Source organism: Ranitomeya variabilis, chromosome 4 (assembly GCF_051348905.1).
Source record: "Ranitomeya variabilis isolate aRanVar5 chromosome 4, aRanVar5.hap1, whole genome shotgun sequence".
Taxonomy (NCBI): domain Eukaryota; kingdom Metazoa; phylum Chordata; class Amphibia; order Anura; family Dendrobatidae; genus Ranitomeya; species Ranitomeya variabilis.
Window position 1 is genome coordinate 337,199,734 of NC_135235.1, and position 61,024 is coordinate 337,260,757.

A 61,024-nucleotide genomic window follows, 5' to 3' on the forward strand; every position below is an offset into this window, starting at 1 on the left:
GGGGTGTGGTTAGGGTTACCGTTGGGATTAGGGTTAGGGGTGTGTTTGGATTAGGGTTTCAGTTAGAATTGGGGAGTTTCCACTGTTTAGGCACATAAGGGGCTCTCCAAACGCGACATGGCGTCCGATCTCAATTCCAGCCAATTCTGCATTGAAAAAGTAAAACAGTTCTCCTTCCCTTCCGAGCTTTACCGTGCGCCCCAACAGGGGTTTACCCCAACATATGGGGCATCAGCGTACCCGGGACAAATTGGACAACAACTTTTGGGGTCCAATTTCTCCTGTTACCCTTGGGAAAATACAAAACTGGGGGCTAAAAAATCATTTTTGTGGAATAAAAGATTTTTTATTTTCACGGCTCTGTGTTATAAACTGTAGTGAAACACTTGGGGGTTTAAAGTTCTCACAACACATCTAGATAAGTTCCTTGGGAGGTCTAGTTTCCAATATGGGGTCACTTGTGTTTTTTTTTTACTGTTTGGGTACATCAGGGGCTCTGCAAATGCAACATGACGCCTGCAAACCAATCCATCTAAGTCTGCATTCCAAATGGCACTCCTTCCCTCCCGAGCCTTGCCATGCGCCCAAACAGTGGTTCTCCCCCACATATGAGGTATCAGCGTACTCAGGACAAATTGGAAAACACCTTTTGGGGTCCAATTTATCCTGTTACCCTTGTGAAAATACAAAACTGGGGGCTAAAAAATCATTTTTGTGAAAAAAAAAAGAATTTTTATTTTCACGGCTCTGCGTTATAACCTGTAGTGAAACACTTGAGGGATCAAAACTCTCAAAACACATCTAGATAAGTTCCTTAGGGGGTCTACTTTCCAAAATGGTGTCACTTGTGGGGGGGTTTAATGTTTAGGCACATCAGGGGCTCTCCAAACGCGACATGGCGTCCCATCTTAATTCCAGTCAATTTTGCATTGAAAAGTCAAATGGCGCTCCTTCCCTTCTGAGCTCTGCTATGCGCCCAAACAGTCGTTTACCCCCACATATAGGGTATCGGCGTACTCAGGACAAATTGCACAACAACTTTTGTGGTCTAATTTCTTCTCTTACAATTGGGAACATAAAAAATTGGGGTTGAAAAGATAATTTTTGTGAATAAATATGATTTTTTATTTTTACGGCTCTGCATTATAAACTTCTGTGAAGCACTTGTTGGGTCAAAGTGCTCACCACACATCTAGATAAGTTCCTTAAGCGGTCTACTTTCCAAAATGGTGTCACTTGTGGGGGGTTTCAATGTTTAGGCACATCAGGGGCTCTCCAAACGCAACATGGCGTTCCATCTCAATTCCAGTCAATTTTGCATTGAAAAGTCAAATGACGCTCCTTCCCTTCCGAGCTCTGCGGTGTGCCCAAACAGTAGTTTACCCCCACATATGGGGTATCGGCGTACTCAGGACAAATTGTACAACATCTTTTGGGGTCCATTTTCTCCTGTTACCCTTGGTAAAATAAAACAAATTGGAGCTGAAATAAATGTTGTGTAAAAAAAATTTAAATGTTAATTTTTATTTAAACATTCCAAAAATTCCTGTGAAACACCTGAAGGGTTAATAAATTTCTTGAATGTGGTTTTGAGCACCTTGAGGGGTGCAGTTTTTAGAATGGTGTCACACTTGGGTATTTTCTATCATATAGACCCCTCAAAATGACTTCAAATGAGATGTGGTCCCTAAAAAAAAATAGTGTTGTAAAAATGAGAAATTGCTGGTCAACTTTTAACCCTTATAACTCCCTAACAAAAAAAAATTTTGGTTCCTAAATTATGCTGATGTAAAGTAGACATGCGGGAAATGTTACCTATTAAGTATTTTTTGTGACATATCTCTGTGATTTAAGGGCATAAAAATGCAAAGTTGGAAAGTTGCGAAATTTTCAAAATTTTCGCCAAATTTCCGTTTTTTTCACAAATAAACGCAGGTAATATCAAATAAATTTTACCACTATCATGAAGTACAATATGTCACGAGAAAACAGTGTCAGAATCACCAGGATCCGTTGAAGCGTTCCAGAGTTATAACCTCATAAAAGACAGTGGTCAGAATTGTAAAAATTGGCCTGGTCATTAACGTGCAAACCACCCTTGGGGGTGAAGGGGTTAAGAGTGTTGCACGGTTAGCTGACTAATAAAGATGAGAAAGTGTGTAGTGTTTTATTTCATTAAAATACTTTATTCTGGCTGTGTGTTTATTTAACCCCTTAACAACTATAGGATTAGTAATGGATAGGTGTCTTATTAAGTACAAAGAAAGAAAAAAGCCAGTTCACAGATATATGCAAGAAGCACGGAACTTCGTCCTGACTCGACGTGATGCAAATCCAAGTAAAAGAGAAAAATGTTCCAGCTTCTTTGATAAAATGTAAAACTTTAATCCATCGTATAAAATAGTAAAGGACACACTCCTGGGACAATGCCATATCACAAGTGAAGAAAGCTACGCGTTTCGACCATACGGTCTTTGTCACAGCTGATGTCACCTTACAATACAAAGGTGACATTAACCCCACAAATATTACCCATATGACACCTCTACAGGGTAGTGGGAAGAGAGAGGCTAAGTGCCGGAATTGGCGCATCTTAGAGATGCGCCATTTCAGGGGTGGCTTTGAGCTGGTGTTTGTAGCTGGGGAAGGGGGTGGGTGCAATATCCATGGACCTTTCTTAGGCTATTAACATCAGCCTGCAGCTGTCTGCATAGCCTTTTCTGGTTATTAATTATAGGGGGACCCCACGTTGTTTTTTGGGGGGTCCCCCTATTTTAATAGCCAGTAAAGGCTAAATATACAGCTGCGGGCTGATATTCATAGCCTGGGAAGATCCATGGGTATTAACCCCTTCCTAGGCTATAAACATCATATAGTTCTCACATAATACCGCCATATAGATCACACACAACACACAACACAACACCATGTAGATCACACAAAAACCACCATATAATTGTCACATAATGCCACATAAATCACACATAATCCCACAATATAGTTATCATATAATAGTCATATATTTTTTACATTATTCCACCATACTGATCAAACATAATACCACCATAAAGATCACATATAATACCGTCATAAAGATCACACATAATGCCATAATACAGATCACACACAATACTTGTCCGCATCAAGTGTAGTCTATGACAGTACTATGTAAAAAAATATATATGGTGGCATCATGTGTGATCTATATGGCAGTATTATATAATAAATATATATGGAGTTATAATGTGTGGTTTTTATGGGAGTATTATGTGATAAATAGATATGGCAGCATTATGCGTGATCCATATGGCAGTGTGCTGGTCTATGGGGGGGTCACAGAGAGAGATATACGGTGGAGGGAGCAGAGTATTTCAGGAGAGCAGTGTGCTAGTCTATGGGGGGAGTGTGCGCACACTGACACTCGCGCTGAAACACACACACACACACACACACACACACACACACACACACACAACTGTATACTTAGCCTTTACTGGCTATTAAAATGGGGGACCCCAAACAAAAAAAAATTACGTGGGGTCCCCCTATAATAACCAGCAAAGGTTATGCAAACAGCTGCGGGATATTAATAGCCTAGGAAGGGGCCATGGATATTGCCCCCCCAGGCTAAAAACCATCAGCTCTCAGCCGCCCCAGAAATGGCGCATCTATTAGATGCGTCTTTTCTGGCACTTTGCCCGGCTCTTCCCACTTGCCCTGTAGCGGTGGCAAGTTGGTTTCTTATTTGTGGGGTTGATGTCACCTTTCTATTGTCAGGTGACATCAAACCCACAGCTTAGTAATGTAGAGGCGTATATGAGACACCTATCCATTACTAATCCTATAGTTGTATTGTAAATAAAGACACAGCCCGAATAAAGTTCTTAATCTTAATTACACTATACTTACCGAACGCATAGTCCCCGAATCCCTCGTCCTCGTCTCCTGCAACAAAAATAAAATAAACCACAAATATTCCTCACCTGCCTGCCGAGAAGATAATGCATAATGTCCCACGACGATCCTGATCACTTCGAGAGGAGTCATATCACTAATGTGACTGCTCTCAAAGACAGCCGGCGATAGACTGACAGGATGAGATCGCCCCCTGCAGTGGATCACTGCACCACCGTGAGCATATTTTTTTTTATTTTTATGTGAATGTGTATGTAATGTAACTTTTTTTTTTTTTTTTTTTAAACTGTGAGCACAGGTAGTGTCAGATGATACTACTCTCCCATCAGACATAGCCAAATGGGAGCAGTAGTCTCATCGGTCCGCGCCTGCTTTTTTACCGCAGGTCACCGCTGCAGGTCACAGTCAGCTGAGGAATCACACTGACATCTGCCAGCATGATCCCGCAGCGCTGTGACCGACAGTACCGGCGGTAGCGTTACCGCAGGTGACAGTCACAGCTGTGAGGGTCCCGCTGACATGTGACAGCATGACCCGCAGCTCCTGTTATTGCAAGCACTGAGCTGTGTTTGCAATGGGGAAAGACATGCAGGGGGAGAGGAGTGCATAGGAGTGAGAGGGAACAGGCACAGGGGGATGGAGAGCACACATAGGGAGAGAGACAGCACCCATTGGGAGAGACAGTCACCTCCAGAGTCACAGAGGGAGATATATAGGGGAAGGAGCAGGGTGACTGCAGCACAGAGTATTTCAGGAGAGCAGTGTGCTGGCCTATGGGAGATCACAGAAGAGATATATGGGGGAAGGGTATGTGATCCCTGTTGTGTGCATGCTATGTCTCTCCTGTTTTGTGACTAAAGGCCCCGTCTCACATAGCGATTTACCAACGATCACGACCAGCGATACGACCTGGCCGTGATCGTTAGTAAGTCGCTGTGTGGTCGCTGGGGAGCTGTCACACAGACCGCTCTCCCCAGCGACCAACGATCAGGGGAACGACTTCGGCATCGTTGAAACTGTCATCAACGATGCCGAAGTCCCCCTGCAGCACCCGGTAACCAGGGTAAACATCGGGTTACTAAGCGCAGGGCCGCGCTTAGTAACCCGATGTTTACCCTGGTTACCAAAAAAAACAAACAGTACATACTCGCCTTTCGGTGTCCAGGTCCCTTGCCGTCTGCTTCCTGCTCTGACTGAGCCGCCGTACACTGAGAGCAGAGCGCAGCGGTGACGTCACTGCTGTGCTCTCACTTCTCACTGTACGGCCGGCAGTCAGTCAGAGCAGGAAGCAGACGCCAAGGGACCTGACGGACATCAGAAGGCGAGTATGTACTGTTTGTTTTTTTTTACATTTACGCTGGTAACCAGGGTAAACATCGGGTTACTAAGCGCGGCCCTGCGCTTAGTAACCCGATGTTTACCCTGGTTACCAGTGAAGACATCGCTGGATCGGTGTCACACACACCGATTCAGCAATGTCAGCGGGGCCTCAACGACCAAAAAAAGGTCCAGGCCATTCCGACACGACCAGCGATCTCGCAGCAGGGGCCTGATCGCTGGTACGTGTCACACATAGCGAGATCGCTATGGAGGTCGCTGTTGCGTCACAAAACTTGTGACTCAGCAGCGATCTCGCTAGCGATCTCGCTATGTGAGACGGGGCCTTTACATTCTTGCCATCCCCCCTTCCCCCACCAATCCTTGTCCTGTCAGCTGCCCTGCTCTTTCTTCAGGTGTCAGCTCCCTCTCTGCAGGCTGTGAATGCAGCTTATCAGAGATCACAGGGTCTGTGTGTGAGGAGGCAGAGACAAAGCAGGAGAACTGGAGAAGCACCCAGGGAGGGCAACGTGTGAGAGCAGAGGATGTCTGCCCAGGACGTGCAGTGCCTGGAGTACAGAGGAGCATGGAGGTAAATCACCCGCACTCCCCATCCTCCGGCTCCAGTGAGCGCTTCTGTCCTGCGATAGAGAGTAAGTGGAGCTCGGCAGATAGCACTGGGCTATAATAAAATGGCGGACAGTCACACCTACAGCAGTGAATTGTGCAGCCCACAGAGGCGTGCCCAGCTCACTGCTGATGCAGCTAAAATGTTAAAGATAGGGTCAGCGCCGGTCTATTATCTCCTATGTCCATGGGGTGCCGTAATATGACACTGATAGTGTCCTGCTACTGCTGTGAAACCAAGATGTCAGCCCCCAGTGCCTTCTTTAAACTCATATAACACACGAAATCTGTTTCACATGCATTTAAAACTTGGTTATAGCAGCATGTTATGCTACATTACAGTGATTTATTAATGATCTACAAACGCGGTACCTTCCCTTTAAGAGCCAGACCTACATGGCTGCAATAACTCAGCCCGTGTCTTATTCTCATTGCCTATATTTTGGCAGCATGAATCTCAAGTTAGGTTTCCTTTAAATCAAAATTTTATGTTACATATATATTTGTTTTATTTTCCATATTACTATCAAATAAAAAAAATCAGAAATCTTGCAATTTCACACTAGCTACTAAACCCAATATTAGACTCATATTTCCTGGTAGATACCCATGATTTTTCAGTTATCATTGGAGACTGGATTATAATGACTGATAACACATCCATATACAGTAGATAACACAGGATCAACTATTCACATTAGGTGATGTCACAGCTCACCTCCTTCTCCTGTAGAATGACTGATCAACACCTCTACAGTGAAGGAAAACAGTAATTAGACTTACTGGTAATTGTATTTCCAGGAATCCATCCTGACAGCACACTGGAGGACGTCCTTCTTATCCATGATGGGACAGGAAACACGAGAGGTTAAAAGGACCCTCCCCCTACCACCCTTCAGTGTTTTTCCAAAGTAACACATCTGGATGGATGCAAAAAACAAGTTTTATTCCAACAAAATAATCAATCATACAAATGTTACATCACATAAGTATAAAGATCAAACAATAGGGAGGGAACTAACAGTGCTGTCAGGATGGATTCCTGGAAATACAATTACCAGTAAGTCTAATTACTGTTTTCCAGGTCACCACCTGACAGCACACTGGAGAAATACCAAAGGAGAATGGTATTTAGGGTGGGACCACTGCTTGAAGTACCTTTCTACCAAAGGCCAACTGAGGTGAAACTACATCTAACTTATAGTGTTTAGAAAAGGTACTAAGATTAGACCATGATGCAGCTCTACAGATTTGGTCTGCCGTAGCCCCCCCTTTCTCCGCCCATGATGTGGCCATGGCCCTAGATGAGTGGGCTTTAAGATTAACTGGGGAATTCAGACCTTTAGCTTTGTAGGCTAAATTAATTGTAGATTTTATCCACCGTGCGATAGTCGCTTTAGACGCTTTTTTCCCCCTATTTGGACCCCTGAACTGAACGAACAAGTTATTGTCCCGTCTCCAGGGTCTAGATAAATCAAGGTACCTGAGTACTGACTCTCTTACGTCAAGGTTATGGTAAAATCTTTCTTTTTGGTTTTTAGGGAATTGGCAAAATGACGGTAAAACAATCTCCTGATTCATATTAGTATCTGAGACGACCTTAGGGAGAAAGGCCGGATCAAGCCTTAGTACTATTTTATCCTCAAAGATCTGTAAATACGGGTTCTGTACCGAAAGAGCCTGTAGTTCCCCCAATCTTTTTGCCGATGTGATCGCAACTAAAACGCGGTTTTTAGAGAGAGTTTGTTAATATCTATGTCTCCAGATATATCCCAGGACTGATCGCACAGAAAATTCAGGACCAGATTAAGATCCCACGGCGGGACTGATTTCCTAATTAATGGCCTTAGCCTCTGGACCGCTCTAGAGAATCGACTAATCCAGGGGTGGGTAGATAGAGAAAAATCAAAAAATACACTCAGGGCCGCTATCTGGACTCTTAATGTACTTGGTCTAAGGGTACTGTCACACAGAGCAATTTTGATCACTACGACGGCACGATCCGTGACGTCGCAGCGATTGTATGATTATCGCTCCAGCGTCGTAGACTGCAGTCACACGTTGCAATCACGGCGCTGGAGCGATGCCGAAGTCCACTGGTAACCAGGGTAAACATCGGGTTACTAAGCGCAGGGCCGCGCTTAGTAACTCGATGTTTACCCTGGTTACCAGCGTAAACGTAAAAAAAACAAACAGTACATACTTACATTCCGGTGTCTGTCCCCCGGCGTCTCAGCTTCTCTGCACTGTGTAAGCACAGCGGCCGGAAAGCAGAGCGGTGATGTCAGACGTCACCGCTGTGCTCGCTTTCTGGCTGGCCGGCGCTCACAGTGCAGAGAAGCTGAGACGCCGGAGGACAAACACCGGAATGTGAGTATGTACTGTTTGGTTTTTTTACGTTTACGCTGGTAACCACGGTAAACATCGGGTTACTAAGCGCGGCCCTGCGCTTAGTTACCCGATGTTTACCCTGGTTACAAGCGAACACATCGCTGGATCGCTGTCACACACAACGATCCAGCGATGTCAGCGGGTGATCAAGCGACGAAAGAAAGTTCCAAACGATCTGCTACGACGTACGATTCTCAGCAGGGTCCCTGATCGCTGCTGCGTGTCAGACACTGCGATATCGTAACGATATCGCTAGAACGTCACGAATCGTACCGTCGTAGCGATCAAAATTGCACTGTGTGACAGTACCCTAAGACCTTTTTGAAATCCTGACTGCAAGAAGTCAAGAATTTTCGGGATATCTGGATGGTCAGTATCAACTGTCATCTCCCCGCAGAATCCACAAAATGTTTTCCATATTTTTGTGTAGATAGCAGATGTCACTGGCTTTCTGCTGGCTTGAAGGGTAGAAATGACGTCATCTGAAAGACCTTTTGCCCTCAAGACCTTCCGTTCAGGATCCAGGCTGCCAACTGAAGTGCTCCTGGGTTCTGGTGTAGAACTGGACCCTGTAGGAGAAGATCCTCTCTTTCTGGTAACAGGAGGGGTTCTTCCACTGACAATTTTTTTAACAACGGAAACCAACTTCGTTTCGGCCAATGAGGAGCTATGAGAATGACTTTGGCCCCGTCCTCGCAGATTTTCCTGAGTGTTCTTGGAATCATTGCCAGAGGCGGAAACGCATACAGAAGACCGTTGTTCCAGGGTTGCGACAGGGCATCGATCGCAGCTGGGCTTTCCCAGGGGTTTAGGGAGTAAAAGGTTTTGACCTTTGCGTTTTGCTTTGTAGCAAATAGATCCACATTCGGCTTCCCCCAACGATGACAAAGACCCCTGAATACTTCGCTGTTCAGTGTAGGGGATACACTTTTCCTGCTCAGGAAATCCGCCAACTGGTTCTTGGATCCCTCCAGATGTACAGCCGAGATTGACAGTACCGACTTCTCTGCCCATCTGAAGATCTATTTCGCCAGATCTTGTAATGCCAAATGTCTTGGGCCCCCCTGATGTTGAAGGAAGGCTACAGTCGTCGTATTGTCTGAGAAGACTTTTACATGCTTGTTCTTCAGCAAATGTTGTGCCGCCGTTAAGACCTTCCAAACCGCATGCAACTCTCTGTGGTTTGATGACTTCTTGCTGTCCTTTCTTTCCCAACGACCTTGGAAATATCTTCCTAGGACATGACCTCCCCAACCTTGCTGACTTGCGTCTGTCGTTACTTACACACTCGGGGTTTGCAGCCATGGTACCCCCAGCCAGAGATTTTTGGAGAGAGTCCACCACACCAGAGATCTCTTGATCTGAAATGAAAGATTCAGTCTTTGATTTAGAGAGTTCTGTCTTCTGTTCCAGCTCCTCAGAACTCCCTGCTGAAGCTGCCGGGAATGAAACTGGCTCCATCTCACGCAAGGGATGCAGGCCGTCATTAACCCCAATATTATCATCCCGTCTCTGATCGTATTTCGGCCTCGGGAGAAGTGATGGACCTTTTTTACTATACCCTTTAGCCTGTCTTCCGGAAGGTAGGACATTCTTGTTTCTGAATCGAGCATGACTCCTAGGAATTTTATTCTGGATTTCGGAATTAGATCTGATTTCTTCCAATTTATAATCCATCCGAGACTCTCTAGTGTGGAAATGAGGGATTGACAGTTGATCCTGAGCTGGTGTACTGACTCTGCCGCTACTAAAAAGTCGTCTAAATAAGGGATTACCATCAAATCCTGATTTCTCAGATATGCGACCACCTCTACCATAAGTTTTGTAAAAACCCTGGGAGCCGACGCCAGGCCGAAGGGGAGACAGCGAAATTGAAAGTGGTAGATCTTCCCTTCCATGTTTACCGCGAACCGCAGGAACTTTTGGTGGTTTAAGCAAATGGGAACATGGTAATATGCACTCTTTAGATCTAGAGTGCACATCACCATACCCCTTCCCAACAGAGGAATGGTAGACCGAATTGACTCCATTTTGAATCTTTTGTATACCACCCAATTGTTTAGGTGCTTCAGATTTATTATCGTTCTCGATTCTCCCGATGGTATTGTTATTGAGAAGAGATTCGAGTAATGACCTCTGTACTCTTCTTGAGAGGGGACCGGAACAATTGCTGCCATTTTTAGGAGGTCCTGTATATCCGACCACATGGGGGATGATGATTTTAGATGTGAGCTGGACACCAGAAACCTTTCGGGCGGAAGGGAGGTAAATTCGATTTTGTATCCCTGGGACACCACCTGTAACACCCAAGGACTTGTTGTTATTTCCCTCCAACCTTCTAGGAATCCGGCTAGACGACCCCCTACTTTGATGGCGTCATTTTCTATGGTAGCTCGATCTCGGACCTGAGTAACTCGAGTCCTTGGTTTTGGGTCTACTATCCCCCCCTTTCTGGTAGCTCCATCTACCTTGTTTTCCTTTACCCCTGTAATCTGGTTTTTGATTATAGCGGGGTCTCCGAAAGGGCTGGAATTTTTTAGGCTTTTCTTCTGGGAACCCCTTTTTTACATCTGAGGCCTTCTCTAAGATATCGTCGAGGACCGGTCCGAAGACCCTGCCCCCAGAAAAGGGTATGGAACACAATTTATTTTTGGAGTGCATATCACCCGACCAGCTTTTGAGCCAGATCGCTCTTCGGGCTGCATTAGATAGAGATTGACCTCTAGCCGCAAACCTAACAGTCTCTGCGGACGCGTCTGCCAAAAAGGTGGTTGCCAATTTTAACAGAGGCAGGGATTTCAGGATAGTATCCCTAGGAGTTTTGGCTATTAATTGATTCTGAAGATCATTTAGCCACAGGTCCATGGAGCGAGCCACTGATGTCGCTGCAATATTAGCTCCAATTACTGCCGAAGAACTCTCCCAGGCCCTTTTTAAAAGGCCATCCGCTTTCCTCTCCATGGGCTCTTTCAGATTGGAAGAGTCCTCAAAGGGGATTGAGGTTATTCTGGATACTTTAGCCAATGGAATGTCTATTTTAGGAATATCGACCCATTCTTTAACTTCATCCGGGTCAAATGGCAAGCGGAGTCGGAAATCTTTAGGGATAGTCAGTCTCTTCTCCGCCTCCTCCCATTCATCCAGAATCATGGATCTGATATGGGAATTTACCGGAAACACCTTCGCAGTCTGCGAGCGCAAGCCACCAAACATTTCATCCTGAACCGAACAAGATGGTTGTGGTTCCTCAATTTGCATAGTATGCCGAACAGCCTCCAACAGTTCTCCTGTGTCCGCCGCGGAGAATTAGTATCTTCTCCCTTTCTCCGGAGGGTCTCTGCTCTCGTCTTCCTCCTCTATATCCGACACAGAAGATGACGAGTCTCCTGTAGAGTAATCGACCCTCTGCCTTTTGCTCGGTCTCTCCGAAGGTGAGGCTTGAGGTAGTACCAGACCTGATACGGAAGCCTGAACCTCCTCTCTTATCATGGCTCTCATATTTGACATAAGAGAAGCCTGCTCCTCTCCTATGATTCTGCAGGTGCACGCTTCACATAGGGATTTCTGCCAGGTATCTTTCAGCTTGGCTGCACAAATAGGACACTTTTTGCTTTTGCCAGGCTTCTTTAACGGTTTTTCACGTAATGAGGCCGCCTATAGGAAATAACAAAGTCTAGCATAATGCCCCATTTTTTATTTATTTTTTTTTTTAGATATCCATAATACAGGGTCCCTGCTCTACTTACTAGCGCCGTGGACTCCTGCCCCTCTGCTCTAGCTGCGTCCTCCATGATGCACTGGGGATCGCTTACTGCCCCGCACATACCTTTATATTTCTGTTCCCCTGTTCATCTGTACAGCGCTCCTGCGCTCACTACCGCTTCCTGTTGCAGAGACGCCGCCCGCCCCCCGCCCCCCTCAGCCGCAAACTGGAAGTGACGCGCGGCCGGAAAGAGAGGATGGTGCAGCGAGGATTTGCTTCCCCATGCCGGCCGCATGGAGACGCCGACATCAGCAGAGGCCGCCGCTGGGATCGCATGCACCAGGGGGCGCGACGGAAGGATCGAGAGCCCCCGGCAGGGAGAAGCGATCCTCATACCAGGAGCAGCGCTACACTGGTAGGCAGAGGGACCCTCGGTCGGGTGTCGGCCAGCGGGTGCTTCATGGAGGGAAGGGTGAGGCAAAGCCCCCCCGATCCACATCCCCCCGCACAGAACGGTAGCTTCCTCTCGTCCGTTCCTATCCATAATGGGACAGGAAAAACACTGAAGGGTGGTAGGGGGAGGGTCCTTTTAACCTCTCGTGTTTCCTGTCCCATCATGGATAAGAAGGACGTCCTCCAGTGTGCTGTCAGGTGGTGACCTGGAAATAAGTATTTGATCCCTTGCTAATTTTGTAAGTTTGCCCACTGACAAAGACATGAACAGTCTATAATTTTAAGTGTAGGTTAATTTTAACATTGAGAGATAGACAAAGATAAAATCCAGAAAATCACATTGTATAAATTATATACATTTATTTGCATTTTGCAGTGAGAAATAAGTATTTGATCCCTCTGGCAAACAAGACTTAATACTTGGTAGTAATACAAGAGAAGGGGTTACATACAAATTACAGATATCACTTACAGTAAGCAAACTAACAATTACAGACTGATACAGAGGGGCGAGGACCCTTAAACTCTACAGGATGGTGGGAAAGGAGACAATAGGTTGAGGGTTTCAGCAGCTCCGGTGTTGGTGAGGCAGTAGCTCCAGTAGTGGTGAGGAGGCAGCTGGGTCAGTGCAGGCTGAAGGCTTTCTTGAAGAGGTGGGTTTTCAGGTTCCATCTGAAGGATCCGAATGTGGTTGATAGTAGGACAGGTTGGGGCAAAGAATTCCAAAGGATGGGGGATATTCGGGAGAAGTCTTGTAGGCGGTTGGGTGAGGAGAATGGAGGAGAGACTGGAGATTGCATGAGGGAAGATATCGGGAGATTAGTTCAGAGATCCAGCATATGGAGGAGACAGGTTACGGATGGCTTTGTAGGTCAGTATTAGTAATTTGAACTGGATACTCTGAGGGAATGGGAGCCAGTGAAGAGATTTGCAGAGGGGGAAGCAGAGGAGTAGCGAGGAGAGAGATGAATTAGTCGGGCAGCAGAGTTAAGGATGTACTGGAGAGGTGCAAGGGTGTTAGCAGGGAGGCCACAGAAAAGGATGTTGCAGTAGTCAAGTCGGGAGATGATGAGGGCATGCACAAGCATTTTAGTAGATTGAAGGATGAGGAAAGGACGGATTCTGGAGATATTTTTGAGGTGGAGGCGACAGGAGGTGTAAAGAGCTTGGATGTGCGGTTTGAAGGAAAGGGCAGAGTCAAGGGTTACTCCAAGGCAGCGGACTTCCGGTATGGGGGAAAGTGTGATGTCGCTAATTGCGATAGATAGGTCAGGTAAGGAAGATCTATGAGATGGAGGAAAGATAATGAGTTCAGATTTGTCCACATTGAGTTTGTGGAAGCGAGAGAAGGAGGATATGGCTGATAGACACTCCGGGATTCTGGACAGCAGAGAGGTGATGTCTGGGCCAGAGAGGTAGATCTGAGTGTCATCAGCATAAAGGTGCTACTGGAACCCATGGGACTTTATGAGTTGCCGCAGGCCAAGTGTATAGCTTGAGAAGAGTAAGAGTCCTAAAACAGAGCCTTGGGGGACTCCAACAGAGAGAGGTTGGAATGAGCAGGTAGTGTGGGAGTGGGAGATGCTGAATGTGCGGTTGGAAAGGTATGAGGAGATCCAGAATAGAGTGAGGTCTTTGATGCCAAAGGAGGAGAGCATCTGTAGTAGGAGGCAGTGGTCAACTGTGTCGAAAGCAGAGGACAGGTCTAGGAGGAGAAGTATAGAGTATTGTTCGTTAGCTTTGGCCGTAAGTAGGTCATTAGTAATTTTGGTCAGGGCTGTCGCAATTGCGTGATGGTGGTGGAAACCAGATTGTAGATGGTCAAAGAGCAAGTTAGATGAGAGGTGGGAGGAAAATTCAGTGTGGACGTGCTACTCCAGGAGTTTTGAAGCGAATGGGAGCAGCGATATTGGGCGATAGCTGGACATAGCAGTTGGATTGAGGGTTGGCTTTTTAAGGATAGGCATGATTGTGGCATGTTTGAAAGCAGAAAGAAAGGTATGAGAAGTTAGCGATAGGTTGAAAAGGTGGGTTAAGGATGGGATAAGTGTGGTGGTGAGGTTGGGGAGGAGGTGGGATGGGATGGGGTCAAGCGCACAGGCGGTGAGGTGCACAGGTGGTGATGTTGGATAGGGAGGTTATGGGGTTTGGGCATTGGTCTGGTATACAAAGGGGTTGTGGTGGCGAACAATGAAGACTTGCATTGTTTGGTCGATCTTATTTTTAAAGTGTGTGGCAAAGTCCTCAGCAGAGATGAGGGAGGTTGGAGGGGCAGTGGGCGGCGGAGGAGGGAGTTAAAAGTTTTGAATAACTGTTTGGGGTTGTAGGATAGGGAAGATACGAGGGTTGTGAAGTAGGCCTGTTTAATAGAGGTGAGAGCAGATTTGAAAGCGAGTGTTGCCTGTTTGAATGCAGTGAAGTCATCTTGCAAATGTGTTTTCTTCCCACGCCGCTCTGCAACCCTGGACACTTGCTGGAGCTTTTTAGTGGTGTTATCGGTATAATTTATACAATGTGATTTTCTGGATTTTATTTTTGATATTCTATCTCTCAATGTTAAAATTAACCTACCCTTAAAATTATAGACTGTTCATGTCTGTCAGTGGGCAAACTTACAAAATCAGCAAGGGATCAAATACTTATTTCCTTCACTGTATATACGGTAGATAACAGGATCCACCAGTCACGCTAGGTGATGTCACAACTCACCTCCTTCTCCTGTAGAATGAATGAGAACACCTCTATATGCAGTAGATAACACAGGATCCACCATTCACACTAGTTGATGTCACAGCTCACCTCCTATCACTCCATACACTGACCCCTATTTAACCCCTTAGTGATGGAGCCAAACTTTTGAAATCTGACCAGTGTCACTTTATGTGGTAATAACTCTGGAATGCATCAACATATCCCAGTGATTTTGAGAATGTTTCTTCGTGACACATTATACTTCACGATAATGGTAAATTTAGGTCAATATGTTTTGTGTTTATTTATTAAAAAAAAAAAAATCACAAATTTGAGAAAATGTTAAAAAGTTAGCAATTTTCAAACTTTAAATGATTATTCCTTTACTCCAGAAAGTCATACCACAGCAAAACATTAATAAATAACATTTCTTTCATGTCTGCTTTACATCAGCACCATTTGTAAAATGTTATTTTATCGTGTTAACATTTTAGGAGGTTTAAAATTGTAGCAGTAATTTTTCATTTTTTCAAGGAAATTTACAAAATTTATTTTTTTAGTGACCTATCCAGGTTTGAAGTGCCTTTAGGAGTCCCATATACTGGAAACCCCCAAAGTGATACCATTTTATAAACTGCACCCCCTGACATATTGAAAACTGCTGTCAGGTAGTCTATTAACCCTTCAGGTGATCTTCAGGAATTAATGTAAAGTGACCTGACAGAAATGAAAAGGTGTATCTTTACCACCTAAATGCCGCTAAGTTCTGAACAGGCCTCTATAACCGGCAGACTCTAAGGACGCTATTTGCTCGTGAATTGCCATGGCAAACATCAGGGCCGCACAATCATGATCTGAGGGCACCAACTGGGATAAAGAGGGAGAAGTCACACTCTGTTAGCCATTTATATGATGTAGTCACTATTAACAGCAGCATCTAAGGGGTTAAACAGGTATGGACGGTGCCAACACTGACCGCGGCTGATGCAGCAGGTTGCCAGCTATAGTGTACAGCCGACAGCTGCTGGATGGTCACCTGTATGGGGAGGCTAGTGTCTTATATCTCAGGTCAGTTAAAAGATGTATTGGTGGTCATTAAGGGGTTAAGTCAATCTCATCCAGGCTATTGCTGTCTGTATCTGTGTGGCTACTGAAAAAACAAGGAAATAAGAGTCTATATTGGGCCTACTGGCTGGTGTGAAAATATCAAGATTTTTCAGTTATTTATAAATCACAATTTTGAAAATGCAAAAAAATAAATTTGAAACATTTTTTTTCCCCAAAAAATGCAACTAACATGAAACTGAATCATTTCTGATGATACGTTCCCTGTAAATGATCTTAGTCTATTGGTGTGAGGATACCACAATACACCTAGATGTGGAGGCTATGCCTGACAAGGTCGGCCATTTTGGTGGCACAAAGGCAGATTACACAATATTACGCAGGAGGTTTTATTGGGAAGAAAATTATAGAAATCTGTAGTAAAAAAAATCTATATAGAAATCTATAGTAAAACTCCAATCTGCAGCGCCCAGATGTTACAGCATAGTGGATGGGATTTTATGAAATCCCGTCTCCACTATGCATTAAAAGATGCATGCGGCAGACCCGCGGAAACTCACATGCGGCGCGTCTTTTCAGAACGCAGCATGTCTGTTTACAATGCTGAAACAACGCAAGGACAACGCAGGTGACCTGCCAGTGACCTCAGGTGCAGATTTGGTCAGGATTTTACCTGCGTAAAATCCTGACCAAATCCTGATGCAATCCTGAACGTGGACACATACCCTAAGGGTATGTTTCCACGGTCAGGAAACGCTGCTTTTTTGACGCTGCGCAGAGCTGCAGCGTCAAAAAAGCAGCGTCCAGATGTTCCAGCATAGTGGAGGGGATTTTATGAAATCCCGTCTCCACTATGCGTGGAAACCCGCACGCGGCGGCCCTGCGACTCCGGACATGCTGCGCGTCTTTTCAGATCGCAGCATGTCCGTACACCTTGCGGGGACGCAGCGTCCCCGCAAGGCATATCACAGGGCCCTATGGGAGCGAGCGATCATCCCGGATGTGAAGAGTTAACACATCCGGCATGATCGCGTCCCAGAAAGGGGGCGGGGCTTAGCGCCGAGCGGCTTCGCCGCTGCGGCGATCCCGCCGGCCATACTGAACGTGGAGACATAGCCTTAAGACATGTGAAGAGCAACGTGAATGTAAGTGGATCACGAGCGTCAGCAGGGAGCATGGGAGACAATAGGCGGACCCTTGTGTACAATGTTTAATTCATGGGAAATTGTATATATAGTTCTATAGGGAGAATAAACTATACCGCGCAGGTAGCTGCATCCTGTGTGAAGTTTATTTTGTGGTTACATGTTGTACGTACATGCCGCATAAAGAGAACTCCGACTGCAGAAATTGTATTAAGGAGGAAGGCCGCCTTTCTGCGAGGCACACCAATGTAGATGACAAGCCTGGTGTGAATAGGACCCTACTGCGATACTCACCACCTGCTGCAGACTGAGTACCCCTCCTCATGGCAATGGCCTATCTTATAACCTTAATTTCCCTGACATACTGGACATTTCATATTAGTTTCTTAGGGTATGTGTCCACGTTCAGGTTTGCTTCAGGATTTGGTCAGGATTTTATGCAGGTAAAATCCTGACCAAATCTGCACCTGAGGTCACTGGCAGGTCACCTGCGTTGTCCTTGAGTTTTTTCTGCTATGTAAGGACATGCTGCGTTCTTAAAAGACGCGCCGCATGTGAGTTTCCGCGGGTCTGCCGCATGCGTCTTTTACTGCATAGTGGAGACAGGATTTCATGAAATCCCCTCCACTATGCTGTAACATCTGGACGCTGCGTTTTTTATGCATGCTGCTCAACGCTGCGTCAAAAACGCAGCGTTTCCTGAACGTGGACACATACCCTTAGAGGTAATTTTTTCTATATTATCGCGTGACCAGCTGTTTTCAGCTCTGCCGGAGGCCAGATGTGAACAGTGAATTCATCAAAATAGTACAGCGCCATTCATTGTGTGGTGGCCATTCCTAGGTACTGCAGCTCAGCTCCTACTCACTTCAACAGTACTTGTGAACAGCCAATATAGCAGTGCCATTATGGCTCTGTTCACGATTTACATCCATCCAGAGGACGAAACTGCTACTTAATATGGGGGTTCAGGGTGTCGGACCCCCACCAATTTAAAATTGATGAGATATCCTGAAGAATAGGTCATCACTATATTAAAGGGTCCCTGCATTTCTTTTGTAAGCATCTTTGCCTCAACTTGTGCAGTTCCATGAAGGGCCAGGTGCGGATACTCACAACACCATGCTGAACAGGCCGATGTCCAGAGCTCCTGCTGGGTGAGGAGCACAGAACGGCGTGCAGGCTCAATACAAAGTCTAGAAGTCCGTGCTTTACAGTGGATTTTTCATGGTCTTCTGACCTGGACCCCACCAATCTGCAGGAAGTTAGGGTCAATACGCTGGAAAAAAAAAAAGTTATGTGTGTGGTGGCTTACTTTCATCCCTCACGCTGTCAGGCTAGGCCACCAACACCCCTTTACCCTTCCGGGGGCACCTTCCCTCTGTACATCGCAACCAGAAGTTACCCCAATCCCGCTGCTGAGCAGGTCTCCTGTCCGGTTTATGACTAATGGCGGCAGACGTGGCTGGCGGGTCCATGTCTCCACACGGACAGCATCAGTAATGTTTCTTAGTTGTTAGCTTGCTGAAGCCAGGGGACCCCCGTGCTCCAGCTGTCACTGCTGATGTCGGAGAAGGTGTTCAGCATCCCCATATTTCTTGAAGAATAACTGTGTTATAACTTATTATAAATGCTCAAATCTCAAACTACACTGGAAGTGAAGGACAAATGTGGCTTATAAACTTTGATCTCCTGCATGTAAAGCACAAGGACAGAGGACCACCATGTCCAGGCCTGTGTGGAATGGATCCTGAAGGTCCCCACACAGGCGAGCTGAATACCGCCATATGCATGGCATTTACATCATTCTTACCTGTACATGTACATGACTAAGCACATGAGGATTACCGCTCTGTAGTGTTTGCATTATTATTAGATTACGGCGTGCTTTTATAATGCCTGTGCTGTGACATCACTGAGGTCCCAGGAAATCATCTGTGGAATCACGGCTGTCCCCGTCCTCTGCCATTACACTCAGTTTACTGGAGATTAATAGCCATTTCCTACAAGTTCACTGTCCCCATACTGTAACATTACCGCATTTATGATCCCAGCTGGATAATGACCATGATCACTAGTACATCTGAGCCGTCCCTCTGGTCATTTGTGCTGTGACCTTTTATAATATCACTGATTATACCCCCTGTATGGTTGCATCACTATTTATTATTAATGCTCATGTGACATCACTATAACCCCAGTGAGTGACCGTACAGGTGTAATAAAGGACACATTCCCACTGGGAGGATCCCCTATAGAATTAAGAACGGACATGCAAGTAGGTAGTAAATACCTGCGTGTCGTACCTGGTGCAGGCTCTGAGCGATCACAGAACAAACCTGCCAGAAATTCCGCTGCTTTAGGTCAACAGAGCTGCTCTTCCTCTTCCAGGCCGCTCTGCTGATGGATGAGACCGCCAACGTCATGCTGATTGACAGCCAGCACCCCGCAGGTATGCAGCAGTGATCCGGCTGTCAATGAGCATGACGTCAGCAGTGACACCCTGTCCAAGCAAAGTGGAAAAGATGTGACGTCACCAGAGGCTGCAGGATTTCCAGCAGGCGCGTTCCACACTCTGAGCCTGGCAGAGATCGGCACTGGGTACGCAGGTGCTCAGGACAATCTCCGCTCAGGACTCTGCTGCCGAGTAGCGATAGTAAGTTTGTATAAATAATCTACGGTGTACGGATTTTCTTGGGCATGTTTTTTTAGTTTGGGGGCAGAGAGGAAAGGATGAATAAAGCACTAGATACCCCATCTCACATTCTGCACGGACGTAGGTGTGTATTCTGCAACAAATAACGCACAGACTCCATGTGTGGACGTCACTGTGTACTATCCCTTTGTGCAGGGCCTGTGATGATTCTTGGGACATCAAGTGGATTTTCAGAAAGGATGTGCAGACGCCATAACGGCTGTAAATCAGAATACCCCTTACAGATTTGATTGTATAGAAAGTCCCGGTAACGGGCGAGGAAGAGTATTGTACTATACATCACAACTGCTAGAAATTAAAACTCACTTGAAAAGTCTCATCAATTATCTAAAAATGTTTATTGAATGTGAATTATATTACACTGCGCAAAAATCTATGTGAATATATACAAAACCACGCAGGTAGTTACAATTCTTGTTACACATCTTCTACTTCATAGTTATCCAGTAAAGCATCATCTTGGTCCTATCAGTCCATCAGCCCCAGCAGCACAGTAATAGACCGCACCGTGCAGAGCACCACATACAGGTTGTATAGGATATGGACGATGTCCGGCAGACGATGCTTTTAGCTGTAGTTTATGCCTTCTGTCTCAGCACTTGGTGTCGCAGTCTTCCCAGATGAGCTTTGTTCTTTTTTTCCCTCTGCTAAAGCTTTAAAATGCTGTCAAGAACAATATGCTGTCAGTACCATAATACTGCAATCTGGTACAAGGATATATTCATGTACAGGCTCTAAGAACTGCAAAAAAGCCGCAGGGAGTGATGAAGCACAGCAGGGATCTTACTCTGTGGGTCTAGTTCATTAACACTGGCGATTTGCAGGTCAATAGTAATGAAGGCACCGCGGGGGTAATTGTGATTTGCAGGCCAGTAGTAATGAAGGCTCCGCTGGGGTAAGGTGTGCTAAATTCATTAAGAGGTGCACGCCGTGCAATGAATCAGGCGAATCCTACAATGGATGTGGATCTCCACCAGAAATGCTATTCAATTATGCCACCAATTGTCAAAAATGTTCATGAATGTGCCAAGTGGGCTTCTCCACGCCAACTTCCACCTCCGTCCTTTAAATTTGCCAGAGATGGCTGAGACTGGAATTAACTTTTTGAGCCACTTTGAGAATTCTGGCATAAACGCCTTGATGAATCAGGCAAGTTGTCTTATAAGACACTAATAATTTCCACTCAGATTGCTTTGAGGTCTAACCACAGCTGCCGTCCAGATACAGATGACCTGGTGTGGAGTCTGCAGTCATTATCTACTTACCTGGGAGTTCCTAAACTCCGAATACAGCGAGAACAGGACATGTAAGGACTGGATGCGACTCTTGTACACAGGGATGTCCAGCATGGCTAGAAGAGAGGATGGGGAAGGTTCAATCGTCAGATAGGATCACTTAGGGCGTTCTCCAACAGGTTAGATCATCCAGAAAATGGGGAATGTCATTGTGAACATTCATTATTTTTAAAAAGCACTGCAGCCTGTACAAGACTGACCGGTCCGAAGGAGTGAGGAAGTGAGAAATAATTTCTACTATACATTTCTACATGAGAACATATTATTCAAGAGACTGAAGGAAAAGAGAAGCCGTGGGCCCAGCTTTATATCTATATATATAATTGTCTAAGGGTCTGTTTGTCTGTAACAGAAATCCCGCATCGCTGATTGGTGGCGGCCGGCCTTGACCAATCAGCATTCATAAATAAACTACATACATATACTAGAACGAGAATAACATGAAAGACAGTGTGTGAGGGAGAGAATAACACGTAGGGCAGTGTGTGAGGGAAAAATAACATGGAGGACAGTGTGTGAGGGAGAGAATAACATGAAGGACAGTGTGAGGGAGAGAATAAGTGGCTGTGCAATGTACTGCGTGGGCTATATACTGCGTGGGCTGGGCTGTGCTACATACTGCGTGGGCTGGGCTGTGCTACATACAGCGTGGGCTGGGCTGTGCTACATACAGCGCGGGCTGGGCTGTGCTACATACAGCGCGGGCTGGGCTGTGCTACATACAGCGCGGGCTGGGCTGTGCTACATACAGCGCGGGCTGGGCTGTGCTACATACAGCGCGGGCTGGGCTGTGCTACATACAGCGCGGGCTGGGCTGTGCTACATACAGCGCGGGCTGGGCTGTGCTACATACAGCGCGGGCTGGGCTACATACAGCGCGGGCTGGGCTACATACAGCGCGGGCTGGGCTACATACAGCGCGGGCTGGGCTACATACAGCGCGGGCTGGGCTACATACAGCGCGGGCTGGGCTACATACAGCGCGGGCTGGGCTACATACAGCGCGGGCTGGGCTACATACAGCGCGGGCTGGGCTACATACAGCGCGGGCTGGGCTACATACAGCGCGGGCTGGGCTACATACAGCGCGGGCTGGGCTACATACAGCGCGGGCTGGGCTACATACAGCGCGGGCTGGGCTACATACAGCGCGGGCTGGGCTACATACAGCGCGGGCTGTGCAACATACTGCGCGGGCTGTGCAACATACTGCGCGGGCTGTGCAACATACTGCGCGGGCTGTGCAACATACTGCGCGGGCTGTGCAACATACTGCGCGGGCTGTGCAACATACTGCGCGGGCTGTGCAACATACTGCGCGGGCTGTGCAACATACTGCGCGGGCTGTGCAACATACTGCGCGGGCTGTGCAACATACTGCGCGGGCTGTGCAACATACTGCGCGGGCTGTGCAACATACTGCGCGGGCTGTGCAACATACTGCGCGGGCTGTGCAACATACTGCGCGGGCTGTGCAACATACTGCGCGGGCTGTGCAACATACTGCGCGGGCTGTGCAACATACTGCGCGGGCTGTGCAACATACTGCGCGGGCTGTGCAACATACTGCGCGGGCTGTGCAACATACTGCGCGGGCTGTGCAACATACTGCGCGGGCTGTGCAACATACTGCGCGGGCTGTGCAACATACTGCGCGGGCTGTGCAACATACTGCGCGGGCTGTGCAACATACTGCGCGGGCTGTGCAACATACTGCGCGGGCTGTGCAACATACTGCGCGGGCTGTGCAACCTACTGCGCGGGCTGTGCAACGTATTACGCGGGCTGTGCAACATACTGCGTGGGCTGTGCTATACACTACGTGGGCTGTGCTATACACTAAGTGGGCTGTGTTATACACTACGTGGGCTGTGTTATACACTACGTGGGCTGTGTTATACACTACGTGGGCTGTGTTATACACTACGTGGGCTGTGTTATACACTACGTGGGCTGTGTTATACACTACGTGGGCTGTGTTATACACTACGTGGGCTGTGTTATACACTACGTGGGCTGTGTTATACACTACGTGGGCTGTGTTATACACTACGTGGGCTGTGTTATACACTACGTGGGCTGTGTTATACACTACGTGGGCTGTGTTATACACTACGTGGGCTGTGTTATACACTACGTGGGCTGTGTTATACACTACGTGGGCTGTGTTATACACTACGTGGGCTGTGTTATACACTACGTGGGCTGTGTTATACACTACGTGGGCTGTGTTATACACTACGTGGGCTGTGTTATACACTACGTGGGCTGTGTTATACACTCCGTGGGCTGTGTTATACACTCCGTGGGCTGTGTTATACACTCCGTGGGCTGTGTTATACACTCCGTGGGCTGTGCTATATACTACGTGGCTGGCTGTGCAATATACTACGTGGCTGTGCAATATACTACGTGGCTGCGCAATATACTACGTGGCTGCGCAATATACTACGTGGCTGCGCAATATACTACGTGGCTGCGCAATATACTACGTGGCTGTGCTATTTACTACGTCGACTGTTATACACTACATGGCCGGCCGCGAACAATCAGCGACAGGAATCCTGTGTATTCAATGTATTATTCTAAAATCGTCATAAATAAACTACATACATATTCTAAAATACCCGATGCGTTAGAATCGGGCTACCATGTAGTCTACTATATAATCGTCTAATTCTGTCTGTTTGTCTGTAACGGAAATCCCGCGTCGCTGATTGGTCTCGCCAGCTGCCCGCGACCAATCAGCGACAGGAGCAGTCCGGCCGCGATTTGGCATGGGACTTGAACCACGCTTTGCTGATTGGTCGCGGCCGCTGGCGACCAATCAGCGATATTGGTGCCGGATTTAAACACCGCTTCACTGATAATGTATATATTTTACCCTGAAAATCCTGTGTATTCATTGCATTATTCTTAAAGGGAACCTGTCACCACGTTTTTGGAAGATGGGATAAAAATAGCGTTAAATAGGGGCAGAGGTGGGCGTTACATTAGTGTGTGTGTTATGCGTTTATTACCCACCTAAGTTGCCGAAATAACTTTGCAAAGTCTCCGTTTTCGCCTGTCAATCAGGCTGGTCAGGTCACATGGGCGTGGTGTCTTCACCCAGATTTGGCGTAGTTTTCCGTTGGTGGCGTAGTGGTGTGCGCATGCCCAAAGTCCGGAATCCTCTTCCAGGGGATTTAAAATAGCGCGGTGTTCGTTATTGCATTGGTGATCGGTGGGCGCGGCCATCTTCCTTTGGCCGCGCGTGCGCAGAAGCGGCGCTCTGCTGGCCGCGGCTTCAGGAAAATGGCCGCGGGATGCCGCGCGTGCGCAGATGGATATCGCGGCGGCCATTTTCCTGAAGCCGCGGCCAGCAGAGCGCCGCTTCTGCGCACGCGCGGCCAAAGGAAGATGGCCGCGCCCACCGATCACCAATGCAATAACGAACACCGAGGCTATTTTAAATCCCCTGGAAGAGGATTCCGGACTTTGGGCATGCGCACACCACTACGCCACCAACGGAAAACTACGCCAAATCTGGGGGAAGACAACGCCCATGCGACCTGACCAGCCTGATTGACAGGCGAAAACGGAGACTTTGCAAAGTTATTTCGGCAACTTAGGTGGGTAATAAACGCATAACACACACACTAATGTAACGCCCACCTCTGCCCCTATTTAACGCTATTTTTATCCCATCTTCCAAAAACGTGGTGACAGGTTCCCTTTAAATCTTCATAAATTAACTACATACATGGTCTAGAATACCCGATGCTTTAGAATTGGGCCACCATCTAGTCACTATATAAACAGTCTCTAAAAAAAGATCTATGGTTTGGCATCCTTTAACCCCCTTCAAGCTGCAGCCCTTTTTCATTTTTGCGTTTCTGTTTTTCGCTCCACTCCTTCCCAGAGCCATAACTATTTATTTTTCCGTCAATATGGCCATGTGAGGGCTTGTTTTTTGCGGGACGAGTTGCACTTTCATTGGTTTTACCATGTCATGTACTCGAAAATGGGAACAAAATTCCAAGTGCGGTGAAATTGCAAAAAAAATGCAAGGCCAGAAGTGTTTTGGGATTTTTTTTTTTTTTTTTACCATGTTCACCAAATGCTAATACTGACCTGACCACAGGGTGGCGCTCACAGCAATCTGGCATCAACAACCATAGAGGTCTCAAGGAGACCTCTGGTTGTTCTGCCGACGCACCGATGAGCCCCAATCATGTGACATAGGTCACCGATGCGTGCATTTCCGGCCCAATGGCCGGAAGCAATTGTTAAGTGCAGCTATCAGAGTTTGACAGCAGCATTTAACTAGTTAATAGGTGCGGGTGGATTGCAATTCCACCCGCGACTATTGAGGGCACATGTCAGCTGTTCAAAACAGCTGACATGTCCTGGCTTTGAGGTGGGCTCACTGCCAGAGCCCACATCAAAGAGGGGGATACGGCCATCGGCATAATAGTAAGTCCGATAGCAGTAAGGGGTAAAAAAAATTTTTAAATAATAAAAAGAAACCCACACATTTGGTATTGCTAGTATTGCTATGTTTATAAAAGTCTGATCTATCAAAATATAAAGTAAATTAAATCAAACCGGCATTAAAAAAAAAAAAAGTCGAAATGCCAGAATTACTTTTTTTGGGACGTCGCAAAATTGCAATAAAATGCAGTAAGAGGTGATCAAAACATTGCATCTACACCAAAATGTTATTGGTGAAAACTCCAGCTCAGTGTGCAAAAAATAAGCCCTCACCCAGTCCCAGGTCTTGAAAAATAAAAACGTTATGGGTCTCGGAAAATTGCAACAAGAGCTAAAAGAAAAAAAAATAATAAAAAATTTTCATGCAAATTTCAGAATTATTTTTCACTACTTAAACTATACATGTTTGGTATCTGCGCACTCGTACTGACCTGGAGAATCATACTGCAAAGCTCCGTTTCACCATATAATGAACATGGTAAATAATAAACCAAAAAAAAACTTTTTTGGAATTTCACTTTTTTGCAATTTCACCATGCTTGGAGTCTTTTTTTCCCCATTTTCCAGTACACTATGTGGTAAAATCAATAGTGTCGTTCAAAAGTACAAGTCCTGCTGCAAAAACAAGGCCCCATATGGCTACGTAGAGGGAAAAATAAAAAGTTATGGCTTTTGGAAGAAGGGGAGGAACATTGCTCTGGGTGAATATTGGTTCATGTTTTCTTCGAACTGGACTCCAGTATCATATTACTAATTCTTCTTGGAAAGTGACTGACAGCTATCTCTGTATCAGTGTGCATGCAGGTAGAGCTGTCAGTTGCTGATAGGACCGCACACTGGACCCAAAATGCCAGCGGATGATGAAATCACAGCTTATAATGGATCGTTTCCACAAAACTGGGTATCCCCTGCTCTATAACATGGTGCCTGCACTGGACGGCATTGTCATGGTGGCGGCTCCCTCCCACCATCCTACTTATCCCTGAAGAAACCAGTATTATAATAGTGTGACCTGGCCGGCTCTAAGGAGCGGAGGATGGAGGAACGTAAGCTTACTGCTGGGTGCAGCTACCATGGCAGGACACAGACGGCCGGCCGCAGTCTGTCACCGCAAACATTGACATTTGTGCACAGAATAGAGATGGGAAGCAACAGATAGACACAAGGAAGACAATATTATTAACTCCATAGGGCACCATCTTTCCGTAAAAACATTATCTTTATAACTGTGCACTATATTTGTTAGGAATAAATTAAAGAAGGGTCAAAATACAACTTTGTTCATAAATAAATATGAACATGATGGTAGCAACCCTGCAGGAGTCACAATCTGGAGAGCACTGGCCTGCTGCCTAATGCACTTTGGTAAGATTCGCGAGTAAGCCCCATTGGCACCCATCATAGGCTAGACATTTGTTTCACTTCATCCATCAATCCTACAACTTAAAAGGGGTTGTCTCCAGTAAATAAATGGTTAAAATTGCAAAAAAAAAATAAAAAATTCTCCAGTCCCCTGCACTTCTTTCGTGTTGCAGAGGCACAACTGCCTGTACTACCATCCTTGTAGAGCGCTCGGACCAGGCCAGCGGTGCGATCAGGTCACTGGTCTGAACTGTCAGTCTCTAGGCGTGCACCGCCCCTGGCAGGTGAGGAGCCGGGGCCCGGGAACGGTGCGCTCCTGAAGCTGCATCTTGTGACAACCCACAAGATGAACTCAACCAATCTTCCTGATAAAGATAGAAGCAATGTTTCCTGTAACATGCTGCTCACCAGCCTGACGGGAAGAACAACTGATTGTGCTTCCTGTAAATGGACACTGTCACAGAGATCACATAATAGGTCTCCCAGGGTTTTTCAATTTTTGGGTGGTGTTTCTTCTGTAAGTAAACCGCTATAACACGGCATGGATGATCTTAATCTAATCTGAAGTTATAAAGGTAGGAATATGTGACTTACCAAGTATCATATCAATGTAAGTGGGAAGATCACAGTCCAGTTCCGCAGTTGGCAGACTGATCTGGTGGTCACAATACAGGCAGGATTATCAGAGAGCTTTCTTTCCTTCTCAGAGATGGATTTCAATAATCATAATCTCACCTTTCCGAGGCGTTCCTCAAACTCCGAAGGCCATTCCTGCATCAGGGTTTCCACTTCAGGCATTGGTCTATCAAAAAAAAAAAAAAAGAAAGAAGATTATGAACTATGCAGGTAAAGTATGGTTACATGTTGCCTGTTACTGCCAGGGTAGAAATTATATATAGATGCATTGTTAAAATAATGTTAGAAAATTCCCTGGAGAATCCTAACACTGAGCACCAGATCGTCTCATAAGGGCAGTGTAACATTATCTGAGGTGTGAGCTTAGTGTTCAGTCCCGGGCACTATGTCCAGCCCGTGCAATAACACATATGTATATTCTATCACACATATATGCTAAGGTGAACCCGACAGCGGACACATGGCTGGTATCAGACGCTGACTGTACAATCTCAGCCATGGATGTATGACTCCAAAATGCTATGGCGTTTTTAAGAAAAACATTACAATCTGCCTGGTACCGAGCCGTACGAGAACGTCACTGGCCAGACGGGTTCCCGGCAGCTTCTCCTGACCCGCTGCCCTGGAGTGACAGGTGTTTCCTTGTGTGCAAGTATAGGAATCCGCTCCACCGACATAGGCGTTGCTGGGGCGTGGCCATGCCCTCCCATCCAATTCACCAAGACTGCCAGCGCATGGCAGAAATGCACTTCAGTCCCCGACTGGAATAACATTTCTGGGGCAGCACAAACTGTCGATTTCATTAAGTGGCATGCACCGCTGGTCCTCCCATCCAGACGGGTGCAGTGCAGGCGTGCGTTATGCCAGTCTTGATGAATCGCCTCACAGAGTCTATATAATAGAAGCCTAGCTGTCCTCGTGCCCGGATTCCACACTCCTGGGCTTAGCGATGATCAGTTCCGGCAGATCCTGGTAACACTGGTAATGTCCATTGTATCACTAGGATCTTCCCAGCTTGGTTCTCTATTCCAAAACATGGCAATTACAATTACCCTGTGGACGATCCAGGTTAATTACGACAGTGTGCCAATGATCAGAACTACTGGGCCCAATACCTGGTATAATGAACGGTGGCTGGAGGCTTTGAACGATGTAATTCGCTGATACTTTCAATCCAATTATCAATAGCTTTATGATTCTTCTCAGCATTTTCTAAGCTCTTCACCTTTATTTGGTGCTGCTTGAGGAAAAAAAAGATGTTAATAGGAAAGAACTGCGTAGACTAGTACTGTGGTTGCAAAACAGGATCTCAGAATGTGGTCACAGGGAATTTATTGCGGCCATTGTTTCTGACAAAGAACAAAAAGAAAAAGGGCCCCTCTTACTCCTGCTCCACCGGGGGATGGCCGCTCTCCTAGGCTCCACAGGTAACAGCAGTCTAATGCAGTCATCCCCCAGCAGATGTAAAGGACCACAGCACTCAGGGAAGCATAGACCGTTGGTGTGACCTGTGCACTCACACAGGGGGGCCCGGAAGGCAAGGAAGCCACTTCCATCTCCCAAGCAGAGGAATTGTGCATTTGATGAGTTATTGGGTCCATATTCTGTTCTTGTATAGGGGGCAAATCTGTGTGCGCTCCTGGCGGCACTTACCAGTATTACTATACTCACACTTTATTCCAAACAGGTAAGGGCACGTGGAGGAACCAGACTACGACCTGATGGGGCGCACAGCTCTGTGATGTGGCCGAAGAATTGATTGAAATTCCCTTACTCTAGAATAAAGTGTGAGTAAAGCACCATTGGTGAGTGCCGTGGTCCTGTGCATCTAACAGGGTCTATTTCCCAATCCATTGGCACTGTACACACCCTTTCCTCATTAGCTCCATCCATACTAACTCACCGAAACACTGTGCTGCTTGGAATTTTCTGACAGCCAAAGCGCCATAACTGTGGGGTCCGACTGTTTCGTAGACGGCTCGTCAAGGGTCAGGAGGCCAAGTTTATCAGGTTTACTATCAGGTCGAGGAACCTACAAAGAAGAGAAAGATGTGCAGCAATCAGATTATATTCAGTTTTTAATAGTGGTACAGCTCAGGTGACATCACAGTTTCGGACTCTTTAACATACACAAAAAAACCGAAATTATTAGCTATGGGTGACAGCTGCAATGTTAGGCGTCAGTCACAGAAATCAGGCATGGCCAATGGTATTTGTTTAGTGCAGGGGTGGGGAACCTTTTTTAGATATTTATTCCATCCCTCAGAGGTTGCACCCACAACATACATCCTGCCGCTGGCACTGGTGTCAGGATGTAATCTTTCGGCGCTCAGTAGTGAAGAGTGCGCGTGTTCCCAGAGCAAGAAGGAAGCGACACTGCGATGCGGTGCCCAGGAATCTGCCCGTGGGCTGGAGAAAAGGTCATCGCGGGCCGGAGGTTCCCCAATATACTACTGAACAGCTCTCACCATGCATATGTTTAATGCATCCATAGAGTCCCGTGGAATAGCAGTCTATGACTGTGTACAGCCATGTACGAGCCAGATGGAGGACACAGGAGAAGTCTTCTGGCCTCTGTCTAATTCATCACTATATATCTCCTCGGGTGAGTATGTTGGAAATCGCTCATGGACAGCTATCATCAGAAAATCACCTACTGTTCAAAGCAGGCTATTGTGTTTCATTTTTGGAGAGCAGTTCATTCCCCATATCACAAGCTTTATTCAAAGTAAATATACAGTAAATCTTGCAATTCTCACATTGGCCACTGGGGCTCTTAGACTCCGATTTCCTTTTGTTTCTGGACACAACACTCCTACATACGACAATGGTCAGACCGCGACCTTATCTGTTGTACTCACATCCAATGAGCCTGTGGAAAGGCCAATGTGAGGGGAGGGGAGCAGGGTTGGCTGTGCCATCTCCTATTGTGACTGGTGGATCCTGTGTCATCAGTTGTGTATAGCAGTGTTAGGCTACTTTCACACTAGCGTCGGGCTCGGCCCGTTGCTGTGCGTCGGGCCGACGTTCCCGACGCTAGCGTTGTCTCCGCCGCACAACGGGGGCAGCGGATGCATTTTTCCAGCGCATCCGCTGCCCCATTGTGAGGTGCGGGGAAGTGCGGGGAGGTGGGGGCGGAGTTCCGGCCACGCATGCGCGGTCGGAAAAAACGGACCGTCGTGAGCAAAAAACGTTACATGTAGCGTTTTTTGCTCCTGACGGTCCGCCACTGCACGACGCATCCGTCGCACGACGGGTGCGACGTGTGGCAATCCGTCACAATGCGTCGCTTCATGTTAATCAATGGTGAAAAAACGCATCCTGCAAACACTTTTGCAGGATGCGTTTTTTCGGCAAAACGACGCATTGTGACGGAATGCAGTTAACGCTAGTGTGAAAGTAGCCTAAATCTCTTATATAACTCCTGTCTCAGCTGATAATGAGACTGCTGAAAACTCTTCCTGTAAGGACAGGAAGTATATGTCTAAAAAAGCTCCAGTGACAAGTATGAAAATTGCAATATTACTACAGTAATTTTGCTATTCAATAAAGATTGGGATTTTTTTTAAAAAAAAAAGTAACAAAAAAACCCTGATTTAAACAATAGGTTATGTTCTGCTGCTTGTTTCCCTTTACTCCATATTTATCCCTTACTATAGATCTGTATACGATTGCCAAGCCTCTCGGAGCAGTCACACCTAGCTGAAGTCAGCATGGAGTTCTGCACCCTAAACCTTACATATAAACCCTGCTAATCATCCCAGACAAGGAGCATAGTATCAACTGTGAACAAGGTACTGTAACCGGGAGCGTAGAAGCCTCATACATTCACATCAGGGGTCTGCAACAGCTGGAAGGCTACAAGTACCAGCATGCCACAAAGGCCCAAGACCGCAATGGCACACCAGTACCGCTATAGACTATACAACATTGTGCAGGGTACCTGCTAGGTTCATCCCTGGAGGGATGAAGCTGTGTATGCCAGGGAGCGAGCAATACCAAACACTTACCAGGCACAATGCCAGTGCACAGCAGTTTGCAGCACCTGGCAATGTTAGCTGGCATTGGCAGAAGCCATGAGGAGATCCGTGAAGAACCTGCTCAAGCTACAAATGGAGGCTCAGGTGGTAACCGTGCTGACCTGAGAAATGGTAACAGGATGCCTGACTGCCCTTGTGGAATGAATGGAAAAAACAAAGGGAGCCATTCGACCTATTGACCCAAAGGCTGTCATAATGGCAGACTGTTAGAATAAGATGGTTTCCCCAGACACTGGCCGAACCCTGCAGCGCCTCCCAGGGATCACAGACCATAATCGGAATGTGGATGGTCATCGCTATCTCCTGACTACACTAAATCATCCATAATAGCCACGATTACACCAAACCGTGCAGGGAACACCCCCAAAAATGGGAAGGAGAATGTCATTATAGATGAAAAGGATCTGAGAGGACGAATGCAAGATCACCCGCTCCTGATGAAAATACAGAAAGGGGATCTTCCAGGAGAGCACAGCTAACTTAGAGATCATGTGAATAGGGGTGATGGTTACCCTCAAAGAATGACGTCTGCCAACAACACTGCCAACAGCTGAAAGGGAGAGTGCTGAGCATAAACAGGATAGAACGACGAGGTGCCAAGGTTTATGGTAGAGTGGGGGGCGGGGCACAGAGGCCATCCCCAAAAGAAGTCTACACCTGCTTGCGGAAAGTCAAGAACCAAATGTTCAAGAGTAAAAAAGCAAAATGAACCATACAATTTGTTGTGCAATTTCTCCTGAGCTAATACCCCATATGTGGGGGAAACTACTTTTTAGGCACAGTGCAAAGCTCAGAAGGGAAGAGGCGCCATATTGGAGTTCAGATTTTGCTGGAATGGTTTGCGGGTGCCATGTCACATTGACAGAGCCCCTGAGGTGCCAGAACAACAGAAACCCCCTATATATGAACTCCTTTTACAAACTACAATGAATTCATCTAGGGGCGCAGTGATTATATTGACACCACAGAATTTTATATCAGTGAATGGTGAAGAGAGAATAAATTACAGGGATAATAGGAAAAATTGGATCTCACCAGTTTGTTGAGCAATTTATGTGCGCCAATACCCTACATGTAATTGGGAAATACTTTTGTGGCACGGTGCAAAGCTCAGAAGGGAAGGAGCGCCAGATTATAGGGCAGATTTCACTGTTATGGTTTGCGGATGCCATGACCCACTGGGAGAGAGGATTTTGAATACTCCACATATACGGGATACCATTTTAAAAATAATTTTATTAACCGTTCAGTTGCTACACAGGAATATATGCAAAGTGGAATAAAAAAAAAAAAATGAACCTGTAAAATCTTGCTTTAGCCCCAAAATATAACACCAAAAAGCAGACCCCACAGTTTGTTACCTGCTTTATTAGGAGTGTGGCAATACCCCACGTTGTCAAAGAGCTGTTTGCACCAATGGCAGGGCTCGGAGTGGAAGGAGTTTTTGAATTTTGGAACATAAATTGGCTGAAATAGGTTGCGGGCGACATGTCCCATTTACAGGGCCCCAAAGGCACCCAAGCAGCAGAAACCCCCCACAACTGACTCCATTTTGGAAATTACACCCCCCCGACAGATTTTATGCAGTGGTATACTGAGGATTTTGAACCCATAAGGTACTATACAGGATTTGATAACTTTACGTCGTCACATTGAATATGGCGTCACTAGTGCTGAGCTCAAGGGCTCGCTACTCATGTTTGCATCCGGTACTCAGGTATGCACCAAGTATTGTAAGGGCTCCAGTGACATGCTCAGGTCCCTGCCCCGCATGTTTGCTGCTGCTAGACACCCAAAAAAACATGTGGGGATTGCCCATGTATCTCAGGAAATCCCCGCTAACAGCTGTCAGACAACCAGGGCAGAGACTTTACCATGTCACTCGAGCACCCGCGATACTCGGTACCTACCAGAGCAGCGAGCACTTGCTCTCAACACTAGTCGTCATAATGTAAATTTTTTTACTTCTGAATACCCTAACCTCAATCCTTAGCCCAGCAATAACCACAAGCCCAACCTTAATTCTAACCCCAAGCCCAGCACTAATGGAAAACAATGAAAGAAATATTATAAAATGTAAAAAAAATTATCTGGGAGGAGGGAAGGTGACATACTAATTATTGGCTTTTGATCACTGTAATAGGGTTTATCACAGTAATCAAAAGGAACCAATAGGAAAAATCCCCACTGTCGCTGGCCAGCAGATCTTGGCGGTTGCACTGCGCATGTGCCTGCCATTTTTTTTTTTCAGGAAAAGGAGGCAGCGGGCCAGGGGACGGAGAAGCAGGGACATAATTTCTCTCTCCTCTGACAGGTATACCACTTCAGAACAGAGAGAAATTATTTTAATAGCAGACACTTTTTTAAGGCGACTGCTGTTATTCATTGATAAGATGACAAGCAATGAGCTGAAAATCTGGCCCTGATCATGTTCTCCAGGGTCTCAGTTACCCCCGGTAGCTAAGACCCCGGAGATTTTCCGACTCTGAGGGGTGCTACAGCCTTATTCCTGATCGCCATTTTACAATGGCAAAGGGGGAATAAGGCCCTTAGCGGCCACCGTTTTAATGCGTATCTGAGGACTTTAATGGGTTAAAGAAGCTGCAGACCTCCCTCAGGCACTGCCATCTCCTCTGTGTCATCTTCTAAGCAGCGGCAGTTCAGGGGTTTGCAGCGCTGTCAAATTCACTTCTATGGTGTAACACTACAATACCCAGCTCAGCTGCTACTATGTTTTATACAGATGGCGTGTATATAAAACAATGTATCCATAGAAAAGGCTGCACCGTTCGCACCAGCACTGTGGGTTCTTTAAGCTGGGTTGGAATCACACTAATCGGATATTGACTGACATGTGCACACGGTACATGTACACTGTGTGCTCTTGGTTAAATTATACTGGTTACTAATGCAAAAACATACCTTCAGAAATGCATCAATATCTCCTACAGCCGGAATAAAGTCTGGGATAAAAGGTTTCAGCTTGTGGTCCAAATCTATGGCATGTGGCGTGTACCTGAAACAATAGAAGATGTGTAAAGCGTGCCTGTAAAGGTAACTTATCAGAACAGGCTGTCATGGGGTATAACATCATCACTGGCCAATGTGACTGGTGTCCGGCATTTTTTCACTCATTTTCCTCTCTCTCGCTCATTTTCAGTTGCCACTCACCTAGTGGGTGAAAACTAGCTGCTATATCTACTAATACAATCAGAGATATGGATCCTGCTCTTTTCTCTGTAGCACATACTGTAGACTGAAGCAGCAGCCTGGAGGTTGTTACACAGCAGAACTGAGCTTTGTGTCTGTGAATCCAGCACTGAAGTCAAATATATTTACTTGAAGCTGCAGCACAATTTTTTTGGTCTCACTTTGCTGAGTGTTCCTTGAGTATAATAGGAGTTGCAACCTGACACCTCACTGCGCTGGCGGTCCATCTTGCATTGACCAAGGCAGATTGCAGCTGATTTGTCAGAGTGGATGAGGAATTTAGGAGGCAGAAGATGTTGCTCATGAGTGGAGAAAAAGATTTCCCTAATAAACTATATATCAAAGTTTTTTCATTTGCTTGTACTATTGATTTATGCAAAGTTTGCTAAAAAGATGGTGACCATTTTAGCTTAAAACATGTGTAACATACACTCATTCACTAACAAAATAAAGCTTAATTCTGTAGCACTATAGCATGCAAACATGAAATATACGTAATCAGAATTGCATTACTGCTCTAGAAAATATGAAAAATTGAGAATACTCAGCGCATAAATTGGCCAATTCATGTGTGCCTGGCAGCCACGATAAGAAGATTGTCGTTGCTGGGACCTATCCTGTGGGGACTCCTCTCATGGGCTGATAAACTGCATTTATATGGGAAGGTAGGATCCTGCTGTAATTAAAACCGCCAGACGCCAATGGGTGGAGTGCTCAGCCAGCCCATGAGAGGAGTCCCATTAGGATAGGTCCCAGCAACGAAAATCGCCTTATCGTGGCTGCCGGGCACACATGAATTGGACATAGTTATGTATGGAGATGGCTACTCTTAGTAAGCACCTGTACACACCTGATTTCTGTTTTTTGTGACATTCAGTCTTTTGATATTTTTATACTCATTCACAGCATTGTTTAATGTGCCTCATAGGCAGAGGTTACTGTGTAAGACATGCAGTTTTCATCCTCAGGTTAAATACAATAGTCTCACCTAGTAATATACTGGAACAATTCTTTAATCTCAGGTGTTACTGGTAGATGCTCAAAGTCTGCAGGATCATAACTGTGGGAAACAGGAAATATAATAAAACAGTAAAGCATCACACTGCTATAGGGGTATTCCAAGCCACACAAAAGAACATCTATTCACCATTACAGCAGTGAATGGGAACGTGTGTTCCGCTACAGCCATCACACTTCTGTCAGACAAAGTGATGAAGGCTGCAGACCATCAGTAGCCTGTCATGGGCTGCAGTGCTCAGAGACAGAATGCCAGCATCACTGAAACGCCACCGGCCTGAGAGGAGAGTATTTAATTTTTTTTTTCTATTAGGGAGGGACTTTGGCATTTAAGAAGGGGTTATCCCATAGCTTATGGGATTAATTAAAGGCGCGTGTGATAGATCTGCACCTTCAGAAAAGGGGCGTCATGAAACCCTCCATCCCCGTCTGGTGCTGTGAATGAGCTCATGTGCAGGTCTCTAGAATCACTCCTATAGGAGATCAAAATTCAGCTGCTCTGGTGACAGTGGCCAGGCAAAGGTAGGGCCGACATCTGTCAGACATTACAGCATATTCTGAGGATATACGCCTTCAGGCCTGGCGTTTCATACACCAGTGATAAAATTATGGGCACTGGAGCAAGAGGCCAACTTTATAAAGAATTGCAAGATCCTTCATGGACTTGGCACATATTGGGGAGCGCCAAGAGGAAAATGAATATAATAGTATATACTATATAATAGTATAATAGGAGTTACTGTAATCAGAATTCATAATAAAGGTAGTCTAATTCCTGGTGGCCCCGCCCCTGTGTTGGCCCCGCCCCTGTGTGCTGGCCCCGCCCTCTCTGGCTTGCCACTTGTTAAGAGCGAGAGGTCACAAGTTTTAGTGTAGATACGGTGTGTGCAGTAAAAGCTGCGCTTTTTAGCCAGAAACCTAAGAGCACATATAAGACCACATACACCATGTCATCGGACGGCTGCATCATGATGAATACACAAAAAATGATATTCGTATAATCAATAATACAGCATCACTTACCCTACATTTGAAGCACCATTTTCTTCATCATCGTCATCCTCATCATCGTCGTCATCATCATCATCGTCATCATCATCGTCCCCTGAATCATCTGTGTTTTCATCTTCACTTAATTCCTGGCGAGGACCACCACGAGACGCTTTATTTTTCTTCAAGTATGCAAAAAGAAACCACAAGACACTCAGCTCACACAAAAATCACAAGAAGGTTTTACTAGCTATAACTGGGAGTCACAAATCCTCCGATCCAAAAGGCTTCCCTTCCTCTCCTATGTGTCTGGCACTACATTACTAATATTCCCTCCAGCTACACGGGTCGTCACCTGTCTAATGGATCAGTAATGTTAGACCGGGAGAGATCTGAAAACTGCCAGCGGCCAATAGGATGTAGGAATCCACAGACCCTTGGTGCAGCATTCGGTGGATCCAACTGGTCAGAGCCCTACTGACATAAGATTTATTTATTAGTGGCACGTTTAGGTTGAAATACTCTTTTTAAATGGAAGATTTTGTTACATTATGTTGCTCTCAGATAAAGAATGGGCAGAGACCCTGATTCCAGCAATGTGTCACTTGCTGGGTGCTTGCTGCAGTTTTGATCAAAACCCAGAGAAAACTGCAGCAGATCTAGCAGAGCTATGTGATATTTCAGTTTTTCCTTTTTAATAAATTTGCAAACATTTATACATTTCTGTTTTTTCAGCCAAGATGGGGTGCAGAGTGTACACTAATGTGAAAAAATGAACTTTTTTGAATTTACTAAATGGTTGCAATGAAGCAAAGAGTGAAAAATGTAAAGGGGTCTGAATACTTTCCGTACCCACTGTATGTGTGTATAGTACCAAATGCAGGAAAAATGATAATTACTTAAGGGTAATTTGATTTTCCAGAACCATGACAGCACTGTACGTGAGAGATGGCATCTGCCCCCAGGAACAGGAAACCTGCAGCAGAGATAAAAGAGTGGGGCGGCCCCTCTCTCCTCAGTTTGTTTCAGAGTAGGGAAGATGACCGCTTTGTTAGTACCCACTCGTATATTACATTTACATTGTATAGCTCTTTATTAGTTTCTATCTATACATATATCATATCATATATTATTATATATATATATATATATATATATATATATATATATATATATATATATATATATATATATATATATATATATATATATATATATTTTCTGGAAAATCAAATTACCCGTAAGTTATTATCATTTTTTTCCCTTCACCATGACAGCACCGTACGTGAGAGGAAGAAATAGAAAGACTCCTAGGGTGGGACAACAGCAGATAATACCTTTCTCCCGAAAGACAAGTTTGATAGACCTAAGCCTAGCCTATAATGTCGGAAGAAGGTAGAGGGTGAAGACCATACTGCCGCTCTACAAATCTGTTCCACCGAAGCGTTTGCCCTTTCCGCCCAGGATGTGGCAATAGCAGGCGTGGAGTGGGCCGTAACACCCTGTGGGGGAACTTGGCCAGAAGAGGAATATGAAAGTGAAATAGCCGTACGCAACCACCGTGCAATAGTTGCCTTTGAGGCCTTTTTTCCCGTTTGTCCCCTGGAAGGCGACAAAAAGGGCTGATGACTGACGCCAAGATTTTGTGGCTTCTATGTATTGAAGCAGGCAGCGTCTGACATCAAGACAATGGAAGGTTTGCTCTCCATGGGATTTTGGTTGAGGACAAAATGAGGGCAAAATAATTTCCTGGTCCCTATGAAACTTTGAGTTGACCTTTGGTAAGAAGGCCGGGTCGGTTTTGATAATCACTTTGTCATCCTGGAAGGTAGTGTAAGGGGGGTTCACCGAAATAGCTTGCAGCTCGCAGGTACGTCGGGCTGAAGTTAAAGGGACTCTGTCACCTGAATTTGGAGGGAACAATTTTCAGTCATATGGGCGGGGTTTTCGGGTGTTTGATTCACCCTTTCCTTACCCGCTGGCTGCATGATGGCTGCAATATTGGATTGAAGTTCATTCTCTGTCCTCCGTAGTACATGCCTGCACAAGGCAATCTTGCCTTACGCAGGTGTTTACTATGGAGGACAGAGAATGAACTTCAATCCAATATTGCAGCCAGCATGCAGCCAGTGGGTAAGGAAAGGGTGAATCAAACACCCGAAAACCCCGCCTCTATGGCTGAAAATTGTTCCCTCCAAATTCAGGTGACAGAGTCCCTTCAAGGCAACCAGGAGGACAGTTTTTAGGGTTAAGGATTTTATTGAAATGTAAGCGAGAGGCTCAAAGGGGGAAACAGTTAGAGCATTTAAAATTAAATTTAGATCCCAGGGAGCCACCTTAGGTAATAATTTTGAGGGTCTGGATGTAAAGGAGGCTCGGATGAACCTATAGACCCAAGGGTGGTCAGCAAGTTTCTGATCAAACAGCGCACCCAGGGCGGATACTTGCACCTTTAAGGTGCTAGTAGATAGCCCCCTCTCTAACCCTTTTTGGAGAAATTCTAGAATTTCTTTTACCGGAAATTCTTGGCTTGTCTCGGACAACTGTCGCCCCGAGAATTCCAGGAATTTTTGCCAAATTTTTTGGTATTTCTCTGAGGTGACCTTTTTTCTGCTAGCGAGCAATGTGGTCACCAAAGGGTTCGAGAATCCTTTTGCTAATAGAAGCCCCCTCTCAAGTTCCAGGCGGTGAGATGTAGCCTGTGTACTTGGGGATGTTGAACTGGTCCCTGGTGTAGGAGATCCGAGGCATCCGGGAGGATCCACGGGTCCGAGATAGACATGCGTCTGAGCCACGTGAACCATGCCCTTTTCAGCCAAAAGGGGGCTATGAGGATCACTCGTGCCTTGTCTTCCCGAATTTTCTTGAGGACTGTTGGGATTAATGGTATCGGGGGAAATGCGTACGCTAGATGAAAGTTCCATCGGTACAGAAACGCGTCCACTCCCTCCGGTTGTTCTCTTGGGTTCAGAGAATAGAACTTCCTCACCTTCCGATTTTCTTTTGTGGCAAATAAGTCTATTTCTGGAACGCCCCAGCTGGCACATATTTTTCCAAATATTCCCTGGTTCAGGGACCACTCCCCTTGATGTAATATGTGACGGCTTAAGAAGTCGGCTACTTGATTCTCTGACCCTTTTAAGTATGTTCCGGTTAAGGAAAGAAGGTTGTTCTCGGCCCATATGAACAGTTCTTTGGCTTCTGCCATAAGGGATGCTGATCTTGTGCCCCCTTGACGATTTAAATAGGCTATCGTTGTGTTTTTGTCGGACAACACCACCACATGTCTTCCTCGTATCCTTTCTCCTATATGAAGAAGTGATTGCCTTACCGCCAACAATTCTTTTAGATTGGAGGACGCTGCTGTCATTGAGACCGCCCATTGACCCTGTAGGACTTGATCCTCCAAGTGTGCTCCCCACCCCCATGGGCTCGCATCGGTAGTAAGGACTACTGGATTCTGCACTGACCATGGCACTGCGTTGCTCAAATTTTTTGTTCTCAGCCACCATTCTAGTGAGTCCTGAACTCTTGGAGATGGAAGAATTTTCCGATTCAGACTGTATGGATTCTTCATTTGTTCGGTTAGTATCTGCCATTGCAATTCTCGTGTGTGGCTTTGTGCCCACCGTGTTGCTGGAATTGTTTCCGTTAGAACTCCTAGGAGGCGACATTGCATTCCGTAGTGAGATGGTGTGTTGTAGCTAGAACAGTTGTACTTTCTGTTGAATAGTTTGAATTTTCCTCTGTGGGAGGACACACTCCTGTTTGACTGAATCCAATAGGATCCCGAGGAATTCTTGAGTCTGCGTTGGGATTAGTCTTGATTTTCTTTGGTTTATAATCCATCCTAATTTGGTCAGTACCTCCAGTACTCTTGCGACTGTTTTTTCGCAATTTTCTTTGTTGTTTGCTATTACCAGAAAATCGTCCAAATAAGGTACCAGCATTATGTCTTCTTTCCTGATGAAGGACGCCACTTCGGAAATGATTTTTGTAAACACGCGGGGCGCTACAGCTACCCCGAAGGGAAGACATTGATATTGTAGATGGGTGGGGGTGTTTGCAAGGTTTACCACCAATCTCAGGTATTGTTGGTGTTGGTATATAAATTCTCCAAATCATTGTTAGCTACACATATTGCGATGCATATAATTACATCTATATGCTAATTGCATATTGTGAGATTAGCGACTCAAAATAGGCTAGGCGCTGGACGTCCCACATGACCGGTTCCGGATCAGGTGGTGATGGTGTGCAGTGGGGGGGCGGCATGGTGGCCGTGCGCACCAGATATCTTACCATTGGTGCCTTTTTGAGATCCGGCCTCCCCGCTCACTCTTTTTGTGCTGTGCACCGGCGTCGCTCTCTGTGATCCCGGTCGCGTGGTGATGACACGGCGCTGGTCGCCCCACGTGACCGGGTCTGGATCAGGTGATGTCGGTGTGCAGTTGAGGGCGGAATGAGGGCTGAGCGCATGCGCATTAGACAGCGTACAATTGGTGCCCATGTAGGAAACAATCAGCAGTACGGATAGAAATATAGAGATCATTACCCCCTCTAGCCACGCCCCCTGACGAAGGTTATCTGTACTGAAACGTCGGGGAGTGAGTCCGGATTCCCCTGTTCTGCACCATGACGGGTAATGGCATTTGACCAATTTACTTACTTCTTTTGCTGCATTCACTTTGGTGGGACTTAGAAATTGGTGAAGAGCATACTTGAGGTTAATAGGTATCCACGCACATGCATTGGTAGCCTGTTGTTGATGTGAATAATTCCACTGAGAACTTCGCCGCCTCTTTTTGTAGCCGCACTAAGACAGTACCACCTAGTGATATGATCTATATCTGTAACATATTAATTTAACCCTTTAACTGCCCATGGTGCTCTGCAGTGTGACCTGGCACTCATTAATCTTGGATTTTGGTCACTAACCCAATATATATATAGATGTGTTTAATATACTGCTTTACACGGTGCGCTTTTTTAACTTTTAAACCTTATTAAAATATAATGTGTTTTATTGATCAAATTAAATATTGCTCACTTTTGATAAACTAGCATTGACTCATATGTTGTTCTTTTTCATATCATTGTTGGTGTTGGACAGCAATTGGCACATGGTAGTAAGCATCTGTAAGATCGATTACTGCCATGTAACAGTTTGGGTCGAGTACTTTTATTGCCATTCTCAGGGTCTCCATTTTGAATCTCTCCACTTGAATATAATGGTTTAGAGCCTTCAGGTTGAATATTGCTCTCAGCGAGCCGTCTGGTTTTGGCGTTAGAAACAAGGTGCTGTAGAACCCTTTCCCTATCTCCTGATGAGGTACTCTTATTAGCACTTCTTTTTGTATGAGGAGATGAACCGCTCTTTCTAGTGTGGCCTGATTTTTTTCGGCCACTTGGGTCATTATTACACGATTTGGCGGGAGGATGGAGAACTTGAGTCTTAAGGCCCCGTCACACATAGCGATTTACCAACGATCACGACCAGCGATACGACCTGGCCGTGATCGTTGGTAAGTCGCTGTGTGGTCGCTGGGAGCTGTCACACAGACAGCTCTCTCCAGCGACCAACGATCAGGGGAACGACTTCGGCATCGTTGAAACTGTCTTCAACGATGCCGAAGTCCCCCTGCAGCACCCGGGTAACCAGGGTAAACATCGGGTTACTAAGCGCAGGGCCGCGCTTAGTAACCCGATGTTTACCCTGGTTACCAAAAAACAAACAGTACATACTCACCATCTGATGTCCATCAGGTCCCTTGCCGTCTGCTTCCCGCTCTGACTGAGTGCCGCCGTACAGTGAGAGCAGAGCGCAGCGGTGACGCCACTGCTGTGATCTGCTCTCACTGTACGGCGGCACTCAGTCAGAGCAGGAAGCGGACGGCAAGGGACCTGACGGACATCAGATGGGGAGTATGTACTGTTTGTTTTTTTAGATTTACGCTGGTAACCAGGGTAAACATCGGGTTACTAAGCGCGGCCCTGCGCTTAGTAACCCGATGTTTACCCTGGTTACCAGTGAAGACATCGCTGGATCGGTGTCACACACACCGATTCAGCGATGTCAGCGGGACCTCAACGACCAAAAAAAGGTCCAGGCCATTCCGACACGACCAGCGATCTCGCAGCAGGGGCCTGATCGCTGGTACGTGTCACACATAGCGAGATCGCTACTGAGGTCGCTGTTGCGTCACAAAACTTGTGACTCAGCAGCGATCTCGCTAGCGATCTCGCTATGTGTGACAGGGCCTTTAGACCTTCTGACAATAGGCTGATTACCCATTGAGAAGCCGGTAGCGCTGCCCAGTGGTGGACAAACCATTGGAGTCTTCCTCCCACTGGGATTTTGGTGTCATTGATGTTTGGGATCAGACTTGGGGGGAGGCTTATTGAAAAGGAATCCCCTTTCTTTTCTGTCTTTCCAGGGTCTGCCCCGAACAGACCTGTAGTCTGACCGGCCGCGGCCCCCTCTATATCCAGATCCACGAAAGGACGAACGAGAGGTCTCCCATCGGCGCCTAGGAAAGGAAGGAGGTGGAAAACGCTTTTTCTTGTCCGATGCTTTCTCTAGGATCTCATCTAGGGCCTTACCAAAAAGATATTGCCCTTCACAGGGTACCCCACAGAGTTTGACCTTCGATTGAAAGTCAGCCATCCAATTCTTCAGCCACAATGCTCTACGACCCGAGTTGGATAAGGCACATGCACGTGCGGCACTTCTGACAGAATCAATTGAAGCATCTGCCAGGAATCTTGCGGCGCCCTGTAGAGAGGGTAATGCTTCAAGTAGTCTCTCTCTCGGGCATTTGTTTTTGATCTGGTCACTTAGCTCCTCTAACCACTTGACCATAGCACGTGCTGTGCAAGTGGCAGCAACCCCGGGTTTAAACGACCATGTCGCTGCCTCCCAAGCCGATTTTAGGGCATGGCCTCAAATGGCAATGCTACCCCTTTAGAGGTGCTGGCAATGGCAGCATCTAACTTAGGAGCCTTTTCCCACTTTTCACAGATCTCTTCATCAAAGGGGTACTTGCGCTTTAAGGCCTGAGGGGTGGATATCTTTTTATTGGGCTTTTTGCACTCCCTTTTAATTAAATTGACTATATTATCATGGAAAGGAAAAAATGTACGCTTTTTTCCCTCCAAGTTACTGAACATAGTGTCCTGAATTGACCGCGGCTCCTTAGGGGTCTCTACCCCCATAGTCGCTCTAACGAGTTTGAGCAGCTTCCCAATATCTTCTGATTGAAAATAAGGGTGGCCATACTCCTCATCCGAGGAGTCTAGGTCTGAGGCATCAGAGGGGGTTAATACTCCCGGGTTCATCCCCTGAGTCTACGTCCGACCCTTGTTCACTTGTTGGGGGTGGGGGAGGTGGGGTTCCCTTTGCTGTATGATGTTTCAGCTGCTCCTTAACAGTTGATTTGACTTCCTCCCGTATAATCGTTTTAATATTTTGTAATAAGGAAGAAGATTCTTCTGCAACTGTTTTGTCAATACAAGGCTGGCAGATTTTCTTGCTATATAGCCTAGGGAGTGTGTCTTTGCATAGTGCACAGGCCCTATTTTTCTGTTTGGAGGTGGTTTTCTTCCCCTAAAAAAACACATAGTGTACAGGGTATCAGTATGTGTGGTTCGCCTTACAAAGGCACTCACCCCTCCAGGACCCTGGATACCCCAGTAGCTTGTGCCTCTTCAGACATTTTGGGCGCAGGCATCATCGGTGTGTCCGGATCCATCGCTGGTTCGGTCATCTTAGCAGGCAGATTGCTTGCTGTAGGACCAGCGTTTTCCTTTTGCTCATATATCAGGAGCGGTGTGCGCGCCTCTGGAACAAATTTCCGCCCGGAAGTGTCCAGCACACCGGCTCCCTCGGTGTGTGACGTCACTCCCGTGCGACTGGAAGTCGTCATTCTTCACTTCGGCGCCAGCGTCAGTGAAGGACACGCCCCTTATCCCCGGACCAGCCTCCTGCACAGAGCAGACGCCGGGGAGTCCAGCGAGGGGGAATAGGCGCGGACACAACAGCCCCTTCCCCCGGACGGCTGCCCCCACCGCGGACCTCGGCCTCCGGACCAGTATCATCAGAGGGAGATCCCTCTGGAGGTAGGAGCTCTGCCACAGGCATCCACCTGCAGGAACAGGAAACCAAACTGAGGAGAGAGGGGCCGCCCCATTCTTTTATCTCTGCTGCAGGTTTCCTGTTCCTGGGGGCGGATGCCATCTCTCACGTACGGTGCTGTCATGGTGAAGGGAAAAGAAACACAATCTAACACCTCTTCATTCCTCCTGACTGCATTAAAATTAGAGATTAATTTATCAAATATTGTCCATAAATAGAATGGCTGGCCCTTCATACCATAATACACCTGCAACAAATGGGATCTTTTACCAGGTCGTCGGTGATACATTTACATGTGCGGTCTCTTTCGAGCCTTTCCAGTCCCAGACACTAAAGCAAAGCTATAGCCACATAAGCCTGTGCAGGAGGAGACCCCATCTATGTACAGTATCTTACCGGCGTACTTTCCTCTTCTTCACTGCTTATATTTGGGTCCGGCATGACTTTTCCTTTACCTGAAGAATGCCTGGAAGAAACTGGAGGAGCAAAAGAAAATCAAGTGTTCACGTTTCCATATTTCAGAAATGTCACCTCTTGTATGTGTATGATATGCCTCTTGCCTGGCTTTCTTGGAGTTGGAGAATGGATGCTGGCTACCTCCTCCGAGTCGTTTATCTCGAGGCTCTCGTCATACGGCTGATTCTGCACTAACCTTGTCTGGAGGAAGAAAATTAAATTGTCAAATGTCCTATTATCATATGTACAGACTGAGGAAACGCTGCGCCCGAGACCTCCAGGAGCACGGCTGTGACAGGAAAAGAATCAAGTCTTCTCGGCTGACTGACCAGGCTGATATTTTCCCCAGTCTCATTGCTTTTATCGTCCTGTTGGGGTCTGTGTGACTGTACAATATACTGTAACAATTAGTTATAGACTCTGAGATTCTCTAATGAAGAGGGAATAATGTTTTCCGCTGTGGTCGTTCTCCTGGGGATCTGGCACTGAGCGATCTACACATTAGCAGCTGCCGACACCATTTTCCTGAAGACTTCCAAGAGCTAAAGCCACACAAGCGCTGCAAAGAGATGGCATGAAATTATACATAGACAAGAAATACACCCGGACCCAGTGGAGGGGACGAAACAAAGCTGAAGACCCTAAACACAGTCCCCCCAACAGTCCCACCCGACGGACAAAGACATGATCACAAGGAAACTTCAAACAAGGATTGAAGCAAATCTACAAAGCGCACTGTTCACCTGAAGGGTCACTCAGCATGAGAGCGCCAATATGGCCGACTGTCCTGCACCGAGCACCGTGCTGCCGACAGGCTCTCAGCAAGGAAATAATGGAACAAATGGATCTGGTGCAGCAGCAACAGCGAGACCCCGTGCGATTATTATGGGGGCATCTGGGATCCCTATCAAAGTTCAATAGACCCCACAAAACCAGACACCCTGTACACCCCGTACCCCAGTGGACCCCACCTGTGCCCCTGTGCTCCCTACTACCAGACACCCTGTACGGCCCGTACCCCAGCGGACCCCAACTGCGCCACTGTGCTTCCTACTACCAGACACCTTATACGGCCCGTACCCCAGCGGACCCCACCTGTGCCCCTGTGCTCCCTACTACCAGACACCCTGTACGGCCCGTACCCCAGCGGACCCCAACTGCCCCCTGTGCTCCCTACTACCAGACACCCTGTACGGCCTGTACCCCAGGCCCCAGCGGACCCCACCTGTGCCCCTTTGCTCCCTACTACTAGACACCCTGTACGGCCCGTACCCAAACGGACCCCCACCTGCGCCCCTGTGCTCCCTACTACCAGACGTGTACGGCCCGTATCCCAGCGGACCCCAACTGCGCCCCTGTGCTCCCTACTACCAGACACCCTGTACGGCCCGTACTCCAGCGGACCCCCACCTGTGCCCCTGTGCTCTCTACTACCAAACACCATGTACGCCCCGTACCCCAGCGGACCCCGCCTGTGCCCGTGTGCTAACCAAACACCTGTACGGCCCTTACCCCAGCGGACTCCCGCCTGTGCCCCTGTGCTCCCTACTACCAGACACCATGTACTCAGAGAGTCCATGTACAGCCCGTACCCCAACGAACCCCCGCCTGCGCCCATGTGCACCCTACTACCAGACACCCTGTACTCAGAGGGTCCATGCATGGCCCGTACCCCAGCGGACCCCGCCTGCGCTCCTGTGCTCCTACTACCAGACACCCTGTACTCAGAGAGTCCATGTACAACCCGTACCCCAGCGAACCCCCCCCCCCTGCGCCCCCTACTACCAGACACCCTGTACTCAGAGGGTCGATGTACAGCCCGTACCCCAGCGAACCCCTGCCTGCACCCTGTGCTCCCTACTACCAGACACCCTGTACTCAGAGGGTCCCTGTACGGCCCGTACCCCAGCCTGTCTCTGTGCTCCCTACTACCAGACACCCTGTACTCAGAGGGTCCATGTAAGGCCCGTACCCCAGCGGACCCCCGCCTGTGCCCCTGTGCTCCCTACTACCAGACGCCCTGTACTCAGAGGGTCCATGTACGGCCTGTACCCCAGCGGACCCCCGCCTGCGCCCCTGTGCTCCCTAATACCAGACACCCTGTACTCAGAGGGTCGATGTACGGCCCGTACCCCAGCGAACCCCTGCCTGCACCCTGTGCTCCCTACTACCAGACACCCTGTACTCGAGGGTCCATGTACAGCCCGTACCCCAGCGTACCCCGCCAGCGCCCCTGTGCTCCCTACTACCAGACACCCTGCACTCAGATGGTCCATGTACGGCCCGTACCCCAGCGTACCCTGCCAGCGCCCCTGTGCTCCCTACTACCAGACACCCTGTACTCAGAGGGTCCATGTACGGCCCGAAGCCCAGCGAACCCCCGCCTGCGCCCCTGTGCTCCCTACTACCAGACGCCCTGTACTCAGAGGGTCCATGTACGGCCTGTACCCCAGCGGACCCCCGCCTGCGCCCCTGTGCTCCCTAATACCAGACACCCTGTACTCAGAGGGTCGATGTACGGCCCGTACCCCAGCGAACCCCTGCCTGCACCCTGTGCTCCCTACTACCAGACACCCTGTACTCGAGGGTCCATGTACAGCCCGTACCCCAGCGTACCCTGCCAGCGCCCCTGTGCTCCCTACTACCAGACATCCTGTACTCAGATGGTCCATGTACGGCCCGTACCCCAGCGTACCCTGCCAGCGCCCCTGTGCTCCCTACTACCAGACACCCTGTACTCAGAGGGTCCATGTACGGCCCGAAGCCCAGCGAACCCCCGCCTGCGCCCCTGTGCTCCCTACTACCAGACACCCTGAACTCAGAGGGTCCATGTACGGCCCGTACCCCAGTGGACCCCCGCCTGCGCCCCTGTGCTCCCTACTACCAGACACCCTGTACTCAGAGGGTCCATGTTCGGCCCGTACCCCAGCGTACCCCGCCAGCGCCCCTGTGCTCCCTACTACCAGAAACCCTGTACTCAGAGGCTCCATGTACGGCCTGAAGCCCAGCGAACCCCTGCCTGCACCCCTGTGCTCCCTACTACCAGACACCCTGAACTCAGAGGGTCCATGTACGGCCCGTACCCCAGCAGACCCCGCCTGCGCCCCTGTGCTCCCTACTACCAGACACCCTGTACTCAGAGGGTCCATGTACGGCCCGTACCCCAGCGGACCCCGCCTGCGCCCATGTGCTCCCTACTACCAGACACCCTGTACTCAGAAGGTCCATGTACAGCCCGTACCCCAGCAGACCCCGCCTGCGCCCCTGTGCGCCCTACTACCAGACGCCCTGTACTCAGAGGGTCCATGTAAGGCCCGTACCCCAGCGGACCCCCGCCTGCGCCCCTGTGCTCCCTACTACCAGACGCCCTGTTCTCAGAGGGTCCATGTACGGCTCGTACCCCAGCGGACCCCCGCCTGCGCCCCTGTGCTCCCTACTACCAGATGCCCTGTTCTCAGAGGGTCCATGTACGGCCCGTACCCCAGCGGACCCCCGCCTGCGCCCCTGTGCTCCCTACTACCAGACACCCTGTACTCAGAGGGTCCATGTACGGCCCGTACCCCAGCGGACCACCGCCTGCGCCCCTGTGCTCCCTACTACCAGACACCCTGTAATCAGAGGGTCCATGTACGGCCCGTACCCCAGCGGACCCCCGCCTGCGCCCCTGTGCTCCCTACTACCAGACACCCTGTACTCAGAAGGTCCATGTACGGCCCGTACCCCAGCGGACCCCCGCCTGCGCCCCTGTGCTCCCTACTACCAGACACCCTGTTCTCAGAGGGTCCATGTACGGCCCGAACCCCAGCGAACCCCCGCCTGCGCCCGTGCTCCCTACTACCAGACACCCTGTAATCAGAGTGTCCATGTACGGCCCGTACCCCAGCGGACCCCCGCCTGCGCCCCTGTGCTCCCTACTACCAGACACCCTGTTCTCAGAGGGTCCATGTATGGCCCGAACCCCAGCGAACCCCCGCCTGCGCCCCTGTGCTCCCTACTACCAGACACCCTGTAATCAGAGGGTCCATGTACGGCCCGTACCCCAGCGGACCCCTGCCTGCGCCCCTGTGCTCCCTACTACCAGACACCCTGTACTCAGAAGGTCCATGTACGGCCCGTACCCCAGTGAACGCCGCCTGCGCCCCTGTGCTCCCTACTACCAGACACCCTGTTCTCAGAGGGTCCATGTACGGCCCGAACCCCAGCGAACCCCCGCCTGCGCCCCTGTGCTCCCTACTACCAGACACCCTGTTCTCAGAGGGTCCATGTACGGCCCGAACCCCAGCGGACCCCCGCCTGCGCCCCCTACTACCAGACACCCTGTACTCAGAGGGTCCATGTACGGCCCGTACCCCAGCGGACCCCCGCCTGCGCCCCTGTGCTCCCTACTACCAGACACCCTGTAATCAGAGGGTCCATGTACGGCCCGTACCCCAGCGGACCCCCGCCTGCGCCCCTGTGCTCCCTACTACCAGACACCCTGTACTCAGAAGGTCCATGTACGGCCCGTACCCCAGCGGACCCCCGCCTGCGCCCCTGTGCTCCCTACTACCAGACACCCTGTTCTCAGAGGGTCCATGTACGGCCCGAACCCCAGCGAACCCCCGCCTGCGCCCCTGTGCTCCCTACTACCAGACACCCTGTAATCAGAGGGTCCATGTACGGCCCGTACCCCAGCGGACCCCCGCCTGCGCCCCTGTGCTCCCTACTACCAGACACCCTGTTCTCAGAGGGTCCATGTACGGCCCGAACCCCAGCGAACCCCCGCCTGCGCCCCTCTGCTCCCTACTACCAGACACCCTGTAATCAGAGGGTCCATGTACGGCCCGTACCCCAGCGGACCCCCGCCTGCGCCCCTGTGCTCCCTACTACCAGACACCCTGTACTCAGAAGGTCCATGTACGGCCCGTACCCCAGCGAACCCCGCCTGCGCCCCTGTGCTCCCTACTACCAGACACCCTGTACTCAGAAGGTCCATGTACGGCCCGAACCCCAGCGAACCCCCGCCTGCGCCCCTGTGCTCCCTACTACCAGACACCCTGTACTCAGAAGGTCCATGTACGGCCCGAACCCCAGCGAACCCCCGCCTGCGCCCCTGTGCTCCCTACTACCAGACACCCTGAACTCAGAGGGTCCATGTACGGCCCGAAGCCCAGCGAACCCCCGCCTGCGCCCCTGTGCTCCCTACTACCAGACACCCTGAACTCAGAGGGTCCATGTACGGCCCGAAGCCCAGCGAACCCCCGCCTGCGCCCCTGTGCTCCCTACTACCAGACACCCTGAACTCAGAGGGTCCATGTACGGCCCGAACCCCAGCGGACCCCGCCTGCGCCCCTGTGCTCCCTACTACCAGACACCCTGAACTCAGAGGGTCCATGTACGGCCCGAAGCCCAGCGAACCCCCGCCTGCGCCCCTGTGCTCCCTACTACCAGACACCCTGAACTCAGAGGGTCCATGTACGGCCCGTACCCCAGTGGACCCCCGCCTGCGCCCCTGTGCTCCCTACTACCAGACACCCTGTACTCAGAGGGTCCATGTTCGGCCCGTACCCCAGCGTACCCCGCCAGCGCCCCTGTGCTCCCTACTACCAGAAACCCTGTACTCAGAGGCTCCATGTACGGCCTGAAGCCCAGCGAACCCCTGCCTGCACCCCTGTGCTCCCTACTACCAGACACCCTGAACTCAGAGGGTCCATGTACGGCCCGTACCCCAGCAGACCCCGCCTGCGCCCCTGTGCTCCCTACTACCAGACACCCTGTACTCAGAGGGTCCATGTACGGCCCGTACCCCAGCGGACCCCGCCTGCGCCCATGTGCTCCCTACTACCAGACACCCTGTACTCAGAAGGTCCATGTACAGCCCGTACCCCAGCAGACCCCGCCTGCGCCCCTGTGCGCCCTACTACCAGACGCCCTGTACTCAGAGGGTCCATGTAAGGCCCGTACCCCAGCGGACCCCCGCCTGCGCCCCTGTGCTCCCTACTACCAGACGCCCTGTTCTCAGAGGGTCCATGTACGGCTCGTACCCCAGCGGACCCCCGCCTGCGCCCCTGTGCTCCCTACTACCAGATGCCCTGTTCTCAGAGGGTCCATGTACGGCCCGTACCCCAGCGGACCCCCGCCTGCGCCCCTGTGCTCCCTACTACCAGACACCCTGTACTCAGAGGGTCCATGTACGGCCCGTACCCCAGCGGACCACCGCCTGCGCCCCTGTGCTCCCTACTACCAGACACCCTGTAATCAGAGGGTCCATGTACGGCCCGTACCCCAGCGGACCCCCGCCTGCGCCCCTGTGCTCCCTACTACCAGACACCCTGTACTCAGAAGGTCCATGTACGGCCCGTACCCCAGCGGACCCCCGCCTGCGCCCCTGTGCTCCCTACTACCAGACACCCTGTTCTCAGAGGGTCCATGTACGGCCCGAACCCCAGCGAACCCCCGCCTGCGCCCGTGCTCCCTACTACCAGACACCCTGTAATCAGAGTGTCCATGTACGGCCCGTACCCCAGCGGACCCCCGCCTGCGCCCCTGTGCTCCCTACTACCAGACACCCTGTTCTCAGAGGGTCCATGTATGGCCCGAACCCCCGCCTGCGCCCCTGTGCTCCCTACTACCAGACACCCTGTAATCAGAGGGTCCATGTACGGCCCGTACCCCAGCGGACCCCTGCCTGCGCCCCTGTGCTCCCTACTACCAGACACCCTGTACTCAGAAGGTCCATGTACGGCCCGTACCCCAGTGAACGCCGCCTGCGCCCCTGTGCTCCCTACTACCAGACACCCTGTTCTCAGAGGGTCCATGTACGGCCCGAACCCCAGCGAACCCCCGCCTGCGCCCCTGTGCTCCCTACTACCAGACACCCTGTTCTCAGAGGGTCCATGTACGGCCCGAACCCCAGCGGACCCCCGCCTGCGCCCCCTACTACCAGACACCCTGTACTCAGAGGGTCCATGTACGGCCCGTACCCCAGCGGACCCCCGCCTGCGCCCCTGTGCTCCCTACTACCAGACACCCTGTAATCAGAGGGTCCATGTACGGCCCGTACCCCAGCGGACCCCCGCCTGCGCCCCTGTGCTCCCTACTACCAGACACCCTGTACTCAGAAGGTCCATGTACGGCCCGTACCCCAGCGGACCCCCGCCTGCGCCCCTGTGCTCCCTACTACCAGACACCCTGTTCTCAGAGGGTCCATGTACGGCCCGAACCCCAGCGAACCCCCGCCTGCGCCCCTGTGCTCCCTACTACCAGACACCCTGTAATCAGAGGGTCCATGTACGGCCCGTACCCCAGCGGACCCCCGCCTGCGCCCCTGTGCTCCCTACTACCAGACACCCTGTTCTCAGAGGGTCCATGTACGGCCCGAACCCCAGCGAACCCCCGCCTGCGCCCCTCTGCTCCCTACTACCAGACACCCTGTAATCAGAGGGTCCATGTACGGCCCGTACCCCAGCGGACCCCCGCCTGCGCCCCTGTGCTCCCTACTACCAGACACCCTGTACTCAGAAGGTCCATGTACGGCCCGTACCCCAGCGAACCCCGCCTGCGCCCCTGTGCTCCCTACTACCAGACACCCTGTACTCAGAAGGTCCATGTACGGCCCGAACCCCAGCGAACCCCCGCCTGCGCCCCTGTGCTCCCTACTACCAGACACCCTGTACTCAGAAGGTCCATGTACGGCCCGAACCCCAGCGAACCCCCGCCTGCGCCCCTGTGCTCCCTACTACCAGACACCCTGAACTCAGAGGGTCCATGTACGGCCCGAAGCCCAGCGAACCCCCGCCTGCGCCCCTGTGCTCCCTACTACCAGACACCCTGAACTCAGAGGGTCCATGTACGGCCCGAAGCCCAGCGAACCCCCGCCTGCGCCCCTGTGCTCCCTACTACCAGACACCCTGAACTCAGAGGGTCCATGTACGGCCCGAACCCCAGCGGACCCCGCCTGCGCCCCTGTGCTCCCTACTACCAGACACCCTGAACTCAGAGGGTCCATGTACGGCCCGAAGCCCAGCGAACCCCCGCCTGCGCCCCTGTGCTCCCTACTACCAGACACCCTGAACTCAGAGGGTCCATGTACGGCCCGTACCCCAGCGGACCCCCGCCTGCGCCCCTGTGCTCCCTACTACCAGACACCCTGAACTCAGAGGGTCCATGTATGGCCCGTACCCCAGCGGACCCCGCCTGCGCTCCTGTGCTCCCTACTACCAGACACCCTGTACTCAGAAGGTCCATGTACGGCCCGTACCCCAGCGGACCCCCGCCTGCGCCCCTGTGCTCCCTACTACCAGACACCCTGAACTCAGAAGGTCCATGTACGGCCCGAACCCCAGCGTACCCCCGCCTGCGCCCCTGTGCTCCCTACTACCAGACACCCTGAACTCAGAGGGTCCATGTATGGCCCGTACCCCAGCGGACCCCGCCTGCGCCCCTGTGCTCCCTACTACCAGACACCCTGTACTCAGAAGGTCCATGTACGGCCCGAAGCCCAGCGAACCCCCGCCTGCGCCCCTGTGCTCCCTACTACCAGACACCCTGTACTCAGAAGGTCCATGTACGGCCCGTACCCCAGCGGACCCCCGCCTGCGCCCCTGTGCTCCCTACTACCAGACACCCTGAACTCAGAAGGTCCATGTACGGCCCGAACCCCAGCGTACCCCCGCCTGCGCCCCTGTGCTCCCTACTACCAGACACCCTGAACTCAGAGGGTCCATGTATGGCCCGTACCCCAGCGGACCCCGCCTGCGCCCCTGTGCTCCCTACTACCAGACACCCTGTACTCAGAAGGTCCATGTACGGCCCGAAGCCCAGCGAACCCCCGCCTGCGCCCCTGTGCTCCCTACTACCAGACACCCTATACTCAGAAGGTCCATGTACGGCCCGTACCCCAGCGGACCCCGCCTGCGCTCCTGTGCTCCCTACTACCAGACACCCTGAACTCAGAGGGTCCATGTACGGCCCGTACCCCAGCGGACCCCCGCCTGCGCCCCTGTGCTCCCTACTACCAGACGCCCTGTACTCAGAGGGTCCATGTACGGCCCGAACCCCAGCGGACCCCCGCCTGCGCCCCTGTGCTCCCTACTACCAGACACCCTGTACTCAGAAGGTCCATGTACGGCCCGTACCCCAGCGGACCCCCGCCTGCGCCCCTGTGCTCCCTACTACCAGACACCCTGTACTCAGAGGGTCCATGTACGGCCTGTACCCCAGCGGACCCCCGCCTGCGCCCCTGTGCTCTCTACTACCAGACACCCTGTTCTCAGAGGGTCCATGTACGGCCCGAAGCCCAGCGAACCCCCGCCTGCACCCCTGTGCTCCCTACTACCAGACACCCTGAACTCAGAGGGTCCATGTACGGCCCGTACCCCAGCGGACCCCCGCCTGCGCCCCTGTGCTCCCTACTACCAGACACCCTGTACTCAGAGGGTCCATGTACGGCCCGAACCCCAGCGGACCCCGCCTGCCCCCTGTGCTCTCTATGGGGCGTGGGTGGATGGGTCTGGGGAGTCTCCAGGACACAATTATCACACACGATGATGTTGGGGGGAGTCGGCCGATCTCAGGGATGTCGCAGGCGCAGCGGACATTACTGTGTATGCTGCTGCCACCTTACAGTGAGCACAAGGGGCAACATCTGCCCGGGCAGGAAGAGGTGGAGGAATTAGTGCCCCAGACATGGCGGAGAGGGGAGCAGGCAGAGTCCTCCCCGGCCACCTCCCGTCGTGCCTTCCCGCTGCCCCCTGGAGCTGCCGCCGCCTGTTGCTCCCTCGGAAGCCGCACGGTCCGGTTACCTGCAGCCCCTGTGAATCCGCCTCCTCCATGCGGCCTAATGGTACAGACACCCCGGCCCCAAACAGGAGCCGCTACCTCCACTCCGGGGAAGACGCGACGCTATCACTATGGAGACGGCGGCAGCTTCACTCTCACTTCCGGCCACAGTGCTCAGTATAATAAGACAGCTCATGTAGCAGCAACTGCGAGATGACAGCGCCACCTGCTGGTCAATACGGTACCAGCTGCGTATGGCCTACTCGGTACACAGAGCCGCAGCCTGCACTGATCAGCAGAGGAGGATTTTCTATACTTGAAGTTACATAACCGCGTAGGCTACTTTGAGGCTACGTTCACACGATCAGGATTTACATCCTTTTTTTTTCCTGCCCGTTTTTGGAAAACGGCAGCTAAATTCCGCAGTGAATTTGAGCTGCGTTTTCTGATCCTTTTTCTTCAGCGTTTTCCACTGCGGGTTTCCAATAGCAGTTTCCTATTGGAGTTGCTGGAAAACCGGTGCGGAATCCGCTGAAAGAATTGACATGCTACTTCTTTTTTCCGCTGGAAAATCCGCGCGGATTTTCCATCGGAAAAACGGATCGTTAGCACAGCGGTTTTGGTTTTCCATTGGGTTACATTGTACTGTAACCAACATGGAAAACTGATCCGGATCCGCAGCTGAAAATCCGCTACGGATCCGGATCAAAATCCGGATCGTGTGAACGTAGCCTCACACATCAGGATCCGGCGTCCGACTCGCGGATCCGGCAAAAAGATGGATCCATTGCATCAGTTCTTCATCCGTTTCGTCCAGTTTTTTATCGTTTTATAATGGATTACGACGGATCCAGTTTTTAATCCGTTCATGACTCGGGGTAGTTTAGTTATTTCGTTTTCGTGTTTCGCTCCCCTCCTTCCCAGAGCCATAACTTTTCTATTTTTCCGTCAATATGGCCATGTGAGGGATTCTTTTTTGCAAAACAAGTTGTACTTTTGTGTTCTAGAAAACGGGAAAAAAAATTCCAAGTGTGGTGAAATTGCAAAAAAAGTGCAGTCCCACACTTGCATTTTGCTTGGCTTTTTTGCTAGGTTCACTAAATTCTAAAACTGCCCAGCCATTATGATTCTCCAGGTCATTACGAGTTCATGGACACCAAACATGACTAGGATATTTTTTATCCAAGTGGTGAAAAAAAATTGCAAAGTTTGCTAAAAAAAAAAAAAATTGCGCTATTTTCCGATACCCGTAGCGTCTCCATTTTTCATGATCTGGGGTCGGTTGAGGGCTTATTTTTTGCGTGTAGAGCTGGCTTTTTTAATGATACCATTTTGGTGCAGATATCTTCTTTTGATCGCCCATTATTGCATTTTAATGCAATGTCGCGGCGACCAAAAAACGTAAGTCTGGCGTTTCAAATTTATTTCTCGCTACGCCGTTTAGCGATCAGGTTATTCCTTTTTTTTATTGATAGATCAGGCGATTCTGAACACGGCAATACTAAATACGTGTATATTTTATTTTTTTTTAATTATTTTATATTGATTGGGGCAAAAGGGGGGTGATTTAAACTTTTATATTTTTTTTATATATTTTTAAACATTTTTTTTTACTTTTGCCATGCTTCAATAGCCTCCATGGGAGGCTAGAACCTGGCACAACTCGATCGGCTCAGCTACATAGAGGTGGTGTGGATTTGCTGCGGATTTCCGGGCAGAAACGCTGCAGATCCGCACTGTGATTTACAGTACAATGTAAATCAATGGGGTAAAAAAAAAGCTGTGCAGATGGTGCGGAAAAATCAGTGCAGAATTGCTGCGGATTTCAAAGAAGTGCATGTCACTTCTTTTGTGCGGATCTGCAGCGTTTCTGCACCCCTCCATGTTAAAAATCTGCAGTGGCAAAAAACGCAGAAAATCCGCATAAAAACCGCACAAAATCAGCGGCAAATCTGCAGGTGCGGATTCTGCCAGGAGATGCGGATTTTGTGCAGAAAATTCTGCATCTCTTTTCTTACATGTGCACATAGCCTAACAGCATTGCTATGAGCGCCGACCACAGGGTGGCGCTCATAGCAATCCGGCATCAACAACCATAGAGGTCTCAAGGAGATCTCTGGTTGTTATGCCAATGCATCGCTGACCCCTGATCACATGACGGGGTCAGAGGTGTGAGCATTTCCGGACGGATGGCTGGAAGCGGTAGTTAAATGCCTCTGTCAGCGTTTGACAGCGGCATTTAACTAGTTAATAGCGGTGGGTGAATCGCAATTCCACCCACCGCTATTGCGGGCACATGACAGCTGTTCAAAACAGCTGACATGTCCCGGCTTTGTTGCGGGTTCACCACCAGAGCCCGCATCAAAGCAGGGGATCTGACCTCGGATGTACTATCCCATCCGAGGTCAGAATGGGGTTAAAACCGCCCATGGGAGGCTCCCAAACGTGATTGGCTACTGAAAACCTATATATACAGTGTTCCTACAGCCCATCTTTGACAGGTTGTAGAGGAGCAAGTGGCGAAGATGGAAGGCGTGATGGCAAACATTCTGAAGATTTCTGTAGATTTTACTTTTGAGTAACCGCTCTGGTAGTCTCCTCCCATACTGGCACGCCCTTCTTCTCCAGGGCTCCTCGTAGCGCTATGAAGGCGGCGGTTTTGGTGGCAATTCACAGTACACAGTCTCTCAATAAAGCACGGTTCAGGCACAGTCTCTTAGGCGCACATGACCCGATTTGCTGGGTCAGTCCATCCTGTTCGTGACGCCAAGATGAGTCGCCCGCCAGGGCCGTGGGGTACTCGGTACCAGGTCCTGCTGTTTCATAAGGGGGATATCACGGTGGCAACCCGGTCCGTGGCCCTGGGCGCCCATGTAAAAGGGAAAGGTCTTTAAAGGGAATAAAGTTTGTGTTGGTGACGCCACCTGTGGTATTCGGTCAGTGGGGACCGACGCTGCTTTAAGGGGTCCACTGGGGTGATGGTATGGCAGTTGGGATGATGTAGCTTCCCACAGGTGAAGTATATTCCCAGGGCTCCCGGTGTGTAGATGAAGATGGTGAATGGCGCAGTGAGGAACGAGGACACAGGTTTGCAGTCTCTTTACCTTGTTTACTGTCGACTTCAGGCAACCGCAGTCCAGGGCACCAGATCACAGGACAGGCAGGGTCCGGATGGCTTGGAGGCGAGTTAGGAGTCCCCTTTACCAGGTGGAAATCAAAGCCTTCCTCTAGCACTGTGGTGTTGTAGACCCTTACTGCCTATGGCTTCAGATAAGGTCCTCACAGATGTTCTCTCTCTCTGTCCCCGGATAGGACTGGATATGACCCGTATGACTGGTGACTTGAGGTAGTTTATAGGGACTCTAGCACGCCCCAGCCTCTAAGGGTGTCACCGTGCCTCCTGGGTACTAGGGCGGATAGGGAACGTGGAGTTCAGCTGTCCTGCCGGTCTCTGATGTAAGTCGTGGAGATCCTTACAACCGGTTCCGGCTACCGGTCTCTGCGCCTCAGAAGGGGGCAGCCAGCTCGGGGCCGGTCTCCCCCTGGTATCCTCTCCTGTACTTTGCTTTCCTGCACGTTCACTGCAACGTATTTGGCTTTCTGAATGTCTCTTTCTGGGAACTGCTGCACTGCGGCTACACAGCTCTGTAAACCCTCCTCTGCCTCAGACTGATCCAGTCTTTTTCTGGCAAGAACTGTTCTGACTTTCCCTACAGACTACCATATATATGGGGAGTCACCTAGTAAATAGGATTAAAAGCTCCCCCTGGTGGCCTGGAGTGTGAATGTGTTGCATGCTTGTGGTACCTGGTTACAGTTATCCATTCTTGCCTTCAAGCATAACATCACTCTCCCTGTGAGGAAAGCAATGCTACTGTGATGACCAGGACCCTGGGGCGCCACATATGCACCTATTCACACAATCTTGGATGTGCCAGTCAGTCTTTTCTTATTTAGGATAGGTTCACATAGTGATAATGCAGCCTGTTCAACACATGCGTTAAACGGGCTGCATTAACGCAAGTGCCGAAATTAGATTGCGCTAGCGAAGATAGAGCTAGCAGAAGCTCTATCTGCGCTAGCAGTGACGGACCCAGAAATGCTGCAGCCCGCGTCCCAGGGTCCGTCACTCAATGACAGCACATGCGCCCGAAATAGAGTTTAATGGCGGCGTTAACAGACTGCGTTACACCGCGTTATGCCGCTGTGTAACGCAGTCCGTCTAACGGACTGCCAGAACGTAATGTGAACCTGGCCTTACTTATATATGCACCCTTTTGGGCACCACATAACCCCCCCCGCTCAAAGCTCCGCCCTGAAATTAACTGAAAACTAGAAATAAACATTAAACAACCACAAGACGGATGTCATCACCAGGTCTCATTAATCAGTATAATGGCGCCACCCTGACACTGTCGGTAGGTTACTTTGCACAATCCTGCTGACAGATTCACTTTAATTGGTTAAAGGGAACCTGTCAGCAGTTTTGGCGATATAAGATATGGCCACTGCCCTTAAGGGCTTATATACAGCATTATATAATAAGATAGATAAGCCCCCGATCCGATCTGAAAGATAAGAAAAATAAGTTTTACTATACTCACCTGGGGAGAAGTACGCCTGCGCAGGAGCACGATGCCAGGGAGCGATGAAGTAACAGGAGGGTGGCAAGAAGATGGGAGGCACCGGACCTGCGACACCCACTGGACCGGACCGCCACGCAGGTGAGTGTAATATAACTTCTTTTTCTTATCTTACAGGTCGGGGGCAGATATACATCATTATAGAATGCTGTAGATAAGCCCTGAAATGTGGTGGCCGCATCTTATAGCAGCCAAAACTGCTGACAGGTTCCCTTTAAAGGGAACCTATCACCCCGTTTTTTAAAAATTAGATAAAAATAGTGTGAAATAGGGGCAGAGCTGGGCTTTACATTACTGCCTTTTTGGTGCCTTTACACCCCCGTTAGGCTGCCGAAATACCTTTGTGAAGTGGCCGTTTTCTGCTGTCACTCAAGTTGGTCAAGTCGGATGGGCGTGGTGACAGCGCTGTTTCTCCCCCAGATCAGGCTCATCATTACGTTGGTGGCGTAGTGGTGTGCGCATGTCCAAAGCGAAGATCCACTGCCCAGGAGATTCAAAACAGCGCGGTCTTCGCTATTCACCGTTTACCGGTGGGCGCGGCCATCTTTCCTGTGGCCGCGCGTGCGCAGATGGAGCGCTCTGCTGCCCGTGGCTTCAGGAAAACGGCCGCGGGATTCCGCGCGTGCGCAGATGGAGATCGCGGCGGCCATTTTCCTGAAGCCCCGGGCAGCAGAGCGCTCCATCTGCGCACGCGCGGCCACAGGAAAGATGGCCGCGCCCACCGGTAAACGGCGAATAGCGAAGACCGCGCTGTTTTGAATCTCCTGGGCAGTGGATCTTCGCTTTGGACATGCGCACACCACTACGCCACCAACGTAATGATGAGCCTGATCTGGGGGAGAAACAGCGCTGTGACCACGCCCATCCGACCTGACCAACTTGAGTGACAGCAGAAAACGGCCACTTCACAAAGGTATTTCGGCAGCCTAACGGGGGTGTAAAGGCACCAAAAAGGCAGTAATGTAAAGCCCAGCTCTGCCCCTATT

At 49.4% G+C, this 61,024-nt stretch overlaps 1 protein-coding gene across 2 annotated transcripts; it reads right to left on the minus strand.

The window, feature by feature from the left end:
* Window positions 1-20,342: 20,342 nt before the first annotated feature.
* On the minus strand, window positions 20,343-55,678 carry IFT46 (intraflagellar transport 46). Of its 2 annotated transcripts, none has more exons than XM_077250599.1 (12): window positions 55,419-55,678; window positions 45,741-45,837; window positions 45,577-45,656; window positions 37,080-37,228; window positions 36,028-36,099; window positions 34,752-34,845; window positions 29,693-29,821; window positions 28,905-29,026; window positions 27,889-27,955; window positions 27,748-27,808; window positions 21,289-21,374; window positions 20,343-20,686 (listed from the first exon to the last, which is right to left on the minus strand). In XM_077250599.1, exons 1-12 carry the CDS (start codon window positions 55,446-55,448, stop codon window positions 20,591-20,593), a joined length of 1,083 nt encoding a protein of 360 aa, XP_077106714.1. In that variant the 5' UTR covers window positions 55,449-55,678; the 3' UTR covers window positions 20,343-20,590. The 2 variants fall into 2 exon arrangements, with proteins under 2 accessions (XP_077106714.1, XP_077106713.1); XM_077250598.1 differs by having other exon boundaries at window positions 28,905-29,029; window positions 55,419-55,577.
* Window positions 55,679-61,024: the final 5,346 nt, after the last annotated feature.

Excerpts from the sequence above, each read along its gene's own strand:
- IFT46 (XM_077250598.1), bottom strand. The coding sequence starts at position 55,448 with ATGGAGGAGGCGGATTCACAGGGGCTGCAG. Across the intron at positions 45,657-45,740 it reads TCCAACTCCAAGAAAGCCAG|TTTCTTCCAGGCATTCTTCA; the intron begins GCAAGAGGCATA and ends TTGCTCCTCCAG. Across the intron at positions 27,956-28,904 it reads GCCACCGTTCATTATACCAG|ACCAATGCCTGAAGTGGAAA; the intron begins GTATTGGGCCCA and ends TTTTTTTGATAG.